We start from the raw sequence: 72,089 nt of genomic DNA, 5'->3' as shown, positions 1-72,089 counted from the left end.
CGAGGACACAATGGGGCGCTTTTGCCCCTTTTTGCTAGGCGTTGCTTGTTTGCCTGAAAAACTTAGACCCGTTGACTTAAAGCGTACAGCAAGATGATTTCTCTCTATCACTTTACCCTTGTCAGTACTATATGTAGACCCAGTATCACTCACAATCTTACCCTTAAAAGGTTTGAAATGTTCCCGATCAGATTTCCTATTAAGAAACTTCCAAAAAGTTTCAACTTTACTTGGTTTATTCAAAACTAAATAATCCAAGTTACGTTTTGGCTGGGACGGACGAATTCGTTCACCCGGCATCTGGTTCCGGAATCTGAGCTTCCCCGCGGATAAATTAGAGCGAAGTGTAGCTGCCAGTACTTGATTCCGCTCTTTCAGTGTCATAAGGGCTTTGACACCCTCCTGGCGCGAGAGAGATTTCTTCAAAGTCAACCATTGATTCGCAGAATGGGCCAGATTCTCCAGCGCACAATAATGGGGTGTGTCAGCAACTGATTCTGTCGGTCAACCAAAGTAAGGTGGCACTGCCGGGCTAGACAGCCCTTTCGTAACCAGCTTGATTCGAGGTCGGCTGTCACACTGCTCCCGACGCTGTTCCGTGTTTAGAAAATCGCGCTCCAATTGTTGGTTATCTAAATTAACGTGCGTAGACAATCGTTCTGCCACAAGAGATAACTCCGAATTCGAGGGACGACCAAAATGTAGTTCAAAAAATGAAACTCCAGTGACAGATTTTTTAGTGACCCGAATATCCTCAACTATATGCCTAAGCGTATCTTGTATATTTGCAAAATCAGGACTCAATCGAGAAGCCCCCAAACGATGCTTAATGATTTGGATGGAACGTTAAATCAGACCACAACCACGATGATCACCAACCGGTCAAAAATATTGGGCAATATTTTTATCTTTACAAAAGTATTGAACTAGTTTCTTTTTAAAACCCGAATGTTTTTAAAACCCTGGTCAGTTTTGATTGATTTTGGTATACTATGCTGTTGAATATATGATTTAAGGAACTTAATTATCCTCCTTCCCCCCGTAGAACGTGTAATCATAGCCGACGAATATTTAGAATACCGGTCGATCGCGACCAAGATATAAATATTGTTACCATCAGAAACGAGTAGAGGACCTGCATAGTCGAGCTGGAGCTCTTCATTAGGACCAGATAGAAGGGGTAAAGGTTTGGTGGAATTAAACGAAGCGTTTGCTTTCAGATTCTTACCAAATTTTGTGCATTGAGGACAGTCTTTGCACAGTTGAACAATATCCCGATGCATACGAGGCCACCACATATACTGAGCTGCATCCACCATGGCAAGCTGACCCGCATACGACCTGTGTAGAGGAGCAAGTAGAGGTTTCCGGAGACAACACAGCCATTAACTACCGCTGCACAATGCCAAAAGGATTTTAACATGAATCAATACGACAAAATCCTTCATAGTCGCGATTAATCAGTGCCCGTTTCATCAGTCGGAGACTAGGATCTTCATCAGTAAGTTCCGAAAGCACGTCGGAGTCCAGAAAACCCACCAATCCTGACAGTGATTTTTGATCTGGGGCGACAACTGAGGATTACAAAATTTCCAAGCTGTGAACTGGCTGTATCGTACGACTCACTGTTCCAGTTTTCCTGAGCCTCTTTGATCAAAAATTTGCAAGAATTCGGGCGTACTGGCCCTTCAACGCCACCCCACGCTGCAGAGAAGTTGGTCGCTTTGTGCGCACTTCCCCCGCGCAAAACCGCGGCCGAGCACGATCTGATGAGAACCAGTGTGGGTTGATCGGAATAAATTGATTCAGCAACAGCTCGAAGCTATCATTAGCATTAGTGTCCATCACAACAGTCTGAAAAGGAAAAGCACCAAATAACACGAATACACACCAGTAAATCCAGGAATAGGAAGTAATCTCATAGAGATCCATGGAATAAAAAAATACACATAATCACAAATTACCGTACTGAATATCCAAACTATAATCAAGATTGGCAGATAATTTGGGACAGATGCTGTGAAAGTGACAATTACGGAATTAAACTAGCTCGAAGCTGATGGATAGAATTTTGACAATTAAGTCTGACGCCTTTTAGCGGAGAAGTGACAACCGAGTTGAATTGATTAAATAATTCGATATAACCAAAATTGAAAGAACAGTCGCCCTCTCGCGATTTTGTTAGCTGAGATGTAACTTGAATGTCCAAATTATTGACGTCCTCAACCGAATGAATGCCATTGTTCTTGGATAAAAACGGTGCTAAATCTAATGAATTATCCTGAACGGGACAAATAGCCCGAGGTTGACAATAACTAACTGACTCGATTGAATTGATCGAAGCAGATAGAGTGGGCACTTAGTTGTCCCCCGAACTAGCAGATAATCCGTCTGATAAAGAAAAATTCCAAACCCAACAATCCAAGATATCGCAAGCATCGAAAAATCGACTAATACATTTAACCACATATTGTTTGTCGAAACTACTTGGCCGTGGTGCCTCAAAAGTTGGGAAACGTGATAAATAATCAGCTATTCCCAGTTTACAACCGGAAATATGAAAAATATTGAAATCAAAAGGCAATAATCTATCAGCCCATCTAGTTAAACGTGATTGATGAGTTTTATTACCCCTAGTGGTCTTAAGAGCAGAAATAATCGCTTTATGATCAGTGAGGACAACAAAAAGATTTCCCAATAGATAATTGCGGAAAAGCTCACATGACCACAAAATAGCGAGAAGCTCCAATTCGTTTGTACTATACTTCTTTTCCTGGTCATTGAGGAAACGCGAAGCAAATGCAATGGGAACCCTAAACATCCCTTCTACTTCCTGCTCTAAAGCCGCTCCCAGACCACTATGACTAGCATCACATTTCACTCGAGTATTTCGATTTTTGTCATAATGAAACATCTTTGTGATATTCGCGATCAATTGTAAAATTTTCACGAAAGCCGATTGTTGATCCTCCCCCCCCCCCACACAAAGTTGCTTTTGTTACTCGCTTTCAAGGAAAGGCGGAGTTGTTCCGAAAAGACCTGAAGTTTCGGCAGAAATCGTTGTAAGTGGTTGAGAATGCCCATAAAGGATCGAAGCTGTCTTAAAGACTTAGGAGGCTCAAGAGCTGATACCGCATCAATTTTGGAACGTGTCGGCCTATAGTCTTCTGAATCAACATCATAACCTAACCAAGACAGCTGATTCATCGAGAAGTCGCATTTCGATAACTTCAGGGCAAAACCTTCTTCATCCAATTGGGCGAACACTTTATTCACAAGAATATTGTGATCCATGACTGATCCTTTCGAAACTATTAGAATATCATCCAGGAAACAGAAAACTCCCGATAAACCCTGAAGAATATTATTCATAACTTTTTGGAACTCTTTAGGCATATCTGTTAGCCCATAAAAACCGGTTTTAAACCGGTACGTGCCGGTTTGTTCCCCACAAACTATATTAAAGTTGCACTGGCAACTGACTTCATCACTGAGAGGGATCTCACTGAATGCATATTTCAAATCCAGTGACGTAAGCCAAACATCGCCGACTTTTTCCGACGTGATGATCTGGGCTGCTGAGTCCAGCAGTTCCAATAAATTCAGCATCTGATTTTGGTTCTTATGGATCTGATCCTTCATGGGCTTTGCATCCATAGCTAATTTAACAGAACCATCCTTCTTCGCTGTAATGACAATCGGAGATATGAATTGCTCATTTGTACACTTGTTTAGAAAATGATTTCTCTCTATCACTTTACCCTTGTCAGTACTATATGTAGACCCAGTATCACTCACAATCTTACCCTTAAAAGGTTTGAAATGTTCCCGATCAGATTTCCTATTAAGAAACTTCCAAAAAGTTTCAACTTTACTTGGTTTATTCAAAACTAAATAATCCAAGTTACGTTTTGGCTGGGACGGACGAATTCGTTCACCCGGCATCTGGTTCCGGAATCTGAGCTTCCCCGCGGATAAATTAGAGCGAAGTGTAGCTGCCAGTACTTGATTCCGCTCTTTCAGTGTCATAAGGGCTTTGACACCCTCCTGGCGCGAGAGAGATTTCTTCAAAGTCAACCATTGATTCGCAGAATGGGCCAGATTCTCCAGCGCACAATAATGGGGTGTGTCAGCAACTGATTCTGTCGGTCAACCAAAGTAAGGTGGCACTGCCGGGCTAGACAGCCCTTTCGTAACCAGCTTGATTCGAGGTCGGCTGTCACACTGCTCCCGACGCTGTTCCGTGTTTAGAAAATCGCGCTCCAATTGTTGGTTATCTAAATTAACGTGCGTAGACAATCGTTCTGCCACAAGAGATAACTCCGAATTCGAGGGACGACCAAAATGTAGTTCAAAAAATGAAACCCCAGTGACAGATTTTTTAGTGACCCGAATATCCTCAACTATATGCCTAAGCGTATCTTGTATATTTGCAAAATCAGGACTCAATCGAGAAGCCCCCAAACGATGCTTAATGATTTGGATGGAACGTTAAATCAGACCACAACCACGATGATCACCAACCGGTCAAAAATATTGGGCAATATTTTTATCTTTACAAAAGTATTGAACTAGTTTCTTTTTAAAACCCGAATGTTTTTAAAACCCTGGTCAGTTTTGATTGATTTTGGTATACTATGCTGTTGAATATATGATTTAAGGAACTTAATTATCCTCCTTCCCCCCGTAGAACGTGTAATCATAGCCGACGAATATTTAGAATACCGGTCGATCGCGACCAAGATATAAATATTGTTACCATCAGAAACGAGTAGAGGACCTGCATAGTCGAGCTGGAGCTCTTCATTAGGACCAGATAGAAGGGGTAAAGGTTTGGTGGAATTAAACGAAGCGTTTGCTTTCAGATTCTTACCAAATTTTGTGCATTGAGGACAGTCTTTGCACAGTTGAACAATATCCCGATGCATACGAGGCCACCACATATACTGAGCTGCATCCACCATGTCAAGCTGACCCGCATACGACCTGTGTAGAGGAGCAAGTAGAGGTTTCCGGAGACAACACAGCCATTAACTACCGCTGCACAATGCCAAAAGGATTTTAACATGAATCAATACGACAAAATCCTTCATAGTCGCGATTAATCAGTGCCCGTTTCATCAGTCGGAGACTAGGATCTTCATCAGTAAGTTCCGAAAGCACGTCGGAGTCCAGAAAACCCACCAATCCTGACAGTGATTTTTGATCTGGGGCGACAACTGAGGATTACAAAATTTCCAAGCTGTGAACTGGCTGTATCGTACGACTCACTGTTCCAGTTTTCCTGAGCCTCTTTGATCAAAAATTTGCAAGAATTCGGGCGTACTGGCCCTTCAACGCCACCCCACGCTGCAGAGAAGTTGGTCGCTTTGTGCGCACTTCCCCCGCGCAAAACCGCGGCCGAGCACGATCTGATGAGAACCAGTGTGGGTTGATCGGAATAAATTGATTCAGCAACAGCTCGAAGCTATCATTAGCATTAGTGTCCATCACAACAGTCTGAAAAGGAAAAGCACCAAATAACACGAATACACACCAGTAAATCCAGGAAGTAATCTCAAAGAGATCCATGAAATAAAAAAATACCCATAATCACAAATTACCGTACTGAATATCCAAACTGAAATCAAGATTGGCAGATAATTTGGGACACATGCTGTGAAAGTGACAATTACGGAATTAAACTAGCTCGAAGCTGATTGGATAGAATTTTGACAATTAAGTCTGACGCCTTCTAGCGGAGAAGTGCCAACCGAGTTGAATTGATTAAATAATTCGATATAACCAAAATTGAAAGAACAGTCGCCCTCTCGCGATTTTGTGCGCTGAGATGTAACTTGAATGTCCAAATTATTGACGTCCTCAACCGAATGAATGCCATTGTTCTTGGATAAAAACGGTGCTAAATCTAATGAATTATCCTGAACGGGACAAATAGCCCGAGGTTGACAATAACTAACTGACTCGATTGAATTGATCGAAGCAGATTAAGTGGGCACTTAGTTGTCCCCCGAACTAGCAGATACTCCGTCTGATAAAGAAAAATTCCAAACCCAACAATCCAATATATCGCAAGCATCGAAAAATCGACTAATACATTTAACCACATATTGTTTGTCGAAACTACTTGGCCGTGGTGCCTCAAAAGTTGGGAAACGTGATAAATAATCAGCTATTCCCAGTTTACAACCGGAAATATGAAAAATATTGAAATCAAAAGGCAATAATCTGTCAGCCCATCTAGTTAAACGTGATTGATGAGTTTTATTACCCCTAATGGTCTTAAGAGCAGAAATAATCGCTTTATGATCAGTGAGGACAACAAAAAGATTACCCAATAGATAATTGCGGAAATGCTCACATGACCACAAAATAGCGAGAAGCTCCAATTCGTTTGTACTATACTTCTTTTCCTGGTCATTGAGGAAACGCGAAGCAAATGCAATGGGAACCCAAACATCTCTTCTACTTCCTGCTCTAAAGCCGCTCCCAGACCACTATGACTAGCATCACATTTCACTCGAGTATTTCGATTTTTGTCATAATGAAACATCTTTGTGATATTCGCGATCAATTGTAAAATTTTCACGAAAGCCGATTGTTGATCCTCACCCCCACACAAAGTTGCTTTTGTTACTTGCTTTCAAGGAAGGGCGGAGTTGTTCCGAAAAGACCTGAAGTTTCGGCAGAAATCGTTGTAAGTGGTTGAGAATGCCCATAAAGGATCGAAGCTGTTTTAAAGACTTAGGAGGCTCAAGAGCTGATACCGCATCAATTTTGGAACGTGTCGGCCTATAGTCTTCTGAATCAACATCATAACCTAACCAAGACAGCTGATTCATCGAGAAGTCGCACTTCGATAACTTCAGGGCTAAACCTTCTTCATCCAATTGGGCGAACACTTTAATCACAAGAATATTGTGATCCATGACTGATCCTTTCGAAACTATTAGAATATCATCCAGGAAACAGAAAACTCCCGATAAACCCTGAAGAATATTATTCATAACTTTTTGGAACTCTTTAGGCATATCTGTTAGCCCATAAAAACCGGTTTTAAACCGGTACGTGCCGGTTTGTTCCCCACAAACTATATTAAAGTTGCACTGGCAACTGACTTCATCACTGAGAGGGATCTGACTGAATGCATATTTAAAATCTAGTGACGTAAGCCAAACATCGCCGACTTTTTCCGACGTGATGATCTGGGCTGCTGAGTCCAGCAGTTCCAATAAATTCGGCATCTGATTTTGGTTCTTATGGATCTGATCCTTCATGGGCTTTGCATCCATAGCTAATTTAACAGAACTATCCTTCTTAGCCGTAATCACTATCGGATATATAAAATGTTCTTTTGTACATTTGTTAAGTTTGACAATGTGACCTTCTTGAATCAGCTTCCGAATTTCGACGCCAACTTTATCTTGAATGTGCACTGAAACCCGTCTTCCTTTTGACTCTACCAATTTTGGCTCTTCTACCAATTCGAGAAAATACGTGTTGATACTTCTGTTGAAAATTTAATTTCCAAGATTCCGACATTTCATTCGGGTTTGATTGGGATAATTCTCCCACCAAAGGCCTTTCCGGTCTAACTTGCGTAGTTCTCACCCCAACTGGAACTGCAAGTCTAAACCTAATAGACAACGCGTACAATTTTCCAAAATAAGGAGTTTTGCAGACTTCACATGCCATCCCAATGACGACACATCGACTATCAGTGTTCACATCAGTTCAATTCTTTTCCGATTATAGTCCACATATACCGTGTCTATTGGAGATTCCTGTTCACTAAAAACTTTGGCTGAAGGTACTGACTTCACAATATAATCTGCTGTCCTCTTATTTACAAAGGAAGCAGGACTTCCGGTATCAACTGTAGCTTTGAAAAACGTTTTTCCACAACGAAGTGTTATCTGAATACAACGTAATTTGCCCGTAGCAGCATTAACCACTTCCAATTTCTTCACTGACTCAAAATAATTTCCCGACTCTTCTACCGCAACCGACAAAACTGCAAATTCGGATTCACTATCGGACGTGATGAAATTACAATTTTCTTCTGCAGTTTCAATTGATTCCACATCTACATTCGCTACATTTTTGAAATTGCAGCATTTGGCGAAATGTCCCTTCTAACTACAATTCCGACAAGTTACATTTCTGGCCGGACAGCTTTGTTTATGATTTGCTGAAAACCTGTTTCCACAGAAGTAACATAATTTCGCTTTCTCCGTGTTAGCAGTACCTTTCGATTTATTATTTTGAGCTCGGTTGATTCTATCTGACAATTTCTTCCCTTGAACAGAAAATGTTGGTTTTTGTTTCATACGTGTATTCTGACCCAAACTGGATCCTGAATGGGGAAAAACTGCCCATTGTAGTCGAACTTCCGAATTGCTTTTGCAGATCAGTGGCAGTTTGGGCTCCTTTTTCTTGTAATAACGCTGATTTCAACGTTTCTTCAGGAGTGGCTCACGGACGAATACAGAGTTCTCTTTGAATATCCTTATACCTCATTTTGGCAATAAAGATATCCCTCACGACTTCTTTCTGCAGATCGATCGTCCAATCACACAGAGCAGCTTGGCCCGTAAGTCGCAAATAAACAGCTTCCAAACTTTCTCGATCAGTATGCACGGCATTACAAATTTGCAGACGTTCGATTATGTATTTTTTTTTCCTTTCTGAAGAGAAGAACACAGAATTGATGAAATTCTTGAATCGATATTGCACTGAGGTCCGCTGGCGGATAACTCTGGAGGAATCTTTTCCTTCCTTCCTAGCCAAGAGAAAAGATTAAACGAGATTTAATTCGCTGCTCGACTTCGTAAAAATACACACCTGGTGCTACTCTGGGGCATTTCACCCGACGTTCCTCATTCATCTCAGCCGCTCTGCGGGCAGTTGCATCATTTCTTGCAATACGATTCGCTACTGCCACTGCGCCTTCATCTATCCCCACCGCCTCTGGTTTCGGAACAGGATCATCGTGTACCACACCTTGTGGTTTTAGTAGCTTACGAGGATCACACCTTTCTCTCAAGGTGATTGCCAAATTGAACTGGCCTATCAAGGATTCCCAGCTACTAGGTGGATCCGATGTTTGTTTGTGCCGTAATACAGGAACACCTAACAGGTCAGTCCGGTCATCTGAGACCGGAACTGCTGGCTGAGCCATGTGATTTCTTAAGGAATAAAAAGATCTGTACAAGATTTAATTCATCTTGTTTTATATAATAGATAAGTTGTAAACAATGTCATGAAAATTAGATGCTTCAACTTAAATCTTTCATAAATTGAAAAAGAGTGATTGAATAAGCTTGTTTAAAATTAGACCGTGGATTGACAGGTCGATAGCGACCTTGAGAGCCAATAGTAGATTAACAGCCTAAAATAGAATGACGTCATTGAACAACACATTTAAACAGCACCGCACTACATCCCCCCTTTCACAAAACCGAGTTTTTTGTTTGTTTTACGTGTTATTATGGCTAAATGCGTGAAGTTACCCTGTAAAGTATGAAGAACAAATCTGTTCAGAATTGTCGATTTGTTCACCACGCCTAATTTCGTTGCATTGTGACAACGTTCAATAGACTTTTCAATATTGAGTTTGAAAGAAAGGGGGAAAACTGGAGAAGAGCCAAAATTGAACACAAAAATTACTTTAAAAAAGTCGCAGGTTTTAATTGTGCCAGTTTTAGGTCTTCCTCATTTTGAAGTTATTTTTTTAACAAGAAATTGCTCATATCAACTGAACTAACTAGTGCTTGTTGCAATGCTTACAATAATCGGACAATGGGAACCAATACGTTAAAATTTGCAATGGGGGAGGAAAAAGAGCCCAAGCTTAAGTTAGATAATATAATCTAATTTTGCGTTTTGTTTCTTTCAGAACTAACATTAGAAAAAACTATTTCTAGAAAAATTAAGCTAATTTCAGTTCACTGCTCAACCAAAACGGGATAAACGTTTGTTCTGCATTCTTGAGTAAATTGGAGGAAAAAGTATCGGAACTAGAGAAACTAAAAACAAAAAATGAAAGTTTTTAAAAATACGAAGTAAAGACGAAATAAGGTTGCTACTATGTTAGTTTTTGCCCTATGATAGGTATCTGGGCTCTTTTCCAGCCCCCTTTGTTAAATTACAAAAAGAGATGTTCAAAAATTGTTCACACGTCAATTTTCATGTTAGAAATGTTGTGAAAATTTGTTCAGCTGTTCACGCTGAAATTGCAGCATTTGGCGAAATGTCCCTTCTAACTACAATTCCGACAAGTTACATTTCTGGCCGGACAGCTTTGTTTATGATTTGCTGAAAACCTGTTTCCACAGAAGTAACATAATTTCGCTTTCTCCGTGTTAGCAGTACCTTTCGATTTATTATTTTGAGCTCGGTTGATTCTATCTGACAATTTCTTCCCTTGAACAGAAAATGTTGGTTTTTGTTTCATACGTGTATTCTGACCCAAACTGGATCCTGAATGGGGAAAAACTGCCCATTGTAGTCGAACTTCCGAATTGCTTTTGCAGATCAGTGGCAGTTTGGGCTCCTTTTTCTTGTAATAACGCTGATTTCAACGTTTCTTCAGGAGTGGCTCACGGACGAATACAGAGTTCTCTTTGAATATCCTTATACCTCATTTTGGCAATAAAGATATCCCTCACGACTTCATTCTGCAGATCGATCGTCCAATCACACAGAGCAGCTTGGCCCGTAAGTCGCAAATAAACAGCTTCCAAACTTTCTCGATCTGTATGCACGGCATTACAAATTTGCAGACGTTCGATTATGTATTTTTTTTCCTTTCTGAAGAGAAGAACACAGAATTGATGAAATTCTTGAATCGATATTGCACTGAGGTCCGCTGGCGGATAACTCTGGAGGAATCTTTTCCTTCCTTCCTAGCCAAGAGAAAAGATTAAACGAGATTTAATTCGCTGCTCGACTTCGTAAAAATACACACCTGGTGCTACTCTGGGGCATTTCACCCGACGTTCCTCATTCATCTCAGCCGCTCTGCGGGCAGTTGCATCATTTCTTGCAATACGATTCGCTACTGCCACTGCGCCTTCATCTATCCCCACCGCCTCTGGTTTCGGAACAGGATCATCGTGTACCACACCTTGTGGTTTTAGTAGCTTACGAGGATCACACCTTTCTCTCAAGGTGATTGCCAAATTGAACTGGCCTATCCAGGATTCCCAGCTACTAGGTGGATCCGATGTTTGTTTGTGCCGTAATACAGGAACACCTAACAGGTCAGTCCGGTCATCTGAGATCGGAACTGCTGGCTGAGCCATGTGATTTCTTAAGGAATAAAAAGATCTGTACAAGATTTAATTCATCTTGTTTTATATAATAGATAAGTTGTAAACAATGTCATGAAAATTAGATACTTCAACTTAAATCTTTCATAAATTGAAAAAGAGTGATTGAATAAGCTTGTTTAAAATTAGACCGTGGATTGACAGGTCGATAGCGACCTTGAGAGCCAATAGTAGATTAACAGCCTAAAATAGAATGACGTCATTGAACAACACATTTAAACAGCACCGCACTACATCCCCCCTTTCACAAAACCGAGTTTTATGTTTGTTTTACGTGTTATTATGGCTAAATGCGTGAAGTTACCCTGTAAAGTATGAAGAACAAATCTGTTCAAAATTGTCGATTTGTTCACCACGCCTAATTTCGTTGCATTGTGACAACGTTCAATAGACTTTTCAATATTGAGTTTGAAAGAAAGGGGGGAAACTGGAGAAGAGCCAAAATTGAACACAAAAATTACCTTAAAAAAGTCGCAGGTTTTAATTGTGCCAGTTTTAGGTCTTCCTCATTTTGAAGTTATTTTTTTAACAAGAAATTGCTCATATCAACTGAACTAACTAGTGCTTGTTGCAATGCTTACAATAATCGGACAATGGGAACCAATACGTTAAAATTTGCAATGGGGGAGGAAAAAGAGCCCAAGCTTAAGTTAGATAAAATAATCTAATTTTGCGTTTTGTTTCTTTCAGAACTAACATTAGAAAAAACTATTTCTAGAAAGATTAAGCTAATTTCAGTTCACTGCTCAACCAAAACGGGATAAACGTTTGTTCTGCATTCTTGAGTAAATTGGAGGAAAAAGTATCGGAACTAGAGAAACTAAAAACAAAAAATGAAAGTTTTTAAAAATACGAAGTAAAGACGAAATAAGGTTGCTACTATGTTAGTTTTTGCCCTATGATAGGTATCTGGGCTCTTTTCCAGCCCCTTTTGTTAAATTACAAAAAGAGATGTTCAAAAATTGTTCACACGTCAATTTTCATGTTAGAAATGTTGTGAAAATTTGTTCAGCTGTTCACGCTGACACGTTTTAATGCAGTTTATAACATTAAGAATTATTTTGAAAAAACTTTCATGTAATGAAATTCAGAAAAAATGAAAGGGGGAACTGGAAAAGAGCCGGTATCTGAGAAAATCTTAGTTTTATCTGAGAAAAAAAGCCTGAAAAACTTTAAAAAAGCTCTCCTTGAAAAGTTTATAATACTTTTTATACAGTTTTTGCAAAGTTTTTTAGACCGAGCGAGAAAACGTGATTGCATCTCTCAAGGAAGTTGCAACTCTCAAGTAATTAAAAGCAAATTTCAGTACACTCTGTTTTTTTTCCCGGATCAAAACTTACAAGATTCCGGGGGCTGCTATTTTAGGCTAAAACTATATTAGGCAAAAAAATAGTTTTTAAATTAGGCGAAAATTTTGATTAAAAAAGTGTCATTTTGGCTGAAACTGTATGTGATTTTTTTACGCCGCTCCATTGCTACATACAAAATACAAGTTAAATTTTTCAAACAGCAAATAAACGGTAAAAAAGTAACCGCTGCAGTCGCGCCAACGTGTTACGAGCTTGCCAACAGAGGGTAGGACTCTTTACAAAAATTAGGGCCGGTTATCGCCGGAAAACCGCGTAGCGCGCCCACGGCGACCTTCAACCGACAAACAACTTTTTAGTTTTTAACCGTTTCTTGTCAATGTCCACTGGAAAAATAGGAGGTCTTGGCTCTTTTTCCTTCCCCCCCCCCCCCCACCACCTCACACAAGCATCAATTTTATGGTCTAATGAGTAGTTTTACAAAATTACAAGGTTAATTATGAAGACCAAATGTGGGCTCTTTTTCCTTTCCCCCCCCACACCTGCAAATTTTTACATGTAAATTTGTTGACCACATTGTTCGATTGTTATGAAAATTTACGTACAGACTAATAAGGCCATGACAAACATATTTGGTCTTCATACTGAACCTCGTAAAATCACTCGTTACACTAATATATTGAAGCTCGGGTGAGGTGGGGGAAGGAAAAAGAGCCCAAATGTGTTTGTCATGGCTTAATTTATCAGCATATCAGTTTTTATGACAATCGGACAAAGTTAATAGAAGTTTCAATTATGAAGAGCTGCAGGTGGGGGGAGGGCTAGGGGAAGGAAAAAGAGCCTTTTTTCTCCCATATATTCAAAAACCGGAGCAAAACAATGCAAATTAACTGTTGTACCTATAAGTGTTACTCTGCATGGCTCTTTTTCCTTTTCCCCCCACCTGCAAAATTTTACTAGTGAAGTTTTGTTCACTTTATCCGAATGGTACGAAAATTGGCATGCGAACTAATTAGGCCATGACAAACATTTTTGGTCTTGATAATTAAACTTGTAAAACCCCTCGTTACACCATAAAATTGACGCTCTAAACAAGATCAGAAGTTAGTGCTTTTTGCTACCCACCTACTTGAAAATTCTTGACTTTAGTTGGTTTAAATGTTATGGTTATATGCGCTCTTTTTCCTTTTCCCCCCACCTACAAATTTTTTCATGTAACTTTGTTGACCACATTGTCCGATTGTTATGAAAATTTACATACAGACTAATAAGGCCACGAAAAACATATTTGCTCTTCATTTTTAACCTCGTAAAACCACTCCTTACACTAATACATTGAAGATCGTGTGAGGTGGGGGGAAAAGGAAAAAGAGCCGCGTAATGTTACGTTGTATGATATGAAGTCTCAACGAAGTTCATGTAGTTTTTAAAATTGAATATCAAAAGCCGTGTCAGCGGAAAAGAGCCAAACAACGATGAACAGGTTTTTACCTCTTCTGACATTGAGACAGTGAGGTAGCGCTAAAACTGCAAATGAATGAAAAAGAAAACAACCATGAAGTAATTTTAAAAAAGCAGACGTCTCTGAAAACGCGCTATCTTAGTTCACAGCTATTTTGACCACTCTTTTGCAATTTCAACACCATTTCACTGCCTCAAGGTCAGATTGGTTTTGAGTGTAAGACGTTGTCACAAGTAATGTATCGTGTGCCTGATTATAAGGGGGGTCCTTCCTAGGAAGTGTGTCCTTAAATTTTCGATGCAACTCTATGCTAGGTTTTTGCGAATGAACGTTCTCAACCCTATAGTAGAAGACACCCTAAGTAATATATGTAGGGTAGATTCTGACCGGGGAGGGGGGCACTGACCCCCCGTGTATTAATATAGGCTAAACAGTATCCGGTCCGCACTCTATGTATTATCATAGAGAAAAAATTTCCCGATGTACTAAGATAGGTTATAGGTTTCCAAAATTTCAACGAAAACTCTACCGAGTTATTTAAAACACCAAGTTTGTCGCGTTTGGTTTGTTTTATTCGTTTTTCTAAATGTTTTCAAAAATTTCAGTTTGTCAGTTCCTATTTTTTAACAACTGCTAGCATGAAATTGTGTGGAATTTTTTGAGACGCTTTGTCAAATTTTCAAAAGGTTTCCAAGAAAGGTGTACTAATGGAAAAACCGCTCAACCCTATGTGTGCTTGCATTATCCCCTGGTGTCTTTTGACCTTACCACAGTTTCTACAGTCTGCAAGGAAGAGTAGGGGGATACTTTAAATATACTTTTGAAGTTTTAAATTCTGATATTTTAGGCTCAGTGAAAAGAAAAGTATTGTTCTAAATTCCTCGGATGAGGCGCTAAATTCAAATTTCTTGCAAGCAAAAAAATGAATCTGAAAAAAGTCGTTTTCTCGCTTTTTACAGTTTTTTGAATTTTTTTGATTTTTTTTTAAAAACTACTTTGCCAAACCTGAGTTTTTTGATTTTGGTAAAAAAACGGGTTGTGAGAAGTTCGCTTGATTTAACGGCTGAGCCAAAACATATTGACCGTTTTTCAAACTTATTGATTTTTTTTCTCCAAAACTTCCCTCGAAATTAAAGTTCAAAAGAAAGAACGGGTGGTGGCTCCCCGGCATCAAAAGCTAAGTCCAAAGTTCTTACACGAAAATTTTTTGTCCTCGGAAAAGACATAGTTTTAACTTTTTGGCCGTTCTTTGAAATTTCTTGTTCTTTAAAACTACCCTGCCAAATCTAATATTTTGGACTCGATGGAGAAATTGAGTGAAGAGAAGCTCATCCAATTTAGCAACTACGCCCGAATACTTTTACGAAAAAACTTATTGTCCTCAAACAATTTTTAGGCTTTTTTAAGGCTTTTTGTCCTTTTATGAATATTTTTGACTTTTTTCAAAAACTCCTACCCATATCCGAGGTTTTGAGTTCAATCATCGGACAGGTTTGATGAAGTTTTACTACATAAATGGCCCTTCTCACATTTTTTACACTATAAAATTGGACCTCGGAGAAAGTTTTAAATTTTTTGAAGTTTTTGCAAACTTTTTGAGTTCTTTCGAAAATTACATTCAGAAACCTGAGACTTCGGGTTCAATCAAAAGAAAACTTCCCTGTATAAACCCTGACATACAGTTTTTTAAACCAAGAACCTGTGCATGTGGGAAAACTCCAAGTTCTAAAAAAAGGCTTATCTTATCAAATTTCTTGAAAAAAAACAACAACAAAGAGTTGGAAGGAAGCGCAATTCTCGAGTTCATGAAGTTACCTATTTCGTCCCACATCAAAAAAAATAAGTTCGAAAAAAGCAACAAGGACTTCCATTTTAATTTGGACCTCTAGTTTTGTCTCTGGATCTTCAAAAATTGAGCTTACCTTGGTTTCAATCGTTACTTTTCTACATTTCTTTATAACCAAAAATTAGTCTTCAAACCATTTTAGTGTTTTGCAATTTCTCATAGGTTTTTCAACTCTAAAATTTGCATTTTCAATTTTTTTTCTGTATACTGATTTTTCTCTTTTCATCGGCGTAAGTTTTTTTTTCAGTACATTTTTCTTCAGCTAAATTTTCTCATTAGAGGTTTGCTCTCAGCGACTGTTTTCAGTTTACCACTTTTTCACGGTAAACTCTAGCACAGGTTGAAGAAAAAGGTTACTGCTGCCAATAGTTAACTTACGCTGCCATAATTGCCGGCGAGCTTAGGTTAGATCATATCAAGATATTTCAATTCCTTCTCTAATTCCAAGCTAGGTCAAACTATTTTTATTCTGAAAAACATTCTCTAATTAGTTTTGTTAAAGTATTGAACCAGGACAAATAAATAAGATTCAAAATTTTTGAAGGATTTACGTACTGTGTCCCTCGTTGTTAAGCTAAGCTTATCGATCTCCTATGTAAGGTTCTTCTTCTATAGGAGTGTAAACTTGCCTTGACATACAAAATTTAAGGAACCACCTGTTAGGATTTTGCTTTGCGCGAGGAGAACCCCTCTAGAAAAGACCCCTTCCTTAGGATCCGGAACACGATACATTACTAATTTTGTCCGATAAACTTGTTAAAATCTACAGTGCCTAACTTATCTGGAAAAAAACATTAAACCTGAAAATCGAAACGCGCTTTTCTCAAATAATAGAGAAATTTGCTTTGTGAAATTAGAGCCCAAATTTTTTACACCAAAAAGAATCAATTTGCGTTTTTTAGTCAATCAAAATTTCCGCGAGAACTGAATCAATCACTAACATAATTGTATCCAAATGAGCCTAAAATTTTAAAAGAGAATATTCTCTGAAACGTTGTATAAACTCATTTAGTTTTGTTTGATAGACCCAAAAGATCGTTTATACTAAACAGAGCAACTTTTTGTATCTAAAAACAAGTCTTAAATAATTTGACTTTGGAGACTCTACGCTCCGCAAGATCTTTTAGCGCATTTCTCGATTGACTAAGAAAAGATCCTTTTTTGGGTTGAAGTTTTGGGCCCGAAAATTGCTAACCAAAATGAAACATTTTAGTTTTGCTGATATACTAAGAAAGTTTTGTCAAAAAATTGAGTCAACCCAATTCGAGACAAACGCGTTTTAAATTTCAATTTAATTGCGTTTTGTCTGGATAATTTAAATCAGCGCTGTATAAATCTCTGAATTGTTCAGTTTGTCAAATTTTGGTGTACTATGCCGTTTCTTACAATAAGACAAACTGACAGCAGAGGGTGAAATCTGGCCTTTTTGAGCCAGCAATAGACTGTTAGAATCTGGAAACCAGATATTGATTCTTTCTTTTAGGGTAGCTGCGATCATTTGCTCTTGGCGGTATAATTTTTTTGTCAACATTTCTGGCAATTGGTGTCCAAAATGGTGCTTGAAATTAGGCTAATAGAGTATAGAGTATAGAGTATAAACTTGAGTTTTGCTTTTGTAACTCAACGAATGAAAAACGAAAAAAAAACGGAAAATGTTACTTGATAGAAGTGGGCTGGCAAAGGAACCTCAAAAAAGTTAACAAAGCAGCCCACCATACGACCCAAACAAAACCTGAAGCCATCAAAGCCGAACAAGCGCCCCGATACATCCCAGCTCCCGAAAAAGGATAGCAGTTTGAAACCCAAGCCGGATACATCTCGGCTCCCGAAAAAGGATAGCAGTTTGAAACCCAAGCCGGATACATCCCAGCTCCCGAAAAAGGATAGCAGTTTGAAACCCAAGCCGGATACATCCCAGCTCCCGAAAAAGGATAGCAGTTTGAAACCCAAGCCGGATACATCCCAGCTCCCGAAAAAGGATAGCAGTCTTTTGTTAAAACAGAAAACGAAACCCAATCTGGGCTCCAAAAACTCTGGTACTTCTAAGAAGGTCAAACCCGGGTCAAAATTGGTCTCGAAAAAACCTGCTTCTAATCAACCAGGATTCTTTTCTAAACTGAAGAGCAGTGTGTTCCGAAAAAAGTCCAAGGATGGAATAATTGAGCCGAATTACAAAAAGGCAGAGTTTCCAGGTGCTAAGAACCCGGAGGTTTCGAAGGTAAGAAAATATGATATCTCGAGAGAGATAACTGTAAAATACACTTAAAGTCTAAATATACTGAAATCACCCCAGCACTTATCTAAAAACTGCTGAAGCATTTGAAGAAAAAAAAAGGATTTGAGTTCTTCCTTATTCTTCCAGGACTGCTTCTCCTTATAAAAAGCTCAGGTTTTTTGGAGTCTTTAATGATTAATTTGGTGCAGTTTACAAAAAATACCGGCGAAAGAAGAAAAATCAAAAAATTTTAAAACCTTGAAGTGTTTTCTAAAAAGCTCTCATCATTGGATATTTTCATGTGTAATGAAAGCAACACTTTGAGAATATATATTGCCTATCTCAAAAATTGAGATTCTTACATCGAAGAACCGTGATTGAACTGAGCATGTGTTCCACTATTTTCTTAAGTTATCCTTTTTCACAATCATCGTAATCGACACGAATCATCTCAGTGTTCCAGTACAACAAGGTTTACTCAAAACTCGGCGCAACATGATAAGCAATGACGTTTTTCATCATATTCATTTTTTGATTTTACACGTTGATCACTGTTGACGATTGTCGAGCAAAAAGTGGATCGTCTCCTGCTTTTCTTTTCCGCATCAAAAAAAAACAGAAGTCGAACTCATCTTTATAGAAGTTAGGTTGATTATTTTTTCGAGTTTTAATTGAAGGTGGTCTGAGCTGCTTTTGACCAATTGCTTGTAATTCTTCACTCGAAAGACCGGAACCCCTGCTAGCGTTAGTCTAAGTAGCGGAAAAAAAACGGGAAGTACAAGGAAAAATTTCTTACCATTATGTTTTAAACAGCCTATATTTGCGGTTCGACCGTTATCAACAACTGAACTAAATGTTTCGAAACAGTCGTTACATTTTACACTCCGGGTGGGAGTTAATGTCTCAAGACGGGAAAATTTTTTCTTGCAATCATCTGCATAACAAAAATCAATTTCTAGATGAGTTTTGCTTTCGTGGAATTATGCATAATGTCTCTGCTGTTGGTTTTTGTCTTTGACTTTCCAACGTTTCCATCAATATTTATAAAACAAGGATTTTGCAATGTTAAATTTAAATCCACTTAGAAACTGAGGAAGCTGAAAGAGCAAAATTTGAAAATCAGATTGCTTACAATTTGTATTATTTATTACTCAGTCATGTGCAGGAATTATTCACGATAACTTGTGTGTTTTAATTTTTTTATAGGGGATCTATTTTGGAAAGTCTGCGACTCCTACCTTGTTAGTTCTGCTTGGTTTAAAAAGACAAAGGTTTCTGCATAAAGTGACAAATACAAAGCATATAGAAAGCCACAACAAATTGTATAAGGAAATTTTATCGTGGGCAGTCTTTATCCATACCGTTCAGAAGTGAAGCTTGTGATTACTTGTCACTAGCAGCAGACTATTCAAATATGAGAAAACTTCACATCATATAAAGTAATTGCGGTTAGCGGGCGAGCTTGGTAAAAAAAGGCAGGATTGGTTCTGATTTGCAAAGTTATTTAAAATGAATCAAAGGTTTTCTAAAGCAGGAAGAGACCATCTGGTGTCAAGACATTAAAGTGTATATATGATAGAAAAAGAAAACAGTTTTTTTATTTTCTGAAAGAGTATATGATTTTATTTTGTAAGTATTCAGTTGGAAGTTTTTCAATGTTTTCTCTGGACAAAAGAAACAAATAATTTTCTCAGTCAGTTTTTTTCCCTGTGCTTATAATTTTTAAAGACCCTTAAGTATTTTATAACATAACCTCAAACTGCCTGACACGCCAAATAGCTACTTATTGTTACATGTTGAAGTTTGTATTTTGCAGACTCGAACCTGAAACTTTCCGAATTTGTTTTGTTAAATAACTGATAGTAATTGATCACTGATTTTTTTGTTATATATTTTGTTTATCTTATATGAAATTTTTTTCCAATATTTAATGTTAGATGGACTAAAAACACGAAAGATATTTTCAGTGAAATTTTCCTTTCTTTTTAAAAGTTTTTCAAACCAAGTATTATAAAAAAACATGCCCTAATTGTCTAATGCAAAATCTAATCACTCAATGTATCATGACGAAAGATCTAATTTTACAACCTCAGCAAGGTTTAACGCTGCAACGATTGATTATATGTTTCTGTGAAACTAAAAACGATTGCACGGAGAAAACTAATATGACTAGATTTGAAAAAAAACGGATGACACCATGTTTGAATATCTCAACAAAATTGGCTAAGTTCTTGATAAGTTTGATTTTGATTTATGATTATGGTGCTTTGATGCCCATCTGTTGCAGGATTCCAATATGTTAGTATTATAAATTAAGTGTTTTTTTATTGGTATGTGCTTAAATTAACTTAAATTGTTAGATAAGAACATCAATTACCCAACCAATTGATCAGTTTTTTTGCATAACTCTGAATGTTTGATTTTGTCCTGTATCTCGCAAAGAAATGTTATGAGCATGAACTTTTTTCCGTATTGATGCAATGTTTTTGATTGTTTAATATTTTCTGAAGCTTGCTCATTGGTGTGCATTTATATACGTTTAATTGTACATTCGTATAAAATATGCATGTAAAAAGCCTACATGTATCTAGTTGGTGAAGTTTGTCCGTTTAAATAAACAAAAATCCTACCTCCTACCTGTATGATGTATGTGTGCCTGCACGCCTGTATGTTTGCTTGATTTTTGCATAAATGTCTCTACAATTTATGAAAACTGTGTAGACGATTAACTGTCTTCATGCCTACGTGTTTGTGTATAGTTAGTGGGGTTGTTTTTCAAACTCAAAAAATGATCGCTAGATACTATAAATTTTCCATAGATGTTTCTATGTGTGCGTTTCTATGTTATGTATGTTGATTTGTTGTTCATGTCTAATAGATGCAGCGCTGTATGTTTCATGTCTGATGGATGCATCGGTGTTAAGATGTCTTTTGAAATTTTTTACATCATTTTCAAATCAGGAGTTTTTTCGCCTCACTTTGATAAATCGTGAGGGGGGGGGGGGGGGTGGTGGGGTTAAATGAGCAGTTACTGATTCAGACAAAAAGCGCCAAATGTTTCATTTTTGATCGGAAATACTATTGACCGATCAATCGTATACTCTAAAAACTATAAGCTAAAAATTGAGTCTTCGAGTGTTAACTAATAGTTAGAGTGGTAATTTGTTTGATTACTTCCGATGAATTTACATGCCTATGCCTGCCTCTGTATAGAGTTGAAGTCAATCAACAGAGTTTTTCAAGATGCGAAAAATTAGCACAAAAAAATCACATTTGATAAGAAATTTATCATTTACATCGCAAAAAGTGGCATTTTTGAAAATAAAGAAATTCAAATCTCCAAAGAAATTCAAATCCTTATCTTCTTATGTCGTTAGTTTTTCAGAGAAGTATTCATCAAATAACTGAACAAATGTTTTAGGTGAAGAGTTTTACTAAGTTAAATGCGTATAAATTTACTCAAAAAAAATTCTGAAAATTCAGAGATCACTTTTACGCTGCCAACTTTCAATACTTCCCATCTACAAGCTATTCGAAAAAAAAAATGTGATAAATTAAGGTAGTTTTTGACTAATGGTCTACATCAAGCCTGCAGTCAGTATTCATGGAAAGAATTCAATTCAATCTATCTTTTAATTAAGCGAGAACGAGATTGGTTCATCCCTTCTTATAAAAAGAAAGAAATAGTTTTGAAGCTTTTGAGGAAAAAAACAACAATTAAGCTGATTTTTATGCTTAACTCTTTTTTCGTCAAATTATTTGCCACACAGTTTGCTCCAGCAACTCTGAATGTTAAAACTGTTAAAACTGGTAAGCAATGACTACACCAGCGGTAGGAGTTCCCGCGGAGCGTAGCGACAATCAACGTCGGGTTAGCTTTTGCCCGCTAAACCGACCGGCCACGCCTCAATGTTTTTTACGACTCGAATCAAAATTTTTCCCGAAATACTGACTACAGGCTTGATGAAAAACAAGAAATTGGGATAAAAAACTTTGGTAATTATGTAACTTTTTTCAAATTATGTTTTTGTGTCTTGCATTTCCTGTATTCAAAGCATTTCCTGTGTTTTACTACAAAGTCTTTGTGCGGAATTCGGAAACTCAGCTTTGTGAAAACGTCAGCAAATTAATGTTTTTTGTTTCATTTAAATGTTTGATTAGCCAAGACCATCTTAATTTACCATATTTGTTTTGAAGAGCTTGTAGATGCAAAGTTTTGAAAGTTTACAATATGAAGATAATCTAAATTTTTCGGTAATTAATTTCTTGAGATCTTGAAAACATTTAGGAGCACCAAACCTGTTAAAATTTATCTCCTAAAGTTTTTTTTATCTGATGAGTAAATTGGTAATACGCTAACGACGTAAAAAAAATAAGGGTCGAATTCTTCAAAAACTAAAAATTGAGTTCTTTTTATTTCACAATTGCTTCTTTTTGCGATGTGTATGCTAGTTTTAAAATCAAGTGTGATTTTTTGCTGCTAATATTTTGAATCTGAAAACTTTATATTGATTGCATTCAACTTTAAACAGAAGCATGCGTGTTAACTCATCGGAAAAAATCGAACAAGTTACCACTCGATTTTCTAGGCAACACGCAAAGACTTATTTCTTAGTCTATAGTTTTCAGAACATACAATAGATCGGTCATTAGTGTTTCCGATCAAAAACAAAGAGTTTTTGGCCATTTTTTGTGTGAATGATTAACTACTCATTTATACACCCAGTGGGCATATACGGTGCAATGTATGTATGGATTAAATTTTATTCATGCTTTTAAAATGACTACCAACCTTTACTTTTTTCTCCCATTTTTCTTTCAGTTGCTCTCATTTGTTTTACATTGTGACTTTCGGAGTAACTTTTCTATCAAGGTTTCAATCATTTTTTTAAGCAAATTTGAAAATGCATTTAGAAAATTAACGAAAATTCATTTTGAAATTTTGCAAACATGAGAATCATGACTGCTAAAATATTAATTTTAAAAACAAGCCAGTTAATCGTTACTTATTTCATATAGTTTGTTTTCTTTTTTTACAATTTTTAAAACAAATTACTTCACTTCTTCTTGTATAAAACTGTTGAAAGAAAAAAATTGTTATGTGAATATTCATTTTGTTTTTTTTTTCATTGTTTTCACTATTGGGGTTGTTATCATGGTACAATTTACTTTTCTGCAATTCAAGATGCCTCAAGTCTTCCCAAAAATCTTCCCTGCTTTCAATTTGTTTTAATTATTACCCAGTCTTGTGCAGGAATTATTCACAATAACTTGTGTGTTTTAATTTTTTATAGGGATCTTTTTTGGAAAGTCAGCGACTCCTACCTTGTTAGTTCTGCTTGGTCTAAAAAGACAAAGGTTTCTGCAAAAAGTGACAAATACAAAGCATATAGAAAGCAACAACAAATTGTATGAGGAAATTTTATCGTGCGCAGTCTTTATCCATACCGTTCAGAATTGAAACTTGTGATTATTTGTTACTAGCAACAGACTATTCAAAAATGAGAAAACTTCACATCATATAAAGAAATTGCAGTTAGCAAGCGATTTTGGTAAAAAAAGCGCAAGATTGTTTCTGATTTGCAAAGTTTTTTTTTAAATGATTCAAAGTTTTTCTAAAGCAGGAAGAGACCATCTGGTGTCAAGACATTAAAGTGTATGAATGATAGAAAAAGAAAGTTTTTTTGTTTTCTGAAAGAGTATATGATTTAATTTTGTAAGTATTCATTTGGAAGTTTTTCAATGTTTTCTCTGTTTTGAAATAAACATGCAACTTTTTTCTTTATTTTGATCTGATGCTTCCATTTTTGTGAATTAATTGAAAGTAAATGCTCTATGTTGTAATACGTCAAAACTGCATAAATTTACTGGTTCACAAAAACTAATTCCACTAATTTTTTTGTGGACAAAAGAAACAAATAATATTCTCAGTGAGTTTCCCTGTGCTTATAATTTTTAAAGACCCTTAAGTGTTTTATATCATAACCTCCAACTGCCTGACACGCCAAATATTTACTTTTTGTTACAAGTTGAAATTTGTATTTTGCAGACGCGAACCTGAAATTTTCCGGTTTTGTTTTGTTAAATAACTGATAGTATTTGATCACTAATTTTTCTGTTAAAATTTTTTTGTTTACCTTTAAAACGATTTTTTTCCAACTTAATGTTAGATAGACTAAAAACACAAACCAAATATTATAAAAAAAACGTGCCCCAATTGTCTAATGCAAAATGTAATCACTCAATGTATCATGACGAGAAATCTAATTTTACAATCTCAGCAATGTTTTACGCTGCAACGATTGATTATATCTTTCTGTGAAACGAAAAACGACTGCACGTAGAAAACTAATATGACTAGATTTGAAAAAAAAGAACGGATGACACCATGTTTGAATATCTCAACAAAATTGGCTAAGTTCTTGATAAGGTTGATTTTGATTTATGATTATGGTGCTTTGATGCCCATCTGTTGCACCATTTTCGAATTAGGAGTTTTTTTGCCTCACTTTGGTAAATCTTTAACTTTCATTTGAGTCTATCTTAAGAAAGAAAGTTTTAGTGTCATTGAAATTTTGTTAAAGAAAAGATGTCAAGGCTTCCTCAAAAACTATTTTAATGGATTTAACACCACATTTTGTTCAGTTTTATAGTCATTGCAAAATGTTGATTCTCAGGAGTTTGTTTTGTTATTTGAAGCTTGGTAACGAAATTTTAGTGAAACAAAATTTTTTTTCAAGAAAAGATGTCAAGTCGTGCTCAAAAATTTTTAAATGGATTTATCACCACATTTTGTTCAGTTTTACAGTCATTGCAAAATGTTGATGATAGTGAATTTTTTAAAAAAAATAAACCCTCAGTGGTTTCCTGTATCTGAGTGTAGGTTATATTGCAAGTTGTTATGAATTCTTTATCGTAAGAAACTGTTAAAAAAAAATCGTTATGAGATTAATCCTTAATTTTGTTTTTTCAGTTTTGTCTGTTGAGACAGTTTTCTTGGTATGTTTCTTTTATCTGAAATCAAAAATAGCGTTCTTAACAGTAGAACCACTAAAAAAGTTATTGGGAAGACTTGAGATACCTTGAAATGCAGAGAAGAGAAATGTACCATGATAACAATCCTAACACTAAAAACAATTAAAAAAACTAAATGAGTATTCTTGGAACATTTTATACTTTCAACAGTTTTACTCAAGAAGAAGAATTGAAGTAATTTGTATTGAAAAATTTAACAAAATACATGATTTAAACTAATGATTGAAATGCTTGATTTATAAAATAATATTTTAGCAGTCACGATTCTCAATATTGCGAAATATCTAAACAAAATCTCAATAAGTTGCCACAGATTTTTTCATATTTGCTAAAATTTTGATTAACACAATGATCGAAAATCTACTCAGAAAGTCGCAATGTAGAAAAAATGAAAGCAAACGAAAGAAAAATGAGAGAAAAAAGTATAATAAAGGATTGGTAGCCATATTAAAAAAGCAAAAATATAGTTAAATCAATACATACATTGCACCGTATATGGACACCGGTGGATTCAGATGAGCAGTTAATGATTCAGACAAAAAAGGGCCCAAAATTTTACTTTTGATCGGAAATGCTATTGAACGATCAATCGTATACTCTAAAAACTATAAGCTAAAATTTGAGTCTTCGAGTGTTAACTAATAGTTAGAGTGGTAATTTGTTTGATTACTTCCGATGAGTTTACACGCATGCGTCTGTATATAATTGAAGTCAATCAACATAGTTTTTCAAGAATCGAAAAATTGGCACAAAAAATCACATTTGATAGGAAATTTATTATATACATCGCAAGAAGTGGCAATTTTGAAAACAAAGAAACTCAAATTTCAATTTTTTAAGATTAAGATCCTTAGCTTCATATGTCGTTAGCTTTTTAGAGAAGTACTCATCAAATAACTAAACAAATATATTAGGTGAAGAGTTTTACCAGATTAAATGTGTATAAGTTTACTCAAAAAAATTTCTGAAATGTAGAATCACTTTTACACTGTCAACTTTTAATACTTCCCATCTACAAGCTATTCGAAGAAACATATGATAAACTAAGATAATTTTTGGCTAATCGGCTAATGTAACTCTTAGTTATTTTAAAATCACCATTAGTTTGCTAAGCAATTTCATAGAGCTGAGTTTCTCAATTCCACTGAAAGGCTCTGTAGTAGAACACAGGAAATGCTTTGAGCTGCACGACACAAAGTCATGTTAGAAAAACTTTCAAACTTACCAAAGTTTTTTTTATATCAAACTGTTGTTTTACATCAAGCCTGCAGTCAGTATACATGGAAAAAATTCGATTCAATCTATCATTTAATTAAGCGAGAACGAGATTGTTCCATTAACTCTTATAGAAAAAAAATAAATAGTTTTGAAAATTTTGAGGAAAATCAACTTCAATTTAGCAGATAGAGAATATTATGCTTAACTCTTTTTTCGACAAATTATTTGCCATACAGTGTGCTCCAGCAACTCTGAATGTTAAAACTGTTAAAACTGGTAAGCAATGACTACACCAGCGGTAGGAGTTCCCGCGGAGCGTAGCGACAATCAACGTCGGGTTAGCTTTTGCCCGCTAAACCGACCGGCCACGCCTCAATGTTTTTTACGACTCGAATCAAAATTTTTCCCGAAATACTGACTACAGGCTTGATGAAAAAGAAGAAATTGGGATGGAAAACGTTGGTAAGTTTGTATTTTTTTTTCAAATGTCTTTGTGTCTCGCAACTCAAAGCATTTCCTGTATTTTACTACAAAGCCCTTGTGCGGAGTTCAGAAACTCAGCTTTGAGAAAACGTCAGCAAGTTAATGGTTTTTTAAATATATAAAAGTTACATTAGCCAAAAACCATCTTGTTTTGAAGGGCTTGTGGTTCCAACGTTTTGAAAGTTTACAAAATAAAGATGATCTAAGTTTCTCAGAAAATCATATTTTTGAAATCATTTATGAGCCTTTAACCTGTTGAAATTTATCAGCTAAAATTTTTTTTATCTGATGAGTACTTCGGTAATACGCTAACGACGTAAAAAAATAAGGGTCGAATTCTTCAAAAACTGAAACTTGAACAATTGCTTCTTTTTGCGATGTTTATGCTAATTTTAATGTCAAGTGTGATTTTTTGGTGCTAATACTTTGAATCTGAAAAGTTTTTATTGATTGACTTCAATTTTAAACAGAGGCATGCATGTAAACTCATCGGAAAAAATCAAACCAGTTATCGAATTTCTAGGTAACATGCAAAGACTCATTTCTTAGACTACAGTTTTTGGAACATACGATAGATTGGTCATTAGTGTTTCCGGTCAAAAACAAAGAGTTTTTCGCCATTTTTTGTGTATCGTTAACTACACATTTATACCTCCCAGTGGGCGTAAACGGTGCAATATATGTCTGAATTCAATTTAATTCATGGTTTTAAATGACTACCAGCCCTTTAACGTAATTTTTTCTCCCATTTTTTTTTCATTTGCTCTCAATTTTTTACATTGGGACTTTCTGAGTCAATTTTCTGTCAAGTTTTTAATAATTTTTTGCAAATATGAAAATGCATATTGAAAAGTAACGAGATTTCATTTAGAAATTTTGCAAACATGAGACTCATGACTGCTAAATTATTAATTGTAAAAACAAGCCAGTTAATCATTAGTTATTTCATATAGTTTTTTATCTTTCGTTACAATTTTTAAAACAAATTACTTCACTTCTTCTTGTTTAAAACTGTTGAAAGAAAAAATTGTTATAAGAATACTCACTTTGTTTTTTTTATTGTTTTCACTAGTGGGGTTGTTATCATGGTACATTTTACTTCTCTGCATTTCAAGATACCTCAAGTCTTCCCAATAATCTTCCCTGCTTTCAATTTGTTTCAATTATTACTCAGTGTTGTGCAGGAATTATTCACGATAAATTGTCTGTTTTAATTTTTTATAGGGATATATTTTGGAAAGTCAGCGACTCCTACCTTGTTAGTTCTACTTGGTTTAAAAAGACAAAGTTTTCTGCATAAAGTGACAATTACAAAGCATATAGAAAGCCACAACAAATTGTATGAGGAAATTTTATCGTGTGCAGTCTTTATCCATACCGTTCAGAATTGAAACTTGTGATTATTTGTTACTAGCAGCAGACTATTCAAATATGAGAAAATTTCACATCATATAAAGAAATTGCAGTTAGCGGGCGAACTTGGTAAAAAAGCGCAGGATTGGTTCTGATTTGCAAAGTTATTTAAAATGAATTAAAGTTTTTCTAAAGCAGGAAGAGACCATCTGGTGTCAAGACATTAAAGTGTATATATGATAAAAAAAAACGGTTTTTTGTTTTCTGAAAGAGTATATGATATGAATTCGTAAGTATTCAGTTGGAAGTTTTTCAAAGTTTGCTCTGCTTTGAAATAAAAATGCAACTTTTTTCTTTATTTTGATCTAATTTTTCCATTTTTGTGAGTTAATTGAAAGTTACTCTGTTGTGTTACGTCAAAACTGTATAAATTTACTGGTTCACAAAAACTAATGCCACTAATTTTTTTGTGGACAAAAGAAACAAATAATATTCTCAGTGAGTTTCCCTGTGCTTATAATTTTTAAAGACCCTTAAGTGTTTTATATCATAACCTCCAAATGCCTGACACGCCAAATAGTTACTTTTTGTTACAAGTTGAAATTTGTATTTTGCAGACGCGAACCTGAAATTTTCCGGTTTTGTTTTGTTAAATAATTGATAGTATTTGATCACTAATTTTTCTGTTAAAATTTTTTGTTTACCTTTAAAACGATTTTTTTTCCAACTTAATGTAAGATAGACTAAAAACACAAACCAAACATTAGAAAAAAACGTGCCCCAATTGTCTAATGCAAAATGTAATCATTCAATGTATCATGACGATAAATCTAATTTTAATATCTCAGCAATGTTTTACGCTGCAACGGTTGATTATATCTTTCTGTGAAACGAAAAACGACTGCACGTAGAAAACTAATATGACTAGAGTTGAAAAAAAACGGAAGAAACCATGTTTGAATATCTCAACAAAATTGGCTAAGTTCTTGATAAGTTTGATTTTGATTTATGATTTTGGTGCTTTGATGCCCATCTTTTGCACCATTTTCAAATTAGGAGTTTTTTTTGCCTCATTTTGTTAAATCTTTAACTTTCATTTTAGTCTATCTTAGGAAACAATGTTTTAGTGTCATTGAAATTTTTTTAAAGAAAAGATGTCAAGGCTTGCTCAAAAATTATTTTTTTTTGGAATTAACACCACGTTTTGTTCAGTTTTATAGCCATTGCAAAATGTTGATTATAAGGAGTTTGTTTTGTTAATTCAAGCTTGGTAACGAAATTTTAGTGAAACGAAATCTTTTTCAAGAAAAGATGTCGCGGCAGGCTCAAAAATTTTTAAATGGATTTATCACCACATTTTGTTCAGTTTTACAGTCATTGCAAAATATTGATGATAGTGAATTTTAAAAAAAAAATAAACCCTCAGTGGTTTCCTGTAACTGAGTGTAGGTTATATTGCAAGTTGTTATGAATTCTTTATCGTAAGAAACTGTTAAAAAAATCGTTATGAGATTAATCCTTAATTTTGTTTTTTCAGTTTTGTCTGTTGAGACAGTTTTCTTGGTATGTTTTTTTTATCTGAAATCAAAAATAGCGTTCTTAACAGTAGAACCACTAAAAAAGTTATTGGGAAGACTTGAGATACCTTGAAATGCAGAGAAGAGAAATGTACCATGATAACAATCCTAACACTAAAAACAATTAAAAAAACTAATTGAGTCTTCTTGTAATATTTTATTCTTTCAACAGTTATATTCAAGAACAATTGAAATATTTTGTATTAAAAAATTTAACAAAAGATAAAAAATACATGATTAAAATGCTTGATTTTTAAAATAATATTTTAGCAGTCACGATTCTCATTATTGCAAAATATCTAAGCAAACTCTTAATAATTTGCTACAGATTTTTTCATATTTGCTAAAATTTTGATTAACACATTGATCAAAAATCTACTCAGAAAGTCGCAATGTAGAAAAAATGAAAGCAAATGAAAGAAAAATGAGAGAAAAAAAGTATCATAAAGCTTTGGTAGCAAAATTAATAAAGCAAAAATATAGTTGAATCAATACATACTTTGCACCGTATATGGACACGGGGGGTTTAGATGAGCAGTTACTGATTCAGACAAAAAACGGCCAAAAATTCGACTTTTGCTCTGAAACACTATTGACCAATCAATCGTATACTCTAAAAACTATAAGCTAAAATTTGAGTCTTCGAGTGTTAACTAATAGTTAAAGTGATAATTTGTTTGATTACTTCCGATTAGCTTACACGCATGCCTCTGTATTAAATTGAAGTCAATCAACAGAGTTTTTCAAGAAACCAAAAATTGGCTTAAAAATCACATTTGATAGGAAATTTATCATATACATCGCAAAAAGTGGCAATTTTAAAAATATAGAAATTCAAATTTCAATTTTTCAAGATTTAGATCCTTATCTTCATATGTCGTTAGCTTTTTAGAGAATTACTCATCAAATAACTAAACAAATATATTAGGTGAAGAGTTTTACCAGGTTAAATGCGTATAAACTTACTCAAAAAAAATTCTGAAATTTAGAATCACTTTTACACTCTCAACTTTTAATACTTCCCATCTACAAGATATTCGAAGAAAAGTATGATAAACTATGATAGTTTTTGGCTAATCGGCTAATGGAACTCTTAATTATTTTAAAATCACCATTAGTTTGTTAAGCATTTTCATAGAGCTGAGTTTCTCAATTCCACAGAAAGGCTCTGTAGTAGAACACAGGAAATGCTTTGAGTTGCACGACACAAAGTCATGTTAGAAACATATTCAAACCTACCAAAGTTTTTTATATCAATTTGTTGTTTTACATCAAGCCTGCAGTCAGTATTCATGGAAAAAATTCATTTCAATCTATCATTTCATTAAGCGAGAACGAATTTGGTTCATTCACTCTTATAGAAAAAAAGAAATAGTTTTGAAGCTTTTGAGAAAAAAAAACATCAATTTAGCAGATAGAGAATATTATGCTTAACTCTTTTTTCGACAAATTATTTGCCATACAGTTTGCTCCAGCAACTGTGAATGTTAAAACCGTTAAAACTGCGGAGCGTAGCGACTATCAACGTCGGGTTAGCTATTGCCCGCTAAACTGACCGGCCATGCCTCAATGTTTCTTACGACTCGAATTAAAGTTTTTCCCGAAATACTGACTTTAGGCTTGATGAAAAAGAAGAAATTGGGATGGAAAACATTGGTAAGTTTTTATCTTTTTTTCAAATGTCTTTGTGTCTCGCAACTCAAAGCATTTCCTGTATTTTACTACCAAGCCCTTGTGCGGAGTTTAGAAACTCAGCTTTGTGAAAATGTCAGCAAGTTAATGGTTTTTTAAATATATAAAATTTCCATTAGCCAAAAACCATCTTATTTTACCATATTTGTTTTGAAGAGTTTGTTGTTGCAACGTTTTGAAAGTTTACAAAATAAAGATGATCTAAGTTTTTCAGAAACTTATCTTTTTGAAAACATTTATGAGCACTTAACCTGTTGAAATTTATCAGCTTAAATTTTTTTTATCTGATGAGTACTTCGGTAATACGCTAACGACGTTAAAAAAATAAGAGTCGAATTCTTCAAAAACTGAAAATTGAATTCCTTTTATTTCACAATTGCTTCTTTTTGCGATGTGTATGCTAATTTTAAAATCAAGTGTGATTTTTTGCTGCTAATATTTTGAATCAGAAAAGTTTTTATTGATTGACTTCAACTTTAAACAGAAGCATGCATGTAAACTCATCGCAAAAATCAAACCAGTTATCGAATTTCTACGTAACACGTAAAGACTCATTTCTTAGACTATAGTTTTCAGAACATACGATAGATAGTTCATCAGTGTTTCCGGTCAAAAATAAAGAGTTTTTGGCCATTCTTTGTGTGTATTGTTAACTACTCTTTATACCTCCCAGTGGGCATATACGGCGCAATGTATGTCTGGATTCAATTTTTTTCATGCTTTTAAAAAGACTACCAACCCTTTAACATAATTTCTTCTCCTTTTTTATTTCATTTGCTCTCATTTTTTACATTGTGACTTTCTGAGTCATTTTTCTGTCAAGGATTCAATCATTTTTTTAAACAAATATGAAAATTCCTGTAGAAAATTAACGAGATTTCATTTAGAAATTTTGCAAACATGAGACTCATGACTGCTAAATTATTAATTTTAAAAACAAGCCAGTTAATAATTAGTTGTTTCAAATAGTTTTTATCTTTCGCTACATTTTTTAAAATAAATTTCTTCATTTCTTCTTGTATAAAAATGTTGAACAGAAAAATTGCTATACGAAAACTCTTTTCGTTTTTCTTATTAATTTTAGTATTGGGATTGTTGTCATGGTACACTTCACTTCTCTGCGTTTCAAGATATCTCAAGTCTCCCCAATAATCTTTTCACAGTTTTGACTGTTTAAAACGCTAACTTCGTTTTCAAATAAGAGAAAAATACCAAGAAAGCTGTCTCAACAGTCAAAACTGTAAAAACAAAATTTAAGGATTAATCTCATAACGATTTTTTTTCTACTAACAGTTTCTTTCGAGAAAAAAATTCTTAGAGCTTTGAATATAGCGTAAACTCAAATACAGGAAACCTACCGAGATATCAGAATTCATAAGAAAAATTTTTGGCTAACTGAACCTTAATTATAAGTTTCATTGATCTCAAACAACAGCACACTGATTTTTTACATCCTAAATGATTGGGGGAAATCCTTTTCCTTTGGAGGTACAACCGCTTAAGCCAATTTCAAAAGAACAACAAAATTTTGAAACAACTTACATGTTAGCATAAAAATTAGCCACAAAACGAAAATGTGAAAATAAAAATGAAGAAAACTCTCAGAAATTTGTGACAAAATGTTTTAAAATGTTACATAATAGTTGTTACATAATTTCAGTGATACTTGTAAAATTTTGATTGGTTGAATTTTTAAAATTTTGAAGTAATGATGTGTGTGACACTTTTTATGATCTTTGATCATTTTGTACAGATAGTTTAAAATTTTTAAAACCTGAAGATGCACAAAATGTGCAAAAACGTTTGTTTGAATTTACAATTTTAACGCATTCTCAATTTCAAAATGTCTCGTTTTATTAGATTAGCCTAGAACGACTAAAATCGATACAAAGCATCAAAAATGTCCTTATCATCAACAGTTTGAAATTAGAAAATAACTAAACACAGTGTGGTGCTGAATCCGTTAAACGATTTTTTAGCAAGCCTTGACATCATTTCAGTTCAGTAAGATAGACTAAAATGAAAATTACAGTTTTCTCAAATTGATGCAAAAAAACTCCAAAATAAAAAATGGTGCAGTTATCACTCTTTATTTTCTTAAAGTATGCAAAAAAAAATATGTCTCAGTTATCTGAGGTTCATAAGCAAAACATTCACGTTTTCACAAATGCTGTTATAATTGCATACATAAACACATACGCAATTTCATGCGTAAAATAGGTAAAAAACTTCTACATAAATTGTACTTGTAGCAAAAGTTCAGAGTCTTTTTGACATTTTTGCAAGAAAATAAGTAGTTCAAGTTAGTTCTACTTATTCAACAATTATACGAGTCAATTGTTTTTGTTATACGCAGAAATGAAAAAATACATTGATAAAATTATCCAAAAACAACACAGACCGAGATGAATACATGTGAGTAGTAGTAGTAGTAGGGCTTTTGTGCTCGTAGCACAAGGGGTTTCCCCCTGTCAGTTTTTCGTTCTATAGTGAAGTTTTACTTTCATTCATACAGTCATTCATTTTGCAATCGCAAGCAATTCTTCATGTGCACTTGTTCATTTGTTCGTAGTCCTTCTCAAATTTTCTCCAAAATAACCACAATATTCGCTTCTTCAGTCTGCTTGTTTCTCTCACGTCAATTTTGATCACATTTGCTAGCCGACATGTTTGGTAAAAGAATTTGTCCTCCAAAAATTTCTTTTTCGGCCTCTCGAGTTGAAACATACAACCGCGCGAGGAACAGGAATACGATGGAACATTCAACATGTCAACATCGTAATTTTTTGATAAAGTTTTTGACAGCAACAGAAGGTTGTTGATCTGCATATACATTGGCAGTGGCAATAGTGAAATTTCGATTAACCGATCTTTGTACGAATCCATATGCGGAATTATCCATTTAACTATACGCCTTTGCACATTTTCAAGCTCCGTAATAATGTATTTACTCAATCCATAACATGGACTTGCGTACGTGAGTATTGGTACGATCATAGATTTATACAAATCCAGTTTAGCTTTTTGTCCAAGATTCGATACGCTTCTTTTTATCATGTGAAAAACACGAATTGCTTTGCAGCAAACTTTAATTATATGCAAATTCCATTTTAATTCACAGGAAAGCATGAGCCCTAAATCAGATTGAGTTTCCTCTGTTTTAATCGATTCGTTTCCAAAAAGCAATCGTTTTTCGTTTTTGGACATTTTAATTAGGCAGCATTTATCCATATTGAAGGGCATGTTGTTTCTAAGGGTCCAGTCATACAACGCATTTAAATCACTTTGAATATCTATTGTGCTTAAACCCACGCTGAAAAATTTGGCGTCATCGGCAAAAAGTAGGGGAAATAATTGATCGCACATTTTCGGGAGGTCGTTAACAAAAACCAGAAAAAGTATGGGGCCCAAAATACTCCCTTGCGGGACACCGCTAGTAACTTGTATTGGTGACGAGTTTACTCCATTTATACGCACGACTTGTACTCGATTTGTCAAGTATGATTCGATTAGTTTCAGTAGCTTGTTTCTGATGCCCGTTTGAAATTTTTTTTTCGAAAGCATACCATGATCCACTCTGTCAAAAACTTTACTGTAGTCAGTAAAGATTATATCAACATCATGTTGACTTTCAATGCCCTGGTACACTTTTTGCAAAAAGATTATCAATTGGAGAATCGTTGATCGTCTTTTCCTAAAGCCGAACTGAGCTGCGTGAAAAAAAGAATGGTAATGATCGTATAGTCGTCTAAAAATAATCCTTTCTAGAATTTTCGAAGCTATTGATAACAGAGATACCCGTCTGTAATTTGTAACATGGCATTTATCGCCTTTTTTAAATAATGGACTCATAATTGCTTGTTTCCAATCGTTTGGAAAAATGGCTGTTTGGAAAATTTTCCTGAATAACTGTGAAAGAGAATGAGAAAGAGTAATGCACAATTTTTTATACAATATTGGTGGAATTTCATTACTCTTGTTTATGTCCAAGTTCATGCAAATTTTAATTACTTCCTTTTCGAAAAAATTTACAGTGGTAATCAATTTTACGCATTCTTTTCCATTACACCCTTCAATAAGTTTTGTCGATTTTGTATACACGGAAGAGAAGAAGATAGAAAATAGTTCTGATTTACCCTTGTCCGTCTCCTCCGAGACAGACTCGTAAAACATTTTCCGCGGGAGATTTGACTTCCTAAATGCTTTGAAATACTTGAACAATTTTGACGATGCTCGTTCTGCAGCCAGCTCTTGTTCGTATTCTACTTTGTCAGTTTCTGCACTGGTATCGACTAAATCAGCTAATGCTATGACCTTGTCATGAAATTCTGGAAAATTCTTCCGCGCAGTTTTAAGGCACTTTATGTAATGCGATGTTTTTTGCGTAATCCACGGTAGTAGCGACATTCTGTGCGCTGTTCTCCTTGGTACATTCTGAGATATTGCGGTAATGAGCCAGCTATACCATAATTCCAGAACTTTATTAGGCTTCGACCAACAGAAAGGTTCGAATTTCAATTTATTCAACGTTTCTCGTAGTTTTCCAAAATCGCTTTTACAGTAGCTATAAATCAAATCTTTGCAGCAATTTTGCTGCAACAAGGACGATATTTCAACATTAAACTTAACTTGGATCGGGAAATGATTCGAGAGTTTGCTAAAATAGTTATCCCTTTGAATGTCTTCAATATTCACTATCTGTATGTTTTTTCCCACTAAAATCAAATCTAGAATACCAGTTGCAGCAGTTTGGAACGAGATTTTTTGTTGCAAACAATATCGATCAATTATATCAAGAAAAATATTTTCTTGCTCAACAGCAGATGAAAGACTCGTCCAGTTTATTGTTGGGAAATTGAAATCCCCGTATATTATTACTTCATCAAAATTGTTTTTGATTTTTTGCAAACATTTAAACAAGTTTTCAATATCAGCGTTCGTGTAAGCGTAAGTACTGTTTGAGGGTGGTAAATAACAGCAAATAATAAGGATTTTCTTTTTACATAACTAAATCAGGCATGCAGTTACTGAACCATTGTCTTCAAGATTTAATTTAACTTGCTCAGAGTTGATTTCATTTTTCACGCAAATCATAGTCCCACCATGTGCTGTTGTTCCGGATTTTGCTTTTCTATTCATTAAAAAACATTGATATTGAGGTATAAAAAATTCGCCTTCTGCAATATCGTCTGTGAGCCATGTTTCTGATATACATACAATATCAACAGCATTTACTAGCAGAAAATTCGAAAAAATTCTCCTTCGATCCGATTTATATAAACTTCTAATGTTATAACACAACATGCTTAATTCACCAGTTGAATTGTCTAGTCACTCATCAATTACTACTGCTTGGTTATTTAAATACAAAATTCCATGAATGTTCTTTGGATCATGTTGGTTTGTATCTAATAACACTCTTCTTTTTTGCAGAAGTGTTCGCTCTTTCATATGCTCTTCTTTGCTTAAAGATTTTGAAACAAAAACTCGATAAGCCTCATCGTTGTATGTTGGTTCGAAAACTTTAAGCATTGGTGCACGTGCTAAAATTTTATCAACCGTATAAGTATTTGAGAACTTAACAAGAATTTGCCTTGCTCGAGGATTTTGTGAATTGTATTTGCCAAGCCTACGGAAACCGGATATATCTTCTTTTCCCACACCCAGATAATGTACAATATCAAATAACTGTTTTTCATCGTGTTCAAAAACTTCTTTTCGGTTTGGTTTTTTAGGGGCATGGCTTATTTCGGGCAAACCGCTGAACCTTAACTCTAGTGAATATTCAGCATTATTTTTCACAATTGAAGAATACTTAGCTTCGGGTTCTATGGCAGTTGGTGTCAGTGCCGTCACAGCAGACTTAACACTCTCCACTGTGGCCTTCAAGTCTGTAATTTCCTTGGTGACCTCTGCGGAGATGTTGTTTTTCAGTAAGTTGCATTGTGCTGATGGAAGGCATGTGTCACAGAAAAACATCACATTTTTGGCCCTCGCCAAGAATTTGTACTCGTCGTTCGAGTATCCAGCACACCCACCGTGAGTCCATCTTTGGCAGCTCTCACACAGAATCCAGTTTTTTCCATTTGGTTTGGTACAAACAGTACAGCAATCCCTCTGTTTGGATGCCAATCTATTCCTCGTCTCAGGCATTACTTTATATGAAACTATTTAATAAGTTTATCACAACAATTAGGCTAATGAAGAAAACAAAAGGCTAATGAAGAAAACAAAATTAGATGTGTAGTCTCCGCAGCAATGTAGTCCATATTACGAATCATGTGCAAAACTCCAAAATTTTCATATATTTAAATCAGCTAAAAGATAATTTTTGGGCTATACTTAACTTTCTAGCAGTAGATAAGTATCTCAAAGTGCCTTTGTTTAGCTCGTACGAGAACACACTTTTATCAATTGTTACTTGAGATAAAAGACCCATTACAAAAGCACGCGCACACACAAAAAAAATGTCCAGATAGTTATGATCACGTGAAAAAAAAACTTACAGATTATGTCTCTGGTTTGTGGTGTACCTTGAAAACGTTCTGGTGAGTGAATGGTGCCTTCTTGAAAAACTAGACTGCTTTTGAATAATTAGTCAAACTTCTGGTTGAATTCATACATATTACACGTTATTGGTGAGCACAAAACGAGAAACATCAAAAAGCAAATTTCCAAACAGTATCGCTTATCATTTTTTCATCGTGCTCAAAAAAATTCGATTTATCAATTTTGCCGTCAGTACCCATGCTAATTTCCGGCATACTACTAAATCGCAATTCTTGAGATATATAGAGTAGAGCAGAGTAGCTTCTGCCCGCTAATTTTCGGATGCACTGGTGGCGCTGCTCCAGCAGCCACGCGGACGATGCAGCGATTAGCCGAAAAACTAAGTGGAAAAAGACAAGAAAGCTATCCAGAATCTATAAAGTACATAAGAACTAAAATAAGCTTCGCGCTCCTGAGGAGCTCTATACTTTGTATAAGGGGGTGCAGATCACTGCGCAAAGCTCAGTGATCTGCACCCCCCTACAATAGCTCTTATGGCGACAACTCCATAAGAGCTATTGTAGAGTAGAGGAAGGACGGCTAAGATAAATTAACATTACGACGATGCATTTAATGCTGATTTTTGACTTCTAGCAGTACATCATATTATGCATTTTTATAACGCTTGTATGGCCCTATCCAGCTTGTGCACTTATCGTAACTAAACGGAAGGGCCCCTTTTGTAATTTAGTTTTTTTATTATTCTTGAGATTTATCGGAACTAGATTTAACGACACTAGAATACTTAGCTTCCAGTTGGGGAGGAGAAGGATTGCACGTAGGCCGAGATTTTATGATCTCCAGTGACTCTTTGATGTCCTCAATGCCTTTTATTGCCTGAGTCATCTATATATTGTTTTTTTCAGAAATTTGCTGAAGGCACTAAGGCCAGGAGTTTGTCTGCATATCACAAACCGTGCAAAGGACCTGGTTCAGATAAATGTGCATCATATGGAATAGACAAGGGACTCGTTATCAGCAATTTACTGGAAGGTAAGAAAGCTTCATATGACATCCTTTGAGCAGATTTGATATGATTCGGCTAAGGTTGATAACCGCTCAGATAAAAATTACCAGAAAAACTCTCGTCGTGATTTGCTAAAGATTTCTTTTAAGGTTGTAGTACAATCCAAGGCTCTTCCCCCCCCCCGCCTGGAAATTTTATAATTTGAATTACGGTTCGCATTGTCCTATTGTCATGAAAACTGACATGCTAACAAATTACGCTATGACAAACATGTTTGGTCTTCATAGTTAAATCACTCGTTAGACCATAAAATTGATGCTCATGTGAGGTGGGGGGGGGGGGGGGGGGAGAGCCCAATTCAATACTCCGACCCAAAAATTAAATCAAGCGATCATATAAGCGTGAGTGCTATTGGTTACCCAGAGCTTCAATTTATAGCAGCGTAACAGCTAATGATAAAATTATCAGACAGTGTCTCGCAAATAACCTTTCACTTCATGGCCTTTTAGTGCCAGTGTTTTTTTTCAGTGTCAGTATAAAAGTGTTTCGAAAGTGGATTTAAATTTTCAAATTGTCCAACAGAATAAATAGTTTACGTATTGGTCCAGTTTTTTAAAATTGGGTTGGTTTTATTGGAAATTATCAATCTATTATCTATCTATTATATATTTAAATGCCGGCTTCACTATCTCGTCGTTTTTTAAACTTTTTTGACGGATTTTTTTGCATGTTTAACGAAAGAATTTTTTCATGGTTAAACTATATCTTATATTGCATTGGTTAAACTTTTTTTGATCGATCTTCCAGTTTTTTCTTAGTCCTAAATTAACAACCCATTAGTGGAGTACTGTCAGGCTTCTCATGGGGTTGCGTTTTTTGCCTCAAATTATGAATACCCAATATTTATCTTAGTTTATGAGATGCGACAATTTTTGAGATGCGGAACTTAGCATGGGTACTGAAAGCAAAATAGTACCAGTTGAGGAAGTACTAAACTTAACATTTTGATGAACTTCAAGATTCCTTATTTCTTCCAAAAATGATATTTCGGTTTTGTTAATTGATGACATGTTGCACCAATTTTTTGCGGGATAATTGAAGTCACCATAAATAAACAAATCACAGTTCTTTCGCAATTTATTTATGTCTTTAAACGGGTTATTTATTTCATTTGGTTTCAGAGCATATTTGCTATTTGCAGGCGGTAAATAACAAGAGACAACAAGCAATTTCCGTTTATCTGGCTTAAAGTAGCATGATACTGCCGCTCCATTGGTTTTAAAAAAGGAGTAAATTCTGAAAGGGGCCCTTCCGTTTAGGTAAGGTCGTGCATAAGCTGGATAGGGCCCATACCAGCATTATATAAATACATCAATGAACATTATTGCAGGAATTAAATAAAGTCAGCATTTAATGCATTGTCATTAAAAGTATATTACTTCAACCGTCCCTCCTCTACAGCAGCACTAATTGAATTGTCTATGAATTGCGTCTTACGCAGTGATCTGAAACCCTGGATACAAAGGATAGCACTCCTGAGCAGCTTATCTTGGGTATATATATAGTTCTTATATAATATATTGTTTCTGCGTAGCTTTCATGCCTTTTTTCATTAAGTTTTTCAGCTATGCGCTGCATTGTCCGAGTAGCTGCTGGTGCGGCACCACCAGTGCAGCCAAAAGTGAGCGGGCAGAAGCTGCTCTGTTTGACTTGTAGAACTCTCTGTTGGAATTTTGAGTTTTTTAGAGACTTGTGGTACTTATAGGTGTCTTTCAGCAGTCTTCGTGAAGTTTTTGTGTGCGGGTTGAAGACTTTGACATCGAAGAAGGTTCGGCTAAACCTTCAGCCACATAATCCGTTCGTTTTTACATCTAAACGAGCGTCTTCATCAGTTGTGGTTGAATTGTTGACAAAGCTCTCGCCTTGCAACGACTGAAGTTCCGGCTCGATTTCGATATCAAAGCAAACCTCGCTCATGAGGTTGGCAAAGGTATCTCTGATTTCATTATACCTCATGTGGTTGTATCCACCCTTTGCACAGTGAAGAGCGTGGGAAAGGTCAAAAGATTGACCACGTGCACATGTGAGTTGAATGTTGGTTGGTTCTCATCCATATCTGAGATAAATTCCAGCCCTGATTTCGGATTTATTCAGGTTAAAATATTATCTGCTAAGTGGCAGCGCATTTAACCAGTTTGAGACTCCTTTTTCGGAGGTATGAAAAATAAAATTTGCAGGTTCTGACATTAAGCCTGACTTAACGCCAATTAATGTTCCACCGTGAGATGTTGATTGCAGCGAAGATCTTTTGTTTGATAGAAAACAGTTCTAATTTCCAAGAGAGGTCTAGGATTCGCGGATTTCATATGTAAGCCATGTTTCAGAAGGCAAATAATACCAAAGTTTTTTTAAAATTATACTGTTCGAAGAAGTTTGTCTTCTTTCTAGTTTGAATAAACTTCTTACATTCAAACATAGGAATCTTAATTCTCCGGTTTTGTTTGGTAGTCATTAGTGCAATTTACTGCTTGTTTTTTCAGGTATAATATGTTATTTCCGATTTCTTTAACGTTTGCTTCGTTTTCGCTTTCGAGTAGTTCGCGTCTTTTCTTTAACAAGTTTCAGTTTAGTTCTTTTCTGATCTTTTAAGCGTTTTGTCGCCTCTATCGATCAGCTCATGGTGTACTCCTTTTCGATTAATTCGTCTCAAATTTCTTAATTTTGCTTTTCTTCCAATGTTTGTCCAGGTTATTCTTGAAAGCATTCAAGGTCTTTGAGTCATTTACTTCTCCTGGCAACATGTTCCCATCTGTAGCTGATCTAATGGTAAAAAAATTTTCCGCAGTTTGAAGTTGGCCTTCTTTGTTATCACCTTCTTTTCATTTGTCCTTGTGTCACGATTATTCAATTCGAACATGTCTTTCGTAGCTTTTGGGTAATAACGGTTGTAACCTATTTTGAACATTTTGATCATTGTTCCTCGCCTTCTGCGGTAATCATTTGACGGTAGTTCTAGTTTCTTCAACCTTTCATTGTAGCTTAGTGTCTGCAGCCCTTGTACCATTCGTGTCGCTCGTCGTTGCACATTTTCGGATAATCGTCAGTTCTTCTTTAATTGCGGGTACCAGGCTTGATTACAGAACTCCAAATGAGGCCTTATGAGGCCTTTAAAAACATTTATAAATACAGGTATAGTCATATTAATGATTGTTTTCTTAAAAACTGCAATGATAGAACTTTTTAACTTTTGCAAAGATTTTCAAGGATTTTGATAGAAAACTGAATATTTGTTTCCCTTGATGTTTGGTTTGTAGTTTTTCAACATGGTTGCACGCGCAAATAACCTATCTGCCGTAATAACATTTCGAAGCTTCACCGTAATTTGTCTGGGTCTTTTATTAGTTGCGTTAAATTTTCCGAGTCTGCGGAAAGAGGAAATTTCCTCGGCATTTGCACCAAGAAATTTCATTGTATCGCTTATCATTTTTTCATCGTGCTCACAAAAATTCGATTTATCAATTTTGCTGTCAGTACCCATGCTAATTTCCGGCATACCACTAAATCGCAATTCTTGAGATATATAGAGTAGAGCAGAGTAGCTTCTGCCCGCTAATTTTCGGACGCACCGGTGGCGCTGCTCCAACAGCCACGCGGACGATGCAGCGATTAGCCGAAAAACTAAGTGGAAAAAGACAAGAAAGCTATCCAGAATCTATAAAGTACATAAGAACTAAAATAAGCTTCGCGCTCCTGAGGAGCTCTATACTTTGTATAAGGGGGTGCAGATCACTGCGCAAAGTTCAGTGATCTGCACCCCCCTTCAATAGCTCTTATGGCGACAACTCCATAAGAGCTATTGTAGAGTAGAGGAAGGACGGCTAAGATGAATTAAAATTACGACGATACATTTAATGCTGATTTTTGACTTAATTGCTGATATATATTCATTTTATAACGCTTGTATGGCCCTATCCAGCTTGTGCACTTGTCGTTACTAAACGGAAGGGCCCCTTTTGTAATTTAGTTTTTTTATTATTCTTGAGATTTATCGGAACTAGATTTAACGACACTAGAATACTTGGCTTCCAGTTGGGGAGGAGAAGGATTGCACGTAGGCCGAGATTTTATGATCTCCAGTGACCCTTTGATGTCCTCAATTACCTGTCGAGTGGTATTGGTGAACATTAAGTTGTTTTTAGACTCTGGATTGAGCTTAGTTATTGGTACAAGTTTTTTTGTTTGTTCAGTCAGGAGTTCGCGCAAATCCGTCCAAAGTTTTTCAACATTGTCTTCACTGTGAAGAAATTTTTCTGTCCCTGAAAAAATTTTTCGTTCCCTTTCTTGATTTTTTTTATTTATAAAAAAGGTCAATTAAAAAAATGGGCCCCTCCCTCATGCGACGGTTTGTGCACAGGTTTGATAGGGCCGTACCAACGCTATTTGAATACATCGACAAAATTTTATGAATAAATCAAGTCTATTTTAATGCATCAAGAGAATTGTCAATTAAAATCCACCCTCCTCGATTACAGCACAAGTAGAATTGTCTACGTTGGATGTAATTTTAAGTTTTTCAAGGATTTTGATAGAAAACTGAATATTTGTTTCCCTTGATGTTTGGTTAGTAGTTTTTCAACATGGTTGCACGCACAAATAACCTATCTGCCGTAATAACATTTCGAAACTTCACCGTAATTTGTCTGGGTCTTTTATTAGTTGCGTTAAATTTTCCGAGTCTGCTGAAAGAGGAAATTTCCTTGGCATTTGCACCAAGAAATTTCATTGTATCGCTTATCATTTTTTCATCGTGCTCACAAAAATTCGATTTATCAATTTTGCTGTCAGTACCCATGCTAATTTCCGGCATACCACTAAATCGCAATTCTTGAGATATATAGAGTAGAGCAGAGTAGCTTCTGCCCGCTAATTTTCGGATGCACCGGTGGCGCTGCTCCACTCCAACAGCCACGCGGACGATGCAGCGATTAGCCAAAAAACTAAGTGGAAAAAGACAAGAAAGCTATCCAGAATCTATAAAGTACGTAAGAACTAAAATAAGCTTCGCGCTCCTGAGGAGCTCTATACTTTGTATAAGGGGGTGCAGATCACTGCGCAAAGTTCAGTGATCTGGACCCCCCCCCCCTACAATAGCTCTTATGGCGACAACTCCATAAGAGCTATTGTAGAGTAGAGGAAGGACGGCTAAGATAAATTAACATTACGACGATGCATTTAATGCTGATTTTTGACTGAATTGCTGATATATATGCATTTTTATAACGCTTGTATGGCCCTATCCAGCTTGTGCACTTATCGTGACTAAACGGAAGGGCCCCTTTTGTAATTTAGTTTTTTTATTATTCTTGAGATTTATCGGAACTAGATTTAACGACACTAGAATACTTAGCTTCCAGTTGGGGAGGAGAAGGATTGCACGTAGGCCGAGATTTTATGATCTCCAGTGACTCTTTGATGTCCTCAATGCCTTTTATTGCCTGAGTCATCTGTATATTGTTTTTTCAGAAATTTGCTGAAGGCACTAAGGCCAGGAGTTTGTCTGCATATCACAAACCGTGCAAAGGACCTGGTTCAGATAAATGTGCATCATATGGAATAGACAAGGGACTCGTTATCAGCAATTTACTGGACGGTAAGAAAGCTTCATATGACATCCTTTGAGCAGATTTGATATGATTCGGCTAAGGTTGATAACCGCTCAGATAAAAATTACCAGAAAAACTCTCGTCGTGATTTGCTAAAAATTTCTTTTAAGGTTGTAGTACAATCCAAGGCTCCCCCCCCCGCCGCCTGGAAATTTTATAATTTGAATTACGGTTCGAATTGTCCGATTGTCATGAAAACTGACATGCTAATGAATTACGCTATGACAAACATGTTTGGTCTTCATAGTTAACTTTGTAAAATCACTCGTTAGACCATAAAATTGATGCTCATGTGAGGTGGGTGGGGGGGGGGGGGGAGGGGGAAGAGCCCACTTCAATACTCTGACCCAAAAATTAAATCAAGCGATCATATAAGCGTGAGTGCTATTGGTTACCCAGAGCTTCAATTTTTAGCAGCGTAACAGCTAATGATAAAATTATCAGACAGTGTCTCCTAAATAACCTTTCACTTCATGGCCTTTTAGTGCCAGTGTTTTTTTTCAGTGTCAGTATAAAAGTGTTTCGAAAGTGGATTTTAATTTTCAAATTGTCCAACAGAATAAATAGTTTACGTATTGGTCCAGTTTTTTCAAATTGGGTTGGTTTTATTGGAAATTATCAATCTATTATCTATCTATTATATATTTAAATGCCGGCTTCACTATCTCGTCGTTTTTTAACTTTTTGACGTATTTTTTTGCATGTTTTACGAAAGAACTTTTTCATGGTTAAACTATATCGTATATTGCATTGGTTGAACTTTTTCGATCGATTTTCCAGTTTTTTCTTAGTCCTTAATTAACAACCCATTAGTGGAGTACTGTCAGGCTTCTCCTGGGGTTACGTTTTTTGCCTCAAATTATGAATAGCCAATACTTATCTTAGTTTATGAGATGCGACAATTTTTGAGACTTTTTCAAAAGTTTTCAGAAAAATTAAGTTTAAAAAATTCACAAAATGTGAGTGTTTCAACCTTGCAGTTGGGTGCTGTCTAGAAATTCTCAGGATTGCGAGTCTCGCGTCCAAATATGACTGCTCAAATCGTTGTAGTTTTTCAAGATATGACGTTTCTTTTGGATTTCCTCTTAAAATTTTCAGAAACCTTAGTGTTGAACTAAATTAAAAGATTTGAAAATCCCAACCCTGTACTTTTCAAATTGTCCAACGGAATATATAATTTACTTATTGGTCCAGTTTTATCAAATTAGGTTGGTTTTATTGGAAAGTATTTTCCTGGTGGTTTCTATGAGTTCTGGACAGGGGTAGCCTAATTGTTGTGATAAACTTATTAAATAGCCTAATTGTTGTGATGAACTTATTAAATAGTTCTTTGTTCAAATTTACCGCTTGTGTGTTTTCATATCATATGCGCGCTGGGCTTTCCTCTTCTGGTTATCTTACCAAATCTCGCCGTCCCAGCCGTAGGCGAGTGAAGTTTCCCTGGCGTAACTAGACGCAAGAAGGAGTGACCTGGTGAATCGACCTCCAAATCGACGTCAGGTTGTACCACTCCTTTTTCATCGCCTTTGCCTCAGTAATTTTAAACCCTAAGTGAAAGTATTCATAAATCACCCCAAAGAGCTTCGTTTCTCGCCCCAGTTGTCTGTGTTTCAGGTTGATGCCGCGATTCCAGGCAAGACGCATCCCTGAGTTCTCACAGAAACTAGTTATCGGGACTTCAAGGACCAAATATATCAAACCAGCTCTAGTAAAATCGACAATTCACTCCTACCGCGGCGCAACGCTTCATGATCTGTTTGAACCAGTTTTACAATACAGACCAAAGCGCCTAAATACAGTAACAATAGTTGCTGGATACAATGACAACAGACTGCATCCACAAGAATTAGAACAGCAGTGGAAAAACTTGATTAACCTCGTCACTAACAAGTTTCAGCCCAAGACACTGATCATCCCCAAAACAATTCAGAACTGTTATAATTCCGAAGTAAACCGCAAATTGTATATTCATAATCATGTGCTGTTTAATTTGATAAAAAGATTTGTACACCCCCATACACTTATTGTTTCGCCTAACCTCAACCTAAATCTGATCCCTCAAATGTTCTGCCGTGATGGCATCCATTTCTCGTTCTACGGTAATGATTTCTTTTCAAATTTTCTTGCAAATTTAATCTATAAATTCTCTCGCTAACTTGACACCGCCGTCTTTCCTAAAATGGCTACTCAAACACACTGCCTTATTTGTAAAAGCAGCCTGCGAGGCGGAGGTGTTTGGTGCTTCACATGCCCAGGCTACATGCATGTAAAATGCAGCGGCCTAGCCCGCAGCAGTGATGACTATGACGATTTCAGTTGTCATCGCTGCACCTCCCAATTTCATTCAGCTAACGACAAGCATGAATGCAATCCCCCAACCCTAGCTACAACCACGCTCCCCCAAATGCACCCTCACACTTCCACTGCCCCACACTCACAAAACACAGGAGAGTCTTCCACTATAGAACCTAGAACAATACAAGACCCATGGTCAAACCCCTGTCCAGAACCCCTGTAGAAACCACTAGGAAAATATACACCGAAGTGGTCCACTGGAAACCAGTCTTTATGATCTTGTCAAAAAATAAAGTTGGTTATAACTTCATTGAAACCCTCAATAGAACTTTAAACAGCCTAATAGAAAACAACGAAAATACCTTCGCAATGCTCGCAGCAATGATTTTTCCACAATTATTACTGTGCAAAACAAAGTCCGAAATTGATGGATCTTTATCCAAAACAATAGCAAGGCGACTTAAGCAATGGCAAGACGGAGACCTGGATGGACTATATAATGAAGGAAAGGCGCTGCAAATGCGCTTGTTGAAAGGAAGTAGAAGAAAAACTGAAACTGAAGTACAACAGTTCAACAAACTAATGAGTACTGGAAAAATATCAAGCGCAATTGCAAAACTAACAGACACATCTAAAGGCGTTCTTTCGCTCGACGAGATTGTCAAAGGTAAGACAGTAGAACAGACTCTCATAGAGAAACACCCACCATCTAAACCAATTGATGAGAACTATATTACACCAGTCTCAAACGAAACAATTCCTTTCCATCCATCGATGTTTGATCAGATAAACGGTCAACATATCAAGAAGGCAGCCATGAGAACGCACGGATCGCATGGACCATCTGGCCTCGATGCAAATGAATGGAGACGTATTCTAACACACTTCGGGCAACAATCAGTTGAAATTTCAAAAACAATTGCTAAAATTGCCAAAAAATTGGCCACAGAAGAACTAAATCCAGAACTAATGGAACCATATAACGCATGCAGATTAATACCCTTAGATAAGAATCCAGGGGTAAGACTCATAGGCATAGGAGAAGTTATGCGTAGGATAATAGGGCGAACAATAACTAAATGCCTAAAAAACGAACTCATGTCGCTCGGCTCAAACTACCAAATCTGCCTAGGACAAAAATGTGGCATTGAATATGCGATCCACGCGCTAAGAGATCAATACAGCAAAACTTCCACCGATGCTGTTTTACTGATGATGCCGAAAACGCTTTCAACTCGCTGAACCGAAAGCTGGCATTAAAAAAAATCGAAAATACCTGCCCTTCCCTTTTAACAGCGATTAAGAACTCCTACTCCAATCCATCTAAACTATTCGTTAACAAAAAAAAACAATCTACTCTCAAGAAGGGACAACCCAGGGGGATCCACTAGCAATGGCCTTGTACGGTCTAGCCATAATACCCCTCATTAAACTTTTATCAGTAGACGATGTAACCCAGAAATGATACGCAGAGGACGGAAACGCAGTCGGTAAATTAAGCAATCTACGAACCATCCTCGATAAAATTGTATCACTGTGTAAATTTTCGGCTACCACGTAAAAGCATCCAAATGCCAACTCATTGTCAAGGATGAAAAATTCGGTGAAGCTCAGAAAATCTTCGCAAATACAGGAATCACTATAAAGGCAAGAGCCCGAGTGCTTGGTTCAGTTATAGGAACAGAATCTGAATGTAAAAAGTTCCTGGAATTTCAACAGAATGAGCAAATCAAAATTTTGAAAAACTAACGAAAATCGCTAAAACCTCCCTGCAAAACGTTTATGCCTGCTATACTAAAGGAGTTCAAGAAAAGCTTTCATTTTTTGCCAGGACAACGCCTTACACTATGGAAAACTTAGAAATATGTGAAAATATTATCAAAGAACAATTATTACCTAACCTAGTCCGTAAAGACACTTTAAACCCCCAGTTCCGTGAGATATCTTCCTTACCCCTTAAAATGGGCGCACTTAACATCAAGCTGCCATCCGATCATGAAAGCTACCTAGAATGGTCTAAGGGAACATCACTAACTGGAATCTCAAGATCCTATTACAGCAGTAACACAGCAAGAAAAAATTTGTACAAAAATCAAAAAATTGAAAACTGATAGAACAAATCGAAAAAAAAACAAACCTCATTAACTCCTTAAATGAAACAGTTGAATACGCAATCGACCTGGCCTCTGAAAAGGGAGCCTCTAACTGGCTCAATGCTCTACCACTGAGCAGATACAACTTCAACCTGAATAAATGAGAGTTCAGAGATGGTATTTACTTAAGATACGGATGGGAACCAACCAAAACCCCACTCACATGTGCATGTGGTGCTGATTTTAAATTGACACATACGCTTCACTGTGCAAAGGGTGGTTACACACACATAAGATACAATGAAATTAGAGACACATTCGCCAACCTCATAAACGAGGTTTGCCATGACGTCGAGATTGAGCCGAAACTTCAACCTTTGCAAGGCGAAAGCTTTGTCAACAATTCAACTACAACTGAAGATGAGGCACGACTTGACATTAAGGCCAACGGACTCTGGGGTTCACGATTCAGCCGCGCTTTCTTTGATGTGAAAATTTTCAACCCCCATGCCAAAACATCGCGAAAACTGAATAAAGACGCATACAAATACCACGAAACGCTGAAGAACTCCAAATATTAGCATAGAATTTTAAACGTTGAGCAGAGTAGCTTCTGCTCGCTAATTTTCGGATGCAACGGTGGCGCTGCTCCAGCCACGCGGACGATGCAGCGATTAGCCGAAAAACTAAGTGAAAAAAGACAAGAAAGCTATCCAGAATCTATAAACTACATAAGAACTAAAATAAGCTTCGAGCTCCTGAGGAGCTCTATACTTTGTATAAGGGGGTGCAGATCGCTACGCAAAGTTCAATTTATCGACAACTCCATAAGCGCTATTGTAGAGGAAGGACGGCTAAGATAAATTAACATTACGACGATGCATTTAATGCTGATTTATGACTTCATTGCTGATATATATGCATTTTCATATCGCTGGTATGGCCCTATCCAGCTTGTGCACTTACCGTAACTAAACGGAAGGGCCCCTTTTGTAATTTAGTTTTTTTCTTTTATATATTTAAATGCCGAATTCACTATCTTGCCGTTTTTAAACTTTTTCGACGTATTTTTTGCATGTTTAATGAAAGAATTTTTTCAAGGTTGAACTAAATCGTATATTGCAATGGTTAAATTTCTTTGATCGATTTTCCAGTTTTTTTTCAAAAAGTCTTAAATTAAGAACCCATTAGTGGAGTACTGTCAGGCTTCTCCTGGGGTTGCGTTTTTTGCCTCAAAATATCAATAGTCAATACTTATCTTAGTTTATGAGATGCGACAATTTTTGAGATTTTTCAAAAGTTTTCAGAAAAATTGGGTACTGTGAGGGTACTCCCAGGGGTTGCGAATCTTGTCTCCAAATATGACCTCTCAAATAGTTGTAGTTTTCGAGATATGACGTTTTTTTCTGGTTTTTTCAAAAGAGTTTTTTAGAAAACTTAATTTTAAAGTTTCTCAAAATTTGAAATTCTCAACGCTGTAGTTGTTTACTGTAAGAGCTCTGAAAGTTGCAAATCTAACGTCCAAATGCGACTGACCAATTGTTTTAGATTCCGAGATGTTTTGTTCCTTAATTAGTTTTAAAATTGTTCATTGAACTTGATATAAAAAACTTTATGGTTTTTGAAAATCTACATAAAAACGTGTATAAATTTTTTTATATATAAAGTTTGATACTACCAACCCTGTAACTCGGTGATGTCAGAGTACACTCAAATATGCAGATTTTATTTCAAATATTTTCCCGGTTCTTTATGAGTTGCTGTGATTTTAATCATTGGTCAAAGGAGCTTGTTGAGGTTGAGTTGGAGGGACTTGGATGTCAGTTGTAGTGTTGTCTGTAATCAGGGAGGTAGAGCGATTGCAGGTGGAATTTTGGTCCTTGTTGCTGCCTCGGTTAAGGCCGCTTCGTTTTACATGCATGTAGGCTGCGCCTGTTGTGCACCAAATTCCACATCCGCGTAGGTGGTTGTTACATATGATGCAATGTATTTGGTCGGACATTATATATAAAAAAGTAAATTATAGAAGGGGCCCTTCCGCTTAGGTACGGTCGTGTACAAGCTGGATAGGGCCCATACCAGCATTATATAAATACATCAATAAACAATATTGCAAGAATTAAGTCAAGTCAGCATTTAATGCATTGTCATTAAAAATATTTACTTCAACGGTCCCTCCTCTACAACAGCACAAATTGAATTGTCTATGAATTGCGTCTTACGCAATGATCTGCAACCCCGTATACAAAGGATAGCGCTCCTGAGCAGCGCGAAGCTTATCTTAGTTTATAGTTTTTGTTTCTGCGTAGCTTTGATGCCTTTTTTCCTCAAGTTTTCCAGCTATGCGCTGCATTGTCCGAGTAGCTGCTGATGCGGTACCACCAGTGCAGCCAAAAATGAGCGGGCAGAAGTTGCTCTTTTCGGCTTGTAGCTATGTGGTATTTTGAGTTTTTTAGTGATTCGTGGTACTTGTAGGCGTCTTTCAGTAGTCTTTGTGAAGTTTTTGCGTGCGGGTGGAAGACTTTGTCATCGAAGAAAGTTCGGCTAAACCTTGAGCCTCATAATCCGTTTGCTTTTACATCTATTTGAGCGTCTTCGTCAGTTGTGGTTCAATTTTGACAAAGCTCCTGCCCTGCAACGACTGAAGTTTCGGCTCGATTTCAACATCAAAGCAATCCTCGCTCATGAGGTTGGCAAAGGTATCTCTGATTTAATTATACCTCATGTGGTTGTATCCACCCTTTGCACAGTGAAGAGCGTGGGAAAGGTCAAAAGATTGACCACATGCACATGTGAGTGGAATGTTGGTTGGTTCCCATCCATATCTGAGATACATTCCATCCCGGAATTCGGATTTATTCAGGTTAAATTTATATCTGCTAAGTGGCAGTGCATTTAACCAATTTGAGGCTCCTTTTTCGGAGGCCAGCTCAAGTGCGTATTTTTCCTTGTGGCTCAACTTGTTCAAAATGTTAGTTCTCTTTTGGTTTGTTCGTTCAGTTTTGGTGTTTTAATTCTTGTATAGATTTTTTCTTGCTCAGATATAGCTGTTAATGGGTCATATGTGTCTAGGACTGACGGTGTTTTAATTGACCATTCTAAAAAATTCCCATAGTCAGAAGGTAGCTTGATATTTAGACCAACCATTTTTAGTGGCAAAGAAGCGATGTCTCTAAGTTGATGGCTGATATCACCAATTGAATTTGGAATGAGATTTTCCTGCAGTATCTTCTCGCAGGCCTGCATGTTTTCTGTGGTATTGGGGGTAGTTCTAGCTAAAAACGATAGTTTTTCTTGTACCCCTTTGGTGTAACAGGAGTACACGTTTTGTGGTGATGTTTTCGCGATCTTGCCAAGTTTTTTCAGTATTTTATTGTTCTTCTGAGTTTCTCAGAAAGTTTTACATTCAGTCTCGGATCCTATGACAGAACCAATTACTCTGGCCCCTTTCTTCATTTCAATTTGGGTATTTCCCTCCTCATCGGACATTATATGAGAAGGAACGGTATCGTCAGATTATCAAGAAAATTTAGAAATAATATGCAACAAATTTTGTAAAGATTTCATTGCCAAAGAACAAGAAGTGGATGCTGTCTCGGCAGAACATTTAAGGGGTATGATTAAAGCTGCTTTTTATAAAGCTGCTCCTAGTTGTGTTCTCGCTGCTGTTTGCAAAGCACAGCTTCGCCTCTGTGTAAAATTTACGTAATTTAGTATGTAATTTAAAGTCTTTGATTTTGATTGGTTAATGGTGTTTATTTTACATGTTTGTCACTTTTTCATAATTTTTGATGTCTTTTCTCATATTCCTATTTTTTCAAGTTTTTTCAAGATCTGAATAGAAGGTTGATGTACAAGATTGTTAGTGGATTTACTGTAATTCTTTGTAAATCACCGGAAAATCTAGTTTTGATTTTGGTTTGCTGTGTCTGTTGGCTATAGCGTATTGTGATTCAAATGTTTGAATCGCCTTTCAGCTTATTTTTTTTTGACAAAATGATCGTGACAAAAAGCCGCATCAGGGTTACAGAGGATTGATATGGGTGTGCCAAGTTTTTCTCAGAGGCAATTGGTTATATCAAAATGTTTCCCAAATGACGTTTAGACCGTCAGTTAGATTTGGCGCCATCACGAGTTATAATGAAGGGAGGCTTAGCCGGGCTTGGATGTAAAATTTTTGATTCAATGTTTCTGAAAAAGTTCCAGAAAATACCAAAGCATTCAAAGGATCATTTGGACTTCTCTCTCCACATTTCAATTTTTCGAATTGTTTTTTTTTTGCATGAAGTACAAGTGCCTTGCGAGTGGCTGATTTGTTCACCATGCAAATTATCATTGCCTTGTGACAGCTTTATGTTAGTTCAAAATCAAACATAGAGAGATAGGATGAAAAAAGTTTCATGTAATTGTTACTATTGCTGAATAGTATCTTTTGGTGTAGTCCAGAGTACGGAACTAGTCAGTCTACTCTCGAGACGAATCTCATAGCTTTACAAGTTTTGGCTTCATTTTTTGAGCCGAACCCTCCGAAAGCTGTTGACAGTGAACTGGACATTTGTTCTTGGCAATTTGCATGTCATTGCAGCACCTGCCGCCAAGACAATCCATACCATCATCATTGACTTCATATCGGGCTCACGCTCTTCAGACTTCTGATTGTAAAGCTATAATAATAATAGCATGAGCTCAAATTTTAAAAGATGTTTCACCTGCGACCGTATTTCAGAAAGTAATAGGTATTGGACAATTGCCAAAATGGAATAATTTACGCGCAATATAGTTTTGTTCGAGTGGAAATGGCGAACTAAATTATTCTTTTGAATTGAGGCTTGCAATTTGAATTAGTATTAAGTTATCAGACGCAAAATATATCAGTTAGTTTTATTACATAGCGCATGTGGCATGGAATGAAGAGCATATTCTCTTTTTCATTTTTACTAACATTTTAACCCATGCGATAAGCAAGGGTATTGCAGTCGGGTACTTTTTTCAGTAAATAACTCCAGTGGGCTCTGGTGGTACCTTGGTTCATTGTGAATTCAAATTTAGTCGTGTCTCGAACACACTTAGCATGGTGGTAAAGAATTTGCCTGGAACGGCAAAGGTCCTGGATTCGAATCTGACCAGGAACTGTGTTTTTCAAAGGGTAAATATTTCGGTTCAAAAACACTTCGATCTATATCTTGTCATCTTGTTTTGTCGGCTTAGTTGACACATCTAAGAATCGTTTATTTTAGCTGTGAAGAATTTTCACTGCAGTTGTTTTTAGCGTTTCAAATATCCGGCAGAATCTTATTTTGTTTTTCACATTGGTTGTAATTTAAGCAGCCCGATTTAATAAAGTTGCACATTTTCTTTTTTTTTGTTTTTGCACTTTTTCATTTTTTCTCTTTTTTGTCCGCCGAATAATTTTCGACTTAATTAATATCGACTTAGTGGCCTGTTATTGCGTCGTTACGATCGAAAAAGTTTTTGTGCGAGTGTTTGTGCTCTTAGGGGAAAGGGACTTTTTAAAGAAATATTTTTGATAAGTTGAATTTTTTTTCGGCATGAAGGGTTTCTGCTCGGGTATTTTCAACTTCGTGACCGCTTGGTAATTATAAGTTCAATTACAACCATCCGACTCTTTTTGCGTAGAGTTAAAACAGCAGCCTGGGATGGCAAAACTTGCGGTTCGAATCCGCGCGGGCGCTTTGCAAACTAAAGTTCATTTTTGTCGGCTTAGTTCCTGCAGCTCGATGGTTCAGCTTTATTCCAAATTATCGTAACCTTCATACTTTAGAAGACAAATCCTGGGAGTTCGATTCCAGTTGAGACGTGTTTTTTTTTGCAAATTCTCACTTTTTTCCGGATATTTTGGGCAAGTGTGCGAGGAAGCTCAGCTTGGCCTCTGTGTAATAATTTCATTTTTCATATACATGTTAGAGGTTAGAAGGCTATCGGATTAGATGGCTATCGGATCGGCGACGTTAGAGGGCTATCGGATTATTCGTGGAGCGATATTCACATTAGTGTGGATTTGCTGATATTCTGAAAAGATATTGCCATCAATTTGGCATTAACTGTAAAACTGTTTGCAGACAATTCCTTATACGTTTTCATGACTTGGTGTTGAGGTTTGACTCGCAATGTTTAAGCAATTATCAATCTTTCTCTCTGAAAACGAGGCCAAAAGTTTGAGCAGCTTTAATAGCAAGCTGAATTTTTCTTAGCAGAAACTACGTGTGGGAAATTTCAAAAAAAAACTTCGGCATCGGGCATTGATTGAGGATGCTCTCAGTTGACCCTGAGTGTAAGTTCGACGACACTGGGTGCAGAGTTTCCGAATACAGAGCCACAATAAGAACGCCTGCCATTTGAAACGAGTTGAAACAAAATATTTGTTAAGCAGAATGTTGCTCTCAAGGGAATAAATTGAAATGAGAAAACGGCAGATAATAATTACATGACAAAACTGAAATAGTTGGAAATAAACCACACAGGTGATTTCAAAGCAGTTAACTTTTTACATTTGCCGCCTGCATGTTTTCAATCCAAGACATCACATCTCCAATCTTTGTATAGAAACCGCCTCAACTCCTGCATGAGAAGAATTGGCCCGCAGAAAAATGAAATACGACCCCACGGCGCTAAACAACTCAACAAAACACAAGACAAGAGTTAACAAAATTTCTCTTTAAAATTTTTTTCTCAATCCTTGCCCGAAGCCTGTTTTGAGCAGGGATCGAGGCTACCACAGCGGCGATGAACTTTTGTCATATACAGTCTTTCTTTCTTGTTTTTTGTCTAGTGGTAGTTTGTTATCGAGCCGTTATGTTATTAATAAGGACTACCGGCTATCAGTGTGTATTATTGTTAGAAATGTTTCAAGCGGTTAGGCATATCTTTCACTGAGGGATGCTTGGGTCAGACCTATTCCTCTAGAATCTATCTCATCGATTGGAGCAAGTCAGAGCATGATTAGAATAAATTTTTCTCTTTCTATCTGATCAGTTGGCTTACAGCTCGGTTAAATCTCTCTAATGGTTGGTAGAGTTAATTATCAATATTTTAATTGTTTAAGTAAATATAAGTTTGATCTCCAGTTTAATGTTAAGGTGAATTACATAAAGATATCTATCAAATTGGCGAATATCAAAAACATGGCGTCCTGCAAGGACGTCACATTAATGTTTCCTGTTTTTAAGAGGCCATTAGTTTTTGACCTTCATTTGTTATGAGCTTCTTCGTTTGTTAGGAGTTAAATGTTGTCAACCGAACTCACTGCAGAGGAAAGCGACGTTGTTTTATGTGTAATCAGACTTAATTGTTCCGACAACTCTCGAAGAGTGGGAATGAACTTTGAATTCAGGTCGTTTTTGTCCAAAATTTTTTGATTACTGAAGGGTAGTGGTACCATATTAAAGAGTTTTTGGTCGTGATTTGGATTTTGAAAAGAAAAGTTGAAAAGGTTCTCTTACAGAAATTAGTCGGAAAGTGTTCGGTTTTCAGACAAAATAAGAGAAAAGTGACGAGAGGCTGACCTCCCACTACAATTTTACTTCTGTTTTTTTTTAAACTTTGCTATCCTTTTATTAAACTTTGTTATCCTTTTTTTGCTATCCTTTTTTAACTTTGCTATCCTTTTTTAATTTTGTTATCCTTTTCTTTAGCAAACAAAACTAAAAAAAGTGTTGTGAAAAATGTTTAAGTGAGAAAGTTATGTATGTGTAAGAGTAATGAATGTAGTGATTACTCTTAATAGGTCTTGCTGATTTTTTTGTTTTGTTTTCAGGGAAAAGTCAGTCCTTAAATTAGTTCGCGCGCATTTTTCGTGGTTTGACGTGTGATTACTTTTTAAAATTCTGTGCATTTTTATTGTTAAAAGGAAGGAAAACTCCACTATCGAACAGCAATAGTTATTTTTATTGTTAAAAGGAAGGCAAACTCCACTATCGAACAGCAGTAGTTTAAAGGTCACGAAAAACGTAATGGACTTCTAATTTCGAAAATGGAAATTAATTATCAGATTTCCCAGCGAAATAAAAGTTTTAGCTATTGATCCGTTTTTCTCAAATTGGGTTAATTTTATTAAAAAAGTATCTATCATAAATTGATTTCCAAATTCAAAGAGCTTCAATGCCATCTATTTTTTTCTTCGACATTCAAAAGTTGAAGATTCTTGAAAAAACAAGAAGGATTTTTCAGTTTCCTTGCGTTCATTACTCTTCTCCAACTGTCAGTTGGCTATGTTTTGTATAGGCGGTAGTCTGCTAGTATCGCTGGTCCAAACAGGTCAGACTTTTGTGGGGATACACCAGACTATGAAACAGTACAAATTTGAAAGAGAGCAATTCGAGCATCAGAAGCAATGGGAAAATTCCACTTTCAATCAATACTATCAATATCAAGACCAGCAACAACAACAACAGGTAGTGTTATCATAGATTTAAAGTAAGAAGTTCTGCTTTTCATGCCACCTCCCTTTTGCCACCTATGATTTTTATAATTCATATTTGTTGATGCTCATGTAAAAACAATCATTGTGAAATCTCTATTGAACACGCTTTCGATCAATACAGATCCATAGTTATTGGATAAAATCTTGGAGTTTTGCACAGAGAAAAAAGAAGGAGCATTTGACACTAAAAATTGAACTCAACCATTTTTGACAACACAAAATTTCACTTTTATACCGAATCTGAGCAAAGTTAATTTACACAAAAATCTCATTTTGACGACTGAAATCAAATTTTTTTTCCATTTCAACCGTTAAACGTGTAAAAAATCATATAAAAATCTAAATACCCTATATCAACCATTTTTTGACTATTAAAGTTGTTCAAGGTCACCGATATTGCCAATAATTTGGCTTAAGTTATAATTTTAGTCTTGTTTCAAAAACTATGCGACGCTTTCCTGAAATAGGTCAATTTGCTTTTTTGATTAATTCTGTACGCTCGAAATTTTTGCTATAGAGAGTGACAAAAAGTTCGGACAGACTGAGTTAATTTAAAATCAGCAAATTACTCGAGTTCGTTTTAAACTCAAGCTTGCATTAACATTTCTTCTCAATTATTGATTAATTCTGTTCTACCAAACTTTTGCTACTAATTATTCTTATGATAGGGAGTTAAGAAAAGTTGGATCAGAGATTTGATTAAGTTGAGCGATGCACCAACTTCAACACATTTTGCAAGAAAGGGTCGCCTGAAAATTAGAACTGTCTTCAATTCTGTCTAAAAACTAGCTTTTGCATGCAACGTTGTTCAGACTCTTTTATAGGTCGTGGTGACTTTTTTTGTTTTTCAGGAAAAAGTCTAAATTTGCTCATGCACAATTTTTTTCTTGCTCGATTTTTGATTTATTTCTAAGTTCAGTTCATTTTCTTTTTTGAAAAGAACGCAAACTCAACTATGGAACATTAGAAGTGTTAAGGTCGCCAAAAGCATGAGCGACTTCTAGTTTCGAAAGTGGAATTTAATTTTCAGATTTCCAAGTGAAATAAAATTGTTTTATTGATCCAGTTTTCTCAAATTGGGTTTATTTTATCAGAAAAATGTCAGTCATAAATTGTTCTAGCAATTCAAATTGTTTGAAGGCCATCAGTTTTTTTTTGAAATTCGAAAGTTCAGATTTGTCCAAAAACTAAGTCAGTATTTTTTCTGTTCACTTGGGTTCATTGACTATTCCAACTGAATGTTGGCTATGTTCTGCATAGCCTGTATAACCGCTGTTAAAAGAATAAAACAGATCTTTGCATGAATTGCGATAATGATCCCTTGTGATGTTGTAGTTCATTGGTTTAGCTGATTGATGTTGGTATTTGAAAACGGAGAATTCGGAAATACTCGTTTCAGAATGCCAACTATGTTGATAGACGTGATGCAGGAGATAGTCCCTCTGAGAAGTTGCCTACTATCGGCGAAACGGACTTCATCTCTCTGGGAATGGGGATAGCTGGAACAGGCTTGAATGAAAACGGAATTGAGAAGCTGGGAGATCTGGTTGGTCATTACCAATGTCAAGTGAAAAAACATTTTTAAATTGAGAATTGGATTAGGGCACCAAGTTTTTATAATGAATTTCGGTGAAAGTATGATAGTAGGGTCCCTAAAATTTAGATGGGTCGCTGAAGAAAAAAAATAAGCCTTAAAATCTTCGAAAACATGTTTCACATTTCTTTTGCTTGTGTTTTTGTATAGCTCTTTACAAATTTGGAAAACGTCCCATTTTTTTCAAAATAGTTTGGACCTTCAAGCTGGAACTAATTATGTTATCGGGATGTTATCGGGATCTAGACTTTTTCAAAATAGCTCTTTGAATTTTCGCGTTTCCTATTTTTACTCTGAAAAATTGCATGGCAGATCATTGTTGAATTAGATTATTTTCCAATTTTGAAGTTATTCAAAAAGACGTGTCTGAAAAAGCGCAATCAGTTTAGATTGCTCTTTTGGCTGTTCATGTTTAAAGTTTTAAAAACTCTTGCATTTTGTGTCATTTCACCGTTTCAAGGTCACAGTTGTTTCAGAGTAAATCCCATAGATTTTTAAAAAACTAGCTTTTGAATTTTAGCCATGTTTGACGAAAGAGTCTATCTTATAAATATACGAATCCAAAATTACAGAAAAAATTTTGTTTAGACTAAGTTTCACAGAAATAATAATAATTATAATAATTGTAGTTCCTGCGAATCGCAGAGGAGCTATCAGTAGGCCTTAACAGTCCTGTCGAGGATAGTCCATTTCTATTATCTCCCCACATTCCAGACTGTGTTATTTTGTTGAGCGAAGCTCTTTTTTGCGACTCAAGGCCGTTTTTGTGCGTCTAGAACTTTCACGTGGTACCACTTTTGCAGCCAAATTTGGTCAGGTTGTGGTAGACCTGAAGCTAGAGGTCAAGTGAGAGCTCGTCCTCACACACTATCATTGCAATGGCATGGGATCGATTACACGATCTGACGATTCTAAAGTGAACGCCTTACCACTATGCTAAGTGCCCCCAAATAATCTTAAATTGATTTAGGTGTATGTCCTTGAAGAGGGCGAAGTTGTGGAACCAGACGCAAATGGTCAAATACACCTGGAACCCAGAGAAGGAACATCAGAAGCACTCAAATTGCACCTACAAAAGGACACTTCGGCAAATAACGGGGGGCTTGATCTGCCAAGGAAACCGAACAATAAACAACTGCAAAAAGACGACGCTGAAGATTCAAGCGAGTCATCAAGAGCAACTGAACTTTTCAAGTCTGCTGGATTATTTAACTTAATAATAAATTTAATGATTTTATTGCCTAAGAGGCTGTTATTGAATTCTAGTTTTTAATTATGGATTACATGAACTTCGATAATTGAAAGAATTTAATTTAATAATATTACTATGTGTTTAATTTAAATATTTGAGTTATAATTTGAAACTTTCAGTGACCTTTTTGAGTGGATCGAAAAGCTGTCTGACCAAGCTTTTGTTACGATGTCTAAAATTCCCAAAAATGGTCTGCGATGGAGCATTACAAGTATTGTTGACGTTTTTTTGGCGTTAACGAACAAAGTGAATTTTCATTTGATGTGGGTTCGTTACAATGTGATCAAGCTTAGTCCTATGTTTTATTTGTTAGCATAAAATTTTATTTTATCGACTTGGAAATGAATTATTACTGACATAATTCGAGTGATTTATCCTCTTTCTTCAGGAGAAAGTCTTGAAAGCTGTTCACGCTGTGTTATATTTTTGCGGTTTCACCTATCGAAAAAAAAGCATTGACTGGTTTCGAGGGTAGATTTTAACACAACAGAACTAGCAAGCAGTGTTTTAAGTGAGCAATGTTTTAATTGAAATTTTTCCAAATCCAGTATTCCCAGCCAAAATCGCCTTGACTAAGTGTTAGCATCTGTTCTCTGCCTTATTGGTGACTAGTTTTTGTGGTTTTTCGAGCACGGAAAAGTCTTAAAATTTATTCACGCTCAATTTTTCGCAGTTTAACTTCTGATTTTTATGTCCTATTCATTTCCTGTGTTAAAAGAAAAGCAAACTCCACTGTCGAACAGCGAAAGTGTAAAAGTCACTAAAATGGTGATTGACTTCTAGTTTTGAAAATGGAGTTATTTTTCAGGTTTCGGTGCAAAATAAAAAAAACTATTGATCCAGTGTTCTCAAATTGAGTTATTGTTATCAAAAAGCACCCATCATCAAATGTTTGAAATTCAAAGAGCTTAAACATGTGTTTTGTTTATTTAAACTTCTGAAGTTTTTTTTGTTTCCTTGCGTTATTACTCTTTTACAACGGTCAGTTAGCTATGTTATCACTAGTGAGCTTGCGAGCCTTAGTCTATTAGCACAAACTTTTTTGTTTCTACCTAACCCGAAAGCTTTCACTTATTTGGTGGCACTTTTGCTATAATCACAATCTAGCATTGGAAATTTCATAGCATTTGTTCTCTGGCTTGTTTGGCTAGTGTTTGTAATTTATTAAGCGTCAGTGGCTGAGAGGTTAGTGCGTGAGAGACTCATAATCTCTTAGTCGCAGATCGAAGTAGCCAAATTTTTACTAATTCGAGGTTTTTCTATTAATTATTATAGAGCTTTTTGTGTTTACGAAGCGCAGCTCTACCGAGACCAGCCCCTACCTAAAAGTTAGTATGGTTAGTACAGAAAAACTAGTTTTGTTTGAGAAGTGCGGCGGTAAAGTTGAAGTTAAGTAGAAATTAATATAAGCTGTTGCATCGTTTTTCTCCAATAGCACAGTTTCTTTAAGAAAAAGGTGCTAGAAAATCTGAAAATTAAGCTGCTTCAAGGCGCAATTTTTGAAATATCAGCAGCATTCATCAATAACTCAAGTTTTATGTGTTTAAAAAAACCTTTTCTGATAATTTGAGCTGTCGAATTAATTCTGCAGTGCTTAAGAAGTTTTTTGTTGGCGGGTTGAAAACAACAAATTGTTCAGCAACTGGTTCATATGCATTCGTGAACATTAAACTGACATGAAATGTTAGAAAATGAAGGCTAAAGCCAACCTTTAGGCATTTAAGTTTATTTTTTGTTCGAATTGAATTTTTTTTAATACCATGTTTTTTCCTCATAATTGTGTAAAAGTTTTATGTTAAAATCACCTAAGATGCCTATTCAGACCACCTCAAAGTTTAAAGAAGTCGCAACTCTATTAATTGGTGGTACGGAAAATTAGTAGTGTAGAGTACCTAGTTGATTTTTGCCTAATGTGGTTGAAATGAAAGCAGCGCTCGTAATTTCCGTTAAGCAGAGCGCACATTATTTAAGTATATATTTTGGTGGTAAATAAACCCGCCGATGCATAAACCAGCTACCATACAACCCAGTCGAAAATGCGTAATTGTTACATAATAGTTATTGGGCAATTATATAACAGTTATGAAAATTATGTAAATTTGATTCATACGACGTTATTTTTTGGCTGGCTGGTATACTTTGGTTTCAAATGACGCAACTTTTTTACTAGCCTATATACAGCGCATTTGCGGTTGGTTTATACTTCGGCTGGTTTATGCACACTAATTTTTTTTGTTTTAACTTTTATTTAAGCAAAACTTTGATACAATTTGAAACTCGATTGCTTGAATATAAAAAAAACAATGAAGGAACTGGCAGCAAACAATTACGTTGAAACAGCCAGTAATTTCTGATTTTGCGATAGTTTTTAAGCAAGCGTGACAAACAAAAAAAGGCTTAACTGACAATTTTAGATCAGGTGTTGGGATGGGATTAAATTACAATACTCTTAAAATAAAATTGTTCTGTAGCTGTAAGTTTTCTGTTAAGATGAGCTTTTGGAATAATTTGATTGAAATACTTAGCTTAAATTTTCGAGAAATTAGTATACTAATTTTTATATTGATTGGCTAGCATAGTAAGAAACAAAGTTTTTTGAGATGAGAGCAGAACCATTTTTATTTAAAATTAAGTGATAGGCTTTACTTTAAGTTAACCTTCGTCAAGACTTCTGTAAGACTTGAAAATGTTAGCTAAGAATAAAATCGTCAGTAACAGCTGTTACATATCATAACTTTCAAAATGCTAGACTTAGTCGGCCTGGCAATTTAAGTCCATAAAAACTAATTTTTCAAGTTTGTTTTTGTCTGAAGGAGTCTTCGTTTCTCTGATTAAACTCTTAACTAGGGCGGCTTTTACAATTTCAAAAAAATGGTTCATTACAAGGCCAAACTGTGCGTTTTGTGAATTGTAAGCGGATTCCGCAACAGGCAAAAATCAGATTTGTTGTGAAATCCGCAACAATGCTATTTTTCTTCGATCTTCTTTGCTGTTTTGCATTCCACGGACAAATAGCTAAAACACCGTATTGATCGAAACTTTGGAACTATTTTGAGGAATTTTTGAACAAATAATGATATATGTGTTTAGTAAATCTGAGGTGTCGCAAAATCCGCAACTGCTGGTGGAATCCGCAAGCTGTAAGCGGATTCTGTAATGTGTAAGCGGAATTCGCAAATTCTATGCGGAATCCGCATAAACTTGCGGAATCCGCATAAACTTGCGGAATCCACTTACATTTGCGAAATCCGCCTACATTTGCTGAATCCGGAACAATTATCCATAACCACTCGTTGAGGAAATTGCAACAAAATCAATGTGGCGACAACATTTAGGTTACAGGTATTTGTACGCGTAATCCACAGAAATTTTGAAAGTGGAATTAATTTACATCTTGGAACATATTTAAATACTTGTCCCTGGAATCCAGGAACATACAGACACAAAATTGTGCGCCTATCCAGTGCACAGTTTGGCCTCGTAATGTTAAAATTTTTGTGTGCTCTGCTCGGCGTTTATATTTTGAATCAACAAATTGGGGATTTTTCTGTAATACGGTCCAAAACTGATATTTTTGGTAACTCAAACACTAATTCTAAGTGCTCTGATTGTTTGAAAAAAACTCCAGCTAAAAATGAGAATTTTAATTGAAAATGGAAGCTCAGTTAATAATTTTGAGCGGTTTAACAGAAAAGGCCAAAATTTTGATTTACAAAGACTTTTCAAAAATTGAAGCAACAGCAATCAAATGATGCATTCATTAAGCTTACTCAACTGCCATGATACACATAAAGATGGCGAGCGTAATCTTATATTGTAGGAAACTTTTTTCTTACACAAATCTCAAATAAAAGTGCTAATTTTTGTCGCATATGATTGGGAATTAGATAGCACATGTTGTATCTGATTTATTGAGGGCTATTAATTAACACCTGTTAAGCCACCAGGCGCAGCTGCAAAGACGTCAAACTTCTAATCTCGTGATCAAAAGCTTGGCTGCAGCTCATATCGGAAGTTTTATTCTTCATGGCCTAATAATTTGTTCCTTATTATTTTTTTTATTTTTTTTTTCATTTTTTGCCGTTTTTTTTATTTTGCTGAAAAAGTACAGCTTTATCTTTTAATTGATTTGCAATTGTGAAAAAAAGCCATAAAAATTGTGTTTTTATTCAACTGAACAACCACATTTGGAATGACAAAAGATTTTTATATAAAGGTTTTTTTTTCTATCTTAAAATTTTTCTTGAGTTCGAATATGTTTGAAAATTTTTCAAATTAATGATTCGAAAGAAATTGAAAACGAAGCTGCAACAGCTTACCATTAAATTTACTCAATAGAAATTGTAGATGTTTAAAAAATAATAAATTTGAAAATTTGAAAAAAGTGAAAAGTATAGAAAATCAGGGGCGGATCTAGAACTTACTCGAGGTGGCGGATTTTTAAAAAGTTTTCGAAATTTTGGTCGACATTTTTTTAAAGTCAACCAAATCGATTTTCCGAGCTCTCCCGAAGCGCGCCTGATTTCAAGAACGCCTGTTTTCGCCAAACCTTCTGAGCTGCAGTCGAAATTTTGAAAATACAGGCCAAAAAGACGTTTTTTAGTCACTTTTTGGAAAACTTTGGGCGCGCGCTCCTCCAATTAATATAAATTGGCGCCCTGAAGACCAAAAAGGGATGTCTCAAAATAGTACAAAAGGGGGTTGGACCCCTAAATCCACCCCTGATGAAAATATTAAGTTTTCATCCGTCAGTTTCAATGAATTTCTGATATTATTAAACCCCATTTTACTGTTTCTCAAATTGTAATTGCCCAGTCTACCAAAAAAGGTTGACGATTAATTGGCCAAACAAACGAATGGTAATGATTCCTAAATCTTTTTTTTTTGGCCAAATTTTCTGTTATTTTGTTCATAGAAATTTTTCCCCTTTCTTTTTAAAAAAAAAACAACATTGTAATCGTAATGGAGCGAATTAGAGCAAGCAACTGCTAATTGCTTCTTCCTTGTTGCGAATTGTCGCTTTTTTTTAAAAAAAAAAGTAGCTGTTGTCGCTTACGACCAGATGTCGCATTCTAAAAATTGTCGGCTAGCCTCACATTTTGAATTCAGAAAAACTGAAAGCTATAGATTCAGCAAACGATTTTCTTAAAGAACAAAAAAGAAAGATTTGCAGTTATTATACCCAACTTGCTCAAACTATTCTACATTTCGCTAATATTTTATTACTTTTCTTATTAGTTATTTCGCTGTTTCAATTCGAGGAGCAGCTTTGTAATGAAGTATAAGTTATGACTAGTCTGTGAACATGGATGGTCCTCTCACTGCCGTCTGCAGATATTTGACGGGCTGTCCTGGCTTGTAGCAGTGCTTGTACATATTCCTCTGCGTCTGAATGGCGTTGTAGAACTCGTTCGTGTTTCTCTCCTTGATTCTCTCCACGTTGAATCTCAGGTGAGTCTGACTAGTCACGTGACACTCTTTGTGCATGCAGTCAAGAAGACCCTTGACCTGAAAAGAAACAACAAATACTCATTAAAACTATCATCTTCTTAATTAAAACGAGTAAAATTAGGCTCTTTTTCTAGTTCCCCCTCCTTTCAAAATATTTAGTTTTTTGTTTGTTTTACGTGTTATTTATTACGGCTAAATGCGTGATGTTTTCCTATAAAGTATGAAGAACAAATCTGTTCATAGTTGTCGATTTGTTCACCACGCCAAAATTCATTGCATTATGACAACGTGAAATAAGCTTTTCAAAATTGAATTTGAAAGGGGGGAACTGGCAAAGAGCTTACATTTAAAACACTTAAACAGTTGGTAGAGCTTTGGTTTTCTGTCAGATAAAAGGACCACGTTTGATGCAATCAAACTACCATAAAATTTGGGGGAAATTTAAATTGAAATATTGAAAATTTGAAATTTGAAAAAAGTTGAATTTTGTATCTTTGGCTCTTTTCTACACCCCCACACCTGTCAATTTTTCTTGTTTTTACTGTTGTTTCACGTGCAATTATGGCTAACGGAGTGCAGTTACGATGAAGGGTTTGAACAACAAACATGTTCACAATTGTTATTTCACTCGCCATGCCAAGTGTCCATTGCGTTAAGGCAACGTTCAAGTAGTTTTTAAAAACTGAAATTGAAATGTGAGGGGGCTTGGAAAAGAGCAGTATGTTTGAATGCCTTTCGGTCCCTCTTACGCAGCTGTGTTTGTGGTCGTGGTCCTGTGGAATGTACCACCCCTTCTCCTCTGGTGGCTCCTTCCCTATCTCTCTGCTCCTGTGATTCTTCAGGTACTTCATCGTGTGGTCAGGGAAAGTGTGTCCTGTATCGTTGAATGAGTGAACGGAATTGATTTGCTAGCCCGCAATTAGAATAATCGAATGAAGAGAGTTTCAACAAGTTGGAACAGTCACAATTAATTAAAAACAGCAAGTAACATGATTCAGAAAAATTTTGCATGCCAAAACCAACCCGGGTCGATGTTCGCGATTTATAATTCGACCGAGGCAGGTCGAACACATGTCAGTGGCGAACAAATCGAAAACTGTGAACTGATTTTTTCTTCATACTTTGTAGCGTAGCATCACGCATTTAGCCGTAATGACACGTAAAACAAACATAAAACTCGGCATTTTGAAGGGGCGGAAATTGGAAAAGAGCCAAAATACTCAATTTTTTGTGCAAATTTGCCTGAAAATACACAAATTGGCTCTTTTTCTTTTTTCCTTCCAACATTCTCAATTAAATTATTGTTCGCATTATCCGGTTGTTATGAAAATTGACATGCGGAATGAAGAGCCGACAGATTGCTTTTTAAATTAATTCTGTATGTTCCAACTTTTTGCAACTTTTTATAACTAGAAAGTCCATTTCGAATAAGAAGAAGAAAAACCTCATGAGGGGTGGATATTCGAACAATGAAATTACCTTTACAAAAATCAAATAGGGATGAGCCTAATCTACCATGAGGCCATCATAGTAAAGACTCTTTGGAAACCCTCCCCCCCCTCCTCACCTCGAGAGCATTCTAGATCCACCCCTGGTACAGAGTCAAAAAATCCAGAAACACTTTTTTGTAATTTTCATTGCTGGTGACTCTAGTTTTTGAGTTGAGCTGATTGAAATACAGTTTTTCTAGGAAGCTAAGCAATTTTGGTTTGTTTTTGTAAGAACCGAAAAAAGCAAAAAGCAATACGAACCTTGGTCGAACTTGATAGTGGGCACATATCCGGCGTATTTTGGGATGTGTTTGGTTCCCTCGTGGATGGGCAGTCCCCTTATATGGGCATTGCACTCCACCGGCTCAGCCAGGAAGTCACCGAGGATCTTCGGGGGTCGCATGCTAAGTGGAATAATTACAATCTGCTTCTTTTTAGGTCACTTCCTGTAACTATTATACTAGTAGAGAACTCTTTTTCAACAAAAAAATGTCTCAGTTTTGTGAGAAAATTTTGGTTGAAGCCTCTAGTTTATATCTGAATGAACAAAAACATCTTACTTATGAAAACATATCGTTTATTCTGGTCATTGTTTTTAGCAGGTATATGTTAGATTAATAGCAAGGGCGCGAGCGACTGGTTACAGTGTGCTCATCGATCAAAAAAAACTATAAGAAAAATTGTGTAATGAGCCGGGTTACGTGTAATCTATAACTAAGGCAAGTTTTTAATTTTTGGGTCGAGGTTTTTTCTTGATATCATTTTGAAGCATAAAATTCATTCAGGACTCGAAGAATGATTCACACTATCGCTGAATTCAGGCAAATGAGTTTGACATAAAAAGAGCCATACCTTTTTTGATCGATAAAACAAGCGATTGATGAAAAATAGACTTTGTTGGTTTGATAAACAAAAATATTGAGTTTTGAACGAGCACTTAACGGAGCACGTGCTATGTTATCGTTATTGTGTATCAAGTATATATCAGTTTTTTAGTGCAGTCAAATAAATGGCAATAATATTCTGGGATAACAGCTTGCTTCAGTAGCGGAATTGGTTCTTTTCCAATTCCCCCCCCCCCCCACATTTGTATTTTAAGTTTGAAAAACTACTTTAACATTCATTGTTACAATGTGATGAAATTTTGGTTGATGAACAAACAAACAATTATGAAAAGATTTGTTCTTCATACATTATATCGTAACATCACGCATTTAGCCGTTATAACAAGTAAAACAACTATGAAAATGAAAAAATTCGAAAGTGGGCGAAGAGTGGAAAAGAGGCGCGGATTTAAGGGGGGCCCCTGCCACCTCTAAAGTTCCCTTCTTTCTTTTACTTCGAGAGATCCATTTTCGGCTGACTGACCTTAACAGTTTTCTAGAGGCGCCTTTGGCGCCAATATATACTAACTTTGAGAGGAATGCGCTGAAAATTTCCAAAAGCGCCTAAAACGACTCTTTCGGCCGTTTTTTTCTAAAATTTGCCAGCGGTGCTGAAAATTTGGTCAAAATAGGGTCTTTATAGTGATTTGGAGACCTCAGAAAAGCAATTTGGTTGACCGATCTAAAAACAGCCAAAACAGTTTCGAATTTTTTAGTAAATCACCGCCCCCTTCCTCGTGAAAATCTAAAGTGATAGATTGATTTGTTTTTTTTTCTGGAAAATTAAAAAAACCGAAACGAAAGCGAAGTGCCACCTCTATAGTGTCGGACAATACCTCAACGGTCAGTGAGCATTAGACAATATACCCTTTCCCGGCAAGCATTGAACAACAAATTCTCACCCTTGAACAACAAATTTCTCTCCGCTTTTTTTCTAACTAACATTGTAAGAAATGAAAGCAATAAGTTAATAAAACAAACATCTCCTCCTATTGGTAAAAATTAACATTAGATGAACAGTTGTGCATAACTTTTAACCTTGTCTATTTAATCATCCCTTTTAATTTTTCTGTTTTTATAATTGTCATTTAAACTCTAGGATCAGATTTAACGGAGACTTATAATGTTAGTTCCTAATTGAATATTTTCACTAATTTCTCTTAGAAAAGTATTTTAAGTATTTTTTCAATTCTTACTTTGTTTCTTATTTTATTTGTACATTTAAGAGCTCTGATTCTCTTTAACCTCAGTTTTTACCTCTTGCTTGAAGTTTTTTTTGTCGCAAACGGTTTTAAATTTTGTTTCGATGGCCTTATGTTCTTGAATTGCGTGGTTTAAATGGCGGTGTGCTTGTGCTTTGGAGTTAAAAAAACACTTAAAGTTTAAAAATTGTCTAAGCTCCAAAAATAATTTCGAGCATTTTTTTTGGCTCACCTGGCGTCTGCCTAATTTTTTGGACCTAATAACTGCTATAAAAATTTTGTGTGGATTCTCAGTTCACACTGAGAACTTTTTTTTCGAAATGTTTTCTTCAAACTTTGACAGACTTTTAAAACAAAAATACTCATTTTGATACCAAAAAAAATTTCATATTCTTTTCAAATTTTATGCACAGAGACTTAGGACAAGTGATGATACATCTCAATTGTTAGATGTTCATCAAACCGCCATATCTTGAAGCCGAAATTACATCCGAATTACGTAAATTACATCAGAATTACGTAAAAATTGCATAACAACAGTGACAATATGTTGTTACGTTGCATAGCAATGCTACCGTTAGGCTTGTTGGCATGGTAATCCTATTTTCGGTTTGTTTGTCCTTCGGTTTGTTGGCCTACCTACAGCTCATTCCTAGCATTGAATGCTAAATTTAAGAAAATGATGACTAGATTTTCATGCGATGTCAAAATGTATCGTAAGTGGTGCGAACCCTTGCTCGGTATCTGTGAGCAAAATTGAAAAAAAAACTTTTTCTTGTAACGAAGCAAATTTAGTGTTATGTAGGATTGTCGAACAATGTCCGGTAAATTTAAACAAAATTGATTGATGACCGGCATAGAAGACGAAGTCGAACCCCGACCTTGTTTGTTCAACAAGGTCGAAACCGGGCATCGTTCGACTGTAGAAATTGAAAACAAATATCAATCGATGGTGTGATAGTTATGAGTACCTGCATCTGGGATAAAAAAAACCAAAATTCCTGAAACAGAAAATAACCTCATATATTTGTTATTTAGAAATCACCACGGCAAACCAATGAAACTCAATCTACGAAAATTGTTATATATTCAGGGGCGGATCTAGGATTTTCTCGAGGTTGTGACGACCTTTTTTTTAGGTTGACCAAATTGATTTTCCGAGCTTCCCCTTAGCACTAAAAAGACTCTGTTTTGGCCAAATTTTCGGCGCCGTTTTTGGGTTTTTGGGCACTTTTAGGAAAATTTTGACAAAAAAATCGCGTTTTTTTTTGGCGCGCGCTCCCCCTTAAAAATAGTATACATTAGCGCCGAAGGCGCTTTTCGAAAAGTTATAGCGTCGGTCGGCCAAAAATGAATTTCTTAATAAAGTAGCAAAGGGGGGTCCCTTTATGTTGGCGGGGGGTCGAATCCCTAAAGGAACGTCCAGTTTTTCGAAACAGTTAGGCCGTTCCTATCAACATGAAAATCTTAAAATTGAAGTGCTTATAGATTTTTACTGGGGAAATTTTTTTAAAATCGAGTCAAGCCTTGAAAAATTAGTAAGAAATGATTTGTAGCTCCATTGCTTGTGTCAACGGTTTAAAAATTAATGTTGTATCTTGAGCATTCCAAATCAAATTGAAATTTCATGTTTCAAGGTTTGAATTATTTCTCGAAAACGAAAACTTCAATCTGTTTCAATTAAGTCCTTCAAATCATTTTGAACAGCTTCAAAAAAAATGAAATAATGTGCTAACATTAAAATGCAGCATACAAAACTGAATATTCGAAGCTTCAAGGTTTGCATTAGTTACCTGAACATGTAACTTGTTGCAATACGTTACAGTCGTTCAAAAACCAAATATAAATTTTTCTAACCTTTAATAGCTTGATGCAAGGGTTTTTGGTGCAAAGATTGCTCTTGCTTTTTTGAAATTTTGGTTTTGAAAATTATTAAATATTTTTTGGTTGATAGCTTGCTACACGTTCTTGATTGGAATCAAGTCTCCAAAAAAACTTAAACTACATCAAAAACTCATCGCATAGATGGAAATCATTGCAACAAAAATTTGAAGTTCAAATAAAATAAATTAGAGCTTTCAAAATCCACTTCAAATTTTCAAAGTTGATAGTCTGACAAGTTCTTAAATTTTAGAATTATGCGAGCCAGATCAAGCAATTAAAATAACTTGATTTCTAACGATGTTTTGTGATACAGTTCCTTGCTTTAAAAACTAACTCTTTCCAATCAAATTAAACGTTTGAAATCAAAATGAAAGAATTGAAAAATTTCCAAATGTTGGCAAATCAATTATTAAAATAGTTCAAATAAAATAAAATAAAACGAAATGAAATTTTTTTTTTTATTTGAAAATTTTTCTATAAAAATCATCCCCCTCACACGCCATATAAAATACAAATAGATAGATCTCGCTTCTTGTAACAAATCAATTATGGCAAATAAGCCATTTTCAACCAATTTGGAACGATTTCTAGCACTGAACAACTCTCCGCTTAGGCGTTAATAGCGCAAAATATATCGCGCGTTAATTGTCCCAAATTGGCCAAAATGCCAATCATTAAACCCCCGTAATTTTACAAAAAATGATCACAGGTGAAATATCCTTTCAAATTTGAGCTCAGGACAAATGTGAGCTTTGAATGATATAAAAAAATTCCGTCAAAAAAGACTAGTTAAAAAGACGAAAT

The 72,089-nt window shown here is 35.8% G+C and overlaps 2 protein-coding genes across 3 annotated transcripts; one reads left to right on the top strand and one right to left on the bottom strand.

Moving 5' to 3' along the window:
• The first annotated feature begins 11,615 nt into the window (after positions 1 to 11,615).
• On the top strand, positions 11,616 to 60,494 carry LOC134853538 (uncharacterized). Its single transcript, XM_063869536.1, has 6 exons — positions 11,616 to 11,645; positions 17,615 to 18,166; positions 38,937 to 39,063; positions 57,330 to 57,499; positions 58,928 to 59,074; positions 60,093 to 60,494. The coding sequence occupies exons 1-6, from the start codon at positions 11,616 to 11,618 to the stop codon at positions 60,393 to 60,395; spliced, it is 1,329 nt and encodes a 442-aa protein (XP_063725606.1). The 3' UTR covers positions 60,396 to 60,494.
• A 4,990-nt stretch (positions 60,495 to 65,484) lies between these two features.
• LOC134852988 (ciliary microtubule inner protein 2C-like) lies at positions 65,485 to 68,295 on the bottom strand. Of its 2 annotated transcripts, none has more exons than XM_063868891.1 (4): positions 68,168 to 68,295; positions 67,577 to 67,761; positions 66,575 to 66,699; positions 65,485 to 65,882 (listed from the first exon to the last, which is right to left on the bottom strand). In XM_063868891.1, exons 2-4 carry the CDS (start codon positions 67,716 to 67,718, stop codon positions 65,667 to 65,669), a joined length of 483 nt encoding a protein of 160 aa, XP_063724961.1. In that variant the 5' UTR covers positions 67,719 to 67,761; positions 68,168 to 68,295; the 3' UTR covers positions 65,485 to 65,666. The 2 variants fall into 2 exon arrangements, with proteins under 2 accessions (XP_063724961.1, XP_063724962.1); XM_063868892.1 differs by having other exon boundaries at positions 67,577 to 67,719.
• Positions 68,296 to 72,089: the final 3,794 nt, after the last annotated feature.

Source organism: Symsagittifera roscoffensis, chromosome 8 (assembly GCF_963678635.1).
Source record: "Symsagittifera roscoffensis chromosome 8, txSymRosc1.1, whole genome shotgun sequence".
Lineage (NCBI taxonomy): Eukaryota > Metazoa > Xenacoelomorpha > Acoela > Convolutidae > Symsagittifera > Symsagittifera roscoffensis.
This window is presented reverse-complemented; position numbering and strand designations above follow the sequence as displayed.

Coding starts and splice junctions, on each gene's coding strand:
- LOC134853538 (XM_063869536.1), top strand. CDS start 11,616: ATGGCTAAATGCGTGAAGTTACCCTGTAAA. Junction 57,500..58,927: donor ACCAGCAACAACAACAACAG/GTAGTGTTATCA, acceptor TACTCGTTTCAG/AATGCCAACTATGTTGATAG. Junction 59,075..60,092: donor TTGAGAAGCTGGGAGATCTG/GTTGGTCATTAC, acceptor AAATTGATTTAG/GTGTATGTCCTTGAAGAGGG.
- LOC134852988 (XM_063868891.1), bottom strand. CDS start 67,718: ATGCGACCCCCGAAGATCCTCGGTGACTTCCTGGCTGAGCCGGTGGAG. Junction 66,700..67,576: donor CACTATCAAGTTCGACCAAG/GTTCGTATTGCT, acceptor TCAACGATACAG/GACACACTTTCCCTGACCAC. Junction 65,883..66,574: donor ACGACCACAAACACAGCTGC/GTAAGAGGGACC, acceptor GTTTCTTTTCAG/GTCAAGGGTCTTCTTGACTG.